Source organism: Psammomys obesus, unplaced genomic scaffold (genome assembly GCF_907164565.1).
Source record: "Psammomys obesus unplaced genomic scaffold, mPsaObe1.curated_primary_1811, whole genome shotgun sequence".
NCBI classification, from domain to species: domain Eukaryota; kingdom Metazoa; phylum Chordata; class Mammalia; order Rodentia; family Muridae; genus Psammomys; species Psammomys obesus.
In genome coordinates, this window is record NW_026585689.1 from 19,245,960 (window position 1) to 19,318,048 (window position 72,089).

The window sequence follows — 72,089 nt, forward strand, 5'->3', positions numbered from 1 at the left end:
TTCAGAAAAAAACCCCTGTGCCCAGATATATTTGGTCCTTGTGGGGCTCCTATCTTTTCCCCGTCATACTAAAGAAGTACTGAATTCTTCTAAGTTAATGACATCAGAGAAAGACAATGCTCTCTGATTTCATCTATGTGGAGAGTATGAAAATTCCAGACAGTAGAGACAAAAATTAAGGTGGTAATTATTCAGGATTCAGGGTGGGAGTCTAGGAATGTTAGGAAAATGACCTGAAATTTCATTTAGAATGGAAGAATAAGTTTAGGAGATCTATTGTACAGCATGGTGACTGTCACAAATAATAGTGGACTGCATTTCCTAAAATTGTTCAGGGGGTAAACTTAAGCATTTGCACCACAATTTCTATAAATACATGAGGTGACCGATAGTGAATTAACTTGATTCTGCCAATCCACAATGTGTCAGGATTCTAAATATTTTATATACCATAAATGTACATACTTGTCAATTAAAAATACTTGTTTAAATGAAGTGGCAGTATTTTTATCCAGACGTTACATTGGAAAAGCTAAGTGTACACCTCAGTGGTGGAGTATTTGCCTATTTGCCTTATATAAACAAGCCCTTAGATTTTATGAAAAACAGAATAAAAAGAAATATAATAAAAACAAGGAAAAACAACTCCATCAAATTTGCTTAACAGATATTTATGTGTTTATTGAGCAGCTACATTCATTCATTTGTTTGATAAACACTGATTATTTTAAATTGTCAGATACTTCAGAAATTTGGGGACCCATTAAAAACAATGATGGTGGAAATGTAAACTTGTACAACCACTTTGGAAATCAATCTGGCTCTTTCTCAGAAAATTAGAAAGAGTGCTACCTCAAGATCCATTGATACCACTCCTAGTCATATATCTGAAGGATGCGCAAACATACAGCAAGGACATTTGCTCAGCTATGTTCATAGCTTTATTCATAACAACCTAGACGTCCCTTGACTGAAGAATGGATACAGAAATTGTGATACATTTATCCAATGGAATACTACTCAGCAATTAAAAACAAGGAAATCATTAAGTTTGTAGACAAATGGATGGAACTAGAAAAGATCATCCTGAGTGAGGTAACCCAGAAGCAGAAAGACACACATGGTATATACTCACTCATAAGTGGATATTAGCCATATAATATAGGATAAACATAGTAAAATCTATAGTCCTAAAGAAGCTAAACCACAAGAAGGACCCCAGGGAAGAGGCTTAATCCTTATTCAGCAGGACAAACATGATAGACGTTGGAAGTGGGAGAAGACAGCGACAGGACAGATGCCTACCACAGAGGGCCTCTAAAAGACTAAACTCATTAGGGGATCAAAGCAGATGCAGAGACTCTTAGATAAACTTTGGGAAGAGTTCAAGGAACCTTATGGAAGAAGGGGGGAGATAGAAAGACCTGAAGGGAACAGGAGCTCCACAAGGAGACCAAGAAAGCCAAAAATCTGGACCCAGGGGTCCCTGTGGACACTGATGAATCAACCAAGGACTATGCATGGAGAGGACCTAGACCCCCTGCTCAGAAGCAGCCCATTGGCTGCTCAGTCTCCATGATTCACCTAGAAAGGGGAGCAGGAGCAGTTTCTGGCATAAACCCTGCATAAACCTCTATCAGTGGAATAGCGGAAAGACATAGGGAGAAAGAGGGATCGAGGATGGGGCCGAGAGGAGATGAGGGAGGGGGCTACAGCTGGGATACAAAGTGAATAGTTTTTAAATAATAATAATACTAAGAAGAAATTTAAAACAAAAACAATGTGAAATATTTCTATACCCTCTATATCCTACATTAAAATTACTTATGTACATTAAGCAAGTTAACAATGTATGTTGGGAAAAATGATGCCATCAAAATGATTGGTGTTCTGTGAACAAACCTATTTTTGGAAAGACACAGTGTACAAGGGAACAAAATGGTTGATTATACATAAGAACACATGCTGGCACTTATCCTAATATTTTTAATGATTCCTGAATGGCAATCGTTAATGAAGAGTAGATGTTTCCTAATAATAATTGAGACCCCTATCTTTCCACTGGTTTGCCTGGCCCAGCCTTAGTGCAACTTGTTAAGTCATGTTGGCTTGAGGGCCCTGGGAGGCCTGAGCTTGTTTTGAAGGGAAAGGATGGAATACTGGCTCTGAGGGAGAGGGGAGGTGGGGGAAACTTGGAGAAATGGAGGTAGAGGAAACTGTGATCAAGATGTAATGTATCATACTTCTATGATACATTTTAAAAAATGATGCATTTGGGTTTGAAAGCAAAAAGAACACTTTAAACAAAGTTATAACTGTATGTATGTGTGTCTGTATATGTAATAAAAAAATACCCTGCTTGAACTACGTTGGAATAAAATTTTATGTATGTATTTGATGTTCAAAGATAAATAAGGTTAAAGTAAGTGATAGGTAACATTGGCTTTGTTATTTGAAAACTGTTTAGTTAGTTCTTTGTGGTTTTAATAGAATATTTACATATAAATTTGATTGGGTGTAAATATTATGGAACTAATGATCTTATACAATACATGAATTAAAGCTGTCTGCATATCAAAAATTAAAAAAGAAAATTATTAGATTCTTTTAGAAAATTAGAAAATTATTCTAATTTTGCTGGAGCTGGAAAGATGACTCATGCCTTAAAAGTGCGTGCTGCTCTTACAATCAGTCAGAGTTTGGTTCCCAGCATGAACTTTGGACAGCTCACAATTTCCTGTCATCCCAGCTCCAGGAGATCCTGTGCTCTTTTCTGGTGTCTGTTGACACGAGTTTACATGTGCTTGTACATGCACATGTGCACGCATGCGCACGCACACACACCATATACAAAACTAAAAATAAATGCAAATGTAAGAACAAACAAATAAATAGAAGAGCCACTCATTTTGCTATCTAGCACACACTGTAGTATTTCTGATGTAGAAATTTCTGGAACTTTGTTTTTATCACGGCATGTTTTTATAGCCACAATGAATAGTATATTCTCTTCTTAACCAGCGTTACAGTAGGAGTGATGCAGGGACAGGAGCAGAATGGTTAATGCAGAGCGTTGAATGATCCAGAATCTGTTTTGCTTCACACATTTGCACAGCTCCAGCTCTGTGGAATTCTCAACACTGCCTGTTCATTAGAATCATCTGAGGAACTATTAAAACTCCCAGGGTGTAGGCTCTAGGCCAGACCTATAAATCAAACCTCTTAGACTCTGACCCCTGCTTCAGTAGTTTTCAAAGCTCCCCAGGTGATTCCTTTATGAAGCCAAATTTTAGAATGGCTGGGCTTTAGAACACTGGGCTCTAAGCAAGCATGGCTGGTTAGTGGCCAGGCATTTTTTGGTATTGTCAACAGTACTTAAGAAACCATGCCAAGAGTCTTTTGGAGATGGGAAAGTCAGAGAGCTTTGCCCATCCAAGTTCTTTGGGGAGAATAGAAATTATTCCTAAGAGAATGATTATCATCACTGGAGTCTGTGAATTAAATAAAACTTAAGAAGGCCCTCAAAAATCAGGTAGTAGATATTTGGGAATAGACAGAAAACGATGATATTTTGCCCTAATTTTTTTTTCTGAACTATGTAAAAAAAAAAAATTTGAATAAATATCGTGTCATTTTTAATTTAGTTTTTTGGGGAGAGCCACAATCATATGACTTGAGAAACCAATTCTGTAAAAGACCATCTTTACTAAATTGCTATTTGATTTGCTTTGTAATGATAGAAAACAAGAATTTATCACAGGAATAGGAGTCTATTGTAGCTGAATTCAACATTTTCCTTTATCCAATGAACAATATAAGCAACATTTCCCAAATTTACATGTTAGAGATAGACAAAAATGGAATTAAAATGATTATTCCTTCTTTAGAATAATGTCTAAATTATGTACTGTGACTTTCAACTAACTTTTTCTCCAAACATGGTATTCCTTTCTAAAATTTGGGCACTCTGATTAAATATGTAGTGAGTTCACACTGATGTTCTCAATGATAGTTTCTCAATCCCTGCTTAGTAATTTCCCATTATGACTGTTAAATAGAAAAAGACAAAAGTAAATAAAATAGGAAGATTATTTTATCACAGTCTTAGGCTTCCTACCTGTATGAAATACTGTGAATTAAAACATTGGGAAGCAGAGTTACTCTTACATTTTTTATGGAATGAAAAAAAAATTGTTAAAATGGGAAGAATGCATTAAGTGAAATATTTTATGTCATCTTTTCAGCCAATGTTTGTTTGAGGAGTAGGTGTTTGAATATTCACAAATAACAGAATTGTTGAGATTTTATAAGGATAAACAGTACACAGTGGCAAAGACTTATGTGTATGGTCGACAGAGAAGAGAGCAAACAAACAATATTCAATTGGCCTGCCTGGTCAAAGAAGAGGAGGAAGGGGTAGAGAGACATGATAGATAGAAGATGGGAAAGATGGGGGAAATAGAGAATTGTGGTTGATATTCCACAGCACAACATTGGCTTCAGCATATTTGGATTGAATTGAGACCTGTCAGCTTGTTGAACACACTGATTACCCTTTTTGTGCCTCATTTTCTCATCCATAAGTTAAGCTTATATACAAAGCTTTACCTACATATATATATTTAGCTAATGGACTTTCTTACTGAACACTATAAATAATGATGCAGCTACTTCTGTTAAATGTTATTTATTAATGGGGAGAAGTGATCTTTGACATACTCATTTAAAAGGTTATAAATAGAATGTGGAATAGGATATAATGTGATATTTATTGTATATATCAGATTTGAGATTAATATGTGACAGTTAATGTTATCATTTTCTGACACCAACAAGTTTTTGTTTGACATCTATAATGGTTCTTTGTCTCTTTTTATATTTCCCCTCTCTCTTTCTTCCTTTTACTCTCTCTATCTCTCTCTCTGTCTCTGTCTCCTTGCATAAGGAGTAAATCTAGTTGTGAAAAGAAAGCTTAGTCCCTATGTGTACCATATATCCTAACATGGAATCAGAGCCTAGGACCATGAAAGATTTGTAGGGAATAGCACTAAGGAAGAATGGCTGAAATTTGCTCCAAGTTTTTTAATCATTCCCAGTTATAAGTCTCCAGAAAATCACTCTAGGAACCTTTAAGAGGCAGCCCCTTTAGCTGCCTGCATCCATGGAATAGAAAGAAGGAATGCACATAGGATACATAATCCCAAGTGATTAGCCCTGGACAGGTACATAAGCAAAGCTAAATGGACTCAGCAGAATATACATACATGGGGCATACATATGTACATATGCTTATGAATATACATATAACAATAGTAGTTAAAGGAGAGATCGTGGATTGGGGGAGGGAAGGGAGAGATGAAGTAGATGAACCGTTCAAGTATAAACTTCTAAAATAAAATAAGACTGCTCTACATAAAAGAATAAGTGCAAATTATTTTCTCCATCTAGAATGTAAATGAGGAGTCAAATACCTCTGTCAAAAAATACAAATATAATTCCATCAACACCATGTTTCAACATTTATTTTTCTCCAGCATAAGAATGTGGCCCAACTTAGATCCAATTCCTACACCTGGGAGTTTTAAAAGTCTGTAAAGCTTGGAATAAAGAAAAAAAAATACAAGTACTGGATCTATTGTGAGAAAAGCTGAAGAGAGATAGAAGAAATAAATTTGAACTAGTAAAATATTTTCTTATATGAAATATTATCACAATTTATACTGTGATATCACAACATTTTCATAAATTCAAACCAAGAAAAATATTTCTCTGTATATATGTAAAAAGTATTGTACATAAAAAGACATGTGTTCTCATGGCTTCATCTAAAGTGTTCTTTCAACAGACTATTGGTTGAGATTAGCTCACATATAATCTTACATGGAACCTTCCCTGGTACCCACATTTAAAAGCGTTTTGCTCTCTCCATCCTGATTATGATCTCCTTGATTCATATCCTTTAGTACTACTTGTAGAATAATATGTTTGCTATCCTTAACACTATTAGTTTAGCTTTTCTGTTTTAAGAATTATTAGAACCATATACATTCTTAAAACAAAGCCCAGGAATTTTAGCTAATTTGGTTTAAAACTGAAACAATTAACAGTTACTTATGAGCTTAATAAGGATAAGTAAATCAAGATTATTTGTGCATATACTACTTTGAAGGGATTTTATAGTTTCACTTAATGGATGCCACGGGCCCTGTGGTAGAACCTGCTATTGTTATTTTGCTAAATGCTTATATTGACAAATTGTCTCTGTAATGTTCTACTTTTGTATCCGTACACTTCAGCTGTTCCCAGGCTTGGTCAGAGAAGCTCCTTTTTGCTGAGGGAGGCAGGCAATGCTGAAATTAGTCAAAACAAACAAACAAATAAACCTGAGAAACAGAACAAAATGATTGTGTAATTATATTTAAACCAGGCATCTTTCTCAACCATTTCCCTTTTTCATCACCAAGCCTTTGGGGACATCCCAAAACAGGAGACAGAATCCCGAAGAGGAATGATCTATAAAGCAAATTTCTTACTTGGCATGGTTAGTGCACACATGAATTTATAGAAGTTGTGGTCCTCTGCAGAAGACCAGATCAAGATAAATCAGTGAAATTCCAGAAGATAGGGAAGGTGCTCTTCAGACTTCAGCTCATACTGAGGTGTTGCTATAATTGATAGCTGCTAGGCAATCTACAGACATTCTCTCTTTGAATGTGTAATGGATTTCCCATATTCCAGTGAGTGCCAAACACGTATGGCCATCACTAATTGAACACAGTCATTTTTTTTTTTAAAGAGGAAAGGCAATTAGGAAGGGATTGTGTTGCATTGATAAAATTTGGGGGAAGTAGGGGCATTGATATGATCATGTATGAAATTCTTTAAAAGACTGAAAAAAATAACTAACACAATAAAAAAAGTTATAGGATACTCACCATGCTTTGAATACTTTATATTATTGCTTTTATTTTTCTCATTTTCTAAGATACATTTACTCACTTTGAAACACGTATTGACTCTGCTCAGGTGTAGCCCGTGGTAGCTCAGTAACCAATTGGTTTCCCATAGTAAGAGGAACAAGGACTATTTCTGACAGGAACTCAATGGCTGGCTCTTTGACCTCCCCACCCCCCAAAGGAGCAGTCCTGTTGGGCCACAGAGGAGGACTTTGCAGCCAGTCCTGAAGATACCTGATAAAACAGGATCAGATGAAAAGGGAGGAGGTCCTCCCCAATCAGTGGACTTGGGAAGGGGCAGGGAGGAGATGAGGGAAGGGGATGCAGAGTTAATGAAATGTAACTACTAATAAAAATTAATTAATTGAATTTGGGGGAGGGGCCAAGATGGCTGCACCGGGGGAACACCGTGTCTGAGAAGCAAGACAACACACTCCGTGCAGCGACCAGGAGACTGAACTCTGGGCCCTAAAACAACAGCGATCAATCGTGTTTCCCAGGTGAGGGGAGGCTCCCACGGCGTGGGAATTGGTCGGGTCCACTCTCGGCTGCTCAGCCAGAACCGGGAAGAGAACCCGGCAACGCGGGCTTTGGGTTGGTGCCGCAAGCCTGCTCATCACAATCAATTTCCCAGGCTGATTGGTGGGCACAAGGGGGCCTAAGGCTGGGAGTCCCAGTCGAAAAAAAAACCCACGGGGAAGGAAAGTTGTCAGACTGGTCACGGGTCACCCAGTCTTTCCCTGAAAGGTCTCTCCGACCATGGGTACCTGCCGCCATCACAACTGAGCTCCCGCACCACGCACTGATTGCAGCTGCACGCCCAGCTCAAAATCCCTACTCCCTCTTTGGAGGAGGCAGGAGGCGTCCAGCAGAATCTGCCACAGACCACATTGTCTGTACCCCAACCCGAGATCGGGGCTGAGAAAACCCAATCCTTTCGGGCACTCCACCAAACGCCACCATCACCCTGCCGCAGTGGAGTGGAAGGATAAAGAGGCGCACAGCGGCTTCACAGTGCCGGAACTCCAGTGCTGCCGGCCGCTCCTAGCAAACAAACTACAACTCGGGATCTGGGACTGGGGTCATTCTACATGTCTTGAGATTCTCCTGGGTCCAGCGCAATAAGGTGTAGCAGCAAGTTCTATCACTGGTGCCCCCCCCTCCCCCCGGCAGAGAAACGCCGCTGGCTCAGGGCTCAGGATCCCACTGAGAAGCCCCAACCCCTGCTGGCTCTCCCCTGAGAACACCTCCATAAGCTTGCCCTAGAAGAGGAGAAGGTCAGAGGGGAAGGACAGAGAGGCAGCCTGCCAAGGACACAGCACCCTCTCTCCAGCGGCCCCTAGCAGAGAAACCCAAGCTCTGGATCTGAGGACACTCAACCCTACCCGGTACTCTCTTGGGATCAGCAAACATAGATCCTACCGCTAAGCTGCTTCTGGCAGAGAGATCTGGGCCCGGGATCTGGGATTGAGTACACTCGCCCTAACTCTTTCCCGCACCACCCAGGGACCAGTCAACATAACCCCTCCTGGCAGAGGGAAAGAACAAAGAGGCAGCACACAGGAAAGGTGGACACCGAGTCCTGGGGCCACAGTGTCACAGAGCTGACTGTTAGCCTACCCGTGCACTTCCGCAGCAGGACCAAAACAGAGAGTAGTGAGCAAGGGGAACCCCTGTGCATTCCAACTGGTCCTGCAAGAGAGTGAGTGAGCCTTCTATGGAGAGATTGCCCCAGACCCAGGGCCTCTCCACAGAAGCAACCAGATGAGATCCCTGCCACCCACACTCCTAGTGTGGGCATCAGAGGGATTCTTGGGATAGCGACCCCAACATTGAAGCCTCTGCAGGTCCACCAGAGTAATCCAGGCAAACAATCCCTGGATCTCAGTCAGAACTGCGTAATAGTGGCTTGCAGGCCACTGCAATAGTCAGAGAATCCTCGCATGCACACTGCACCCGCTAAAAGAGCACTCGAATAGCGCCAGCGTCACATTCTTTACTTAGGCAAAACTGAAAACACAGTGCACACTCCCAAAGCAGTGAACCTCTCTGATCTTCCTGAAAAAAAAAAAAAAAAAAACAGTCCAGAAAACAGAAAGAGAGGATCATAGCCCAAACTACAATCTTGAGGAACAACCAGTGAGGATTATAAATAACCAGATGGCTAGAGGCAGACGTAAGAACACTCCCAACAAAAATCAGGACATAATGACCTCACCAGCAACCCCACAAAACAATGGACACTTCAATTCACTAGATATACAAGAAAACGACTTCAAAACTATGTTTCTCTAGCTATTAGAGGCCCATAGAGATGAAATGAACAAAGCCCTCAGAGAAATAACCAAAGAAATCGAGACTAACCAAGAGGAAACAAATCGTGCTCTCAGAGAAATGACCACGAAAATTGAGGCAAACAGAGAAGAAATGCACAAAGCTCTCAAAGAAATGTCCACACAAATGAAGGCAAATAAAGAAGAAATAAACAAAGCTCTCATAGAAATACAGGCAATTATACCCAAAGAAGTAGAGGCACAATTAGTGATACATGGAGAGGAAACGGACAAAAAAATAGAAGCTATCATTGAAAAGCAGGAGTCCACATTCAAACAGATGAAGGAAATGGTGCAAGACATGAAAACAGAATTAGAATCAATAAAGAAAACACAAATAGAGAAAAACCAGGAGCTGGAGAACATAGAGAAAAGATCAGGAACTACAAAGGTAAGCATCACCAACAGAATACAAGAGATGGAAGAAAGAATCTCAGGAGCCGAAGATACACTTGCGGAAATTGACACGTCTCTCAAAGAAAAAATAAAATCAGAAAAGTTCCAAACACAAAACATCCAAGAAATCAAGGATACCATGAAAAGACAAAACCTAAGAATAATAGGAGTAGAAGAAAAAGAAGACATCAGGCTCAAAGGTCCGGAAAATATTTTCAAGAAAATTATAGAAGAAAACTTTCCCAACTTAAAGAAGGAGATGGCCATAAACATACAAGAGGCCTACAGAACACCAAGTAGACTAGACCAGAAAAGAAATTCTTCACGTCACATCATAGTCAAAACACTGAACCTACAAAACAAAGAAAAAATTCTAAAAGCAGCAAGGGAAAAAGCCAAGTAACATATGAAGGTAGACTTATCAGAATCACACCAGATTTTTCAACAGAAACTATGAAAGCCAGAAGGGCCTGGACAGAAATCATACAGTCCTTAAGGGACCACAGATTCCAACCCAGACTACTATACCCAGCAAAACTTTCAATCAACATAGACGGAGAATTCAAGATATTCCAAGACAAAACCAAATTTAAACAATATCTACATAGTAACCCAGCTCTACAGAAGTTACTAGAAGGGAAACTCCAAACAAAAGAAAACAACTACATCGAAGGAAACAGAGGAAATAGATAACTACACAACAAAAAAACCAAAGAAGACAAGCAATGAAACTCAGTGACACCACCAACACCACGTCTAAAGTAAGTAACAATTGTTGGTCACTAGTTTCTATCAACATCAACGGACTCAACTCCCCAATTAAAAGACACAGACTAACAGAATGGTTGCGGAAACAAGATCCATCATTCTGTTGCATCCAAGAAACACACCTATTCAACAAAGATAAACACTACCTCAGAGTAAAGGGCTGGAAAAATGTCTTTCAAGCAAATGGTTCCAGAAAACAAGCGGGAGTAGCCATCCTAATATCTAATAAAATAGACTTTCAACCCAAGTTAATCAAAAAAGATAAGGACGGCCACTATATTCTCATCAAAGGAAAAATCCACCAAGAGGACATCACAATTTTGAATATCTATGCCCCAAATACAAGAGCACCTACATTCGTAAATGAAACAATATTAAAGCTTAAATCACACATTGATCCTACAACCCTAATAGTGGGAGACTTCAACACTCCATTCTCACCAAGGGACAGATCAACTAGACAGAAAACAAATAGGGAAATAAAAACACTTACAGAGACCCTAAATCAAATGGACCTAATAGACATCTACAGATCTTTTCATCCAATCTCAAAAGAGTATACCTTCTTTTCAGCACCACATGGAACCTTCTCCAAAATAGACCATATAGTTGGTCATAAAGAAAGCCTCAACAGATACAAAAAGATTGAAATAATCCCTTGTATTCTATCTGACCACCATGGACTTAAGCTGGACCTCAACAACAACAGAAATAACAAACAGCCTACACGCACATGGAAACTGAACAACCTGTTACTCAATGACAGCTGGGTTAAGGAAGAAATAAAGAAAGAAATTAAAGACTTCCTAGAATTCAATGAAAATGAAGGCACAACATACCCAAATTTATGGGACACATTGAAAGAAGTGCTCAGGGGAAAATTTATAGCACTAAGTGCCTGCAAGAAGAAATTCGTAACATCACATACAAACAACTTAATGGCCCAACTGAAAACCCTAGAAAAAAAAGAAGCAAATACACCCAAGAGGAACAGAAGGCTGGAAATAATCAAACTCAGGGCTGAAATCAATCAATTAGAAACAAATAAAACTATTCAAAGAATCAATGAAACAAAAAGCTGGTTCTTTGAGAAAATCAACAAGATAGACAAACCCTTAACCAAACTAACTAAAAAGCAGAGAGAATCTATCCAAATCAACAAAATCAGAGATGAAAAGGGTGACATAACTACAGACACAGAGGAAATTCAAACAATCATTAGGTCATACTACAAAAGCCTATATGCCACAAAATTTGAAAATCTAAATGAAATGGACAATTTCCTTGATAGATTCCATCTTCCAACATTAAGTCAAGATCAGGTAGAAAGACTGAACAGCCCTATATCCCCCAAGGAAATTGAAGCAGTCATTCACAGTCTCCCCTCCAAAAAAAAGCCCTGGGCCAGATGGTTTCAGCACGGAATTCTACCAGACCTTCAAAGAAGTGCATGGTTCGTACTCATTACTCTGGCACATTATAAAATTTAAAGAGCCTATTGTCTCTTTTACTAAGTGTTACTATGCCATCCCTGCATTAGTGGCAAGGATATAAAAGACAAATACTAGCAGGATGGAGTAGTGGGGACTATGGATGTAAAAGGATACTAATGGCTGGAAATTGTCCAGGATGAAGATTTACATTGAGGATAGAATAAAGGGGAATCCAAGATGGAGGAGACCAGTGTGCACTGTATCAGAGGAACAGAGGATCAGAGACTCGTAGACTGGTGGGTAGACAGGTGGCGAGGTCCAGAACACCCACTTTGGTGCTTCCTGGACTGAAGGGGATATCCCAGCAGTTGTGGTTGATCAGATCCAGGCACCCTGTGGCGTTCTTTTAGTCAGGAGTAGCAATATGTGGGAACCCTGCCCTTCTGCATACTCTGTTAAATGTGGACCCCCAGATCCCAGGACTCTCCATTCTAGGAGCCAGACATCAGATCCCTTTGTTTCCCTGAGGGCAGAGTCAGGATTCCTGGAACAGTGTCCCAGCATCCAAGCCATGGTACTGCTGGCCACCCTGTGGAGACCAGGTGAACAATACAATCACATAGATCTGATCCCGGATCCAAGATGGTGGAGTCTAGTTGAATCTGAGTCCCAGGAGCTCTGTAAGCTTTAGCCCAGCTCCCTCCGGAGGCACCCTACTGTTACCTGTCCTTTGGGGTTCCTGTGCACATGAGGCCCCCTTGACCTTCAACGTACTTCCTGCACTCATATCTATGCCCTCACTTGTGCCTGTGCCCTTCCTTCAAGATACTTGCTCTCATGCTCTGCCTTCTGTAGCTGCATCCGAATCTCCAGCTCCCATTTTTAAGCCCCTGGACCTCTCTCATCTTCCTGAAGACTACTCCAGACTCCAAAGGCAGGTAGGTCCAGTCTTCATTGCAGGTTCCAGGAGCAAACAGCCAAAGCTATGGACAACCAGATGGGTAAAGGCCAGTGGAAGAATACAAACAACACAACCCAGGACATCGTGGCTCCACCAGAAGCTCTAAAAAACAATGTATATTCTAATGCAGGCATAACACAGTAAAATGACCTTAAATCTATGCTCATGCAGTTATTAGAGGCACAAAAGAGGAAACAAACAAATCTCTCAAAGAAATATAGGCAAATACAACAAACAGAGGCCATCATAGACAGACAGGAAGCCGTAATCAAAGAGATGAAGGAAATTAATAAAATGGTTTAAGATATAAAAACAGGATTAGCATAAATTAAGAAAACACAGAGAAAACCCTGGATATGAAAAACTTAGAAAAGAGACCAGGAACCACAGAGATAAGCATCACCAACACAATACAAGAGACGGAGGAGAGAATCTCAGGCGCTGAAGATATAACTGAAGAAATTGATACATCTCTCAAAGAAAACATTAAAATGGAAAAGTTTCTGACACAAAATATGCAAGAAATCAAGGACACCATTGATAGACCAAACCTAAGAATAATAGGAATAAACGAAAAAGAAGATTCCAGGCTCCAAGGTCCAGAAAATATTTTCAAGAAAATCATAGAAGCACATTTCCTCAATTTAAAGAAAGAGATACCCTTAAACATGCAAGAGGCTTACAGAATACCAAACAGATTCTAAGATTAGAAAGAAACTTCCTCTCCCCAATTAAGAATCAAAACACTAAATCTATAGAACAAAGAAAAAACATTAAAAGCAGCAAGGGAAAAAGGCAAAGTAACTTAAAGGTAGACATATCTGATTTCTCAACATAGACTATGAATCCCAGAAGAGAGTAGGCAGATGTCATGCAGACTCTAAGAGGCCACAGATGACAACCTAGACTACTTATACACAGCAACCCAGCCCTACAGAAGATATTAGAAAGAAAACTCTAATCCAACAAGGTCAACTACAAGAAAACACAGGATATAGATAACTTCACAACAACAACAAAAAAGAAAATAGAAAAGAAAAAAAAAAAAGAAAGAAAACAAGCACATAAACATACTATCACCACCAACTCTACCATACTTACATTCATTGGTCACTTATATCTATAAATATCAATGTACTAAACTCTCCAGTAAAAAGACACAGACGAACAGAATTGCAGAAACTGGATCCAACATTCTGCAGCATTCAATAAACACATATTAGCAACAAGGATAGACCCTACCTCAGTGTAAAGGGCTGGAAAAAAAGTTTTACAAACAAATGAATCCAAGAAACAAGCTGGAGTAGCCATCTTAATATCTAATAAAATAGACTTACAACAAAAATTAATCAAACAACATGGGAAGGACACTTCTTCATCAAAGGAAAAATTCACCATGAGAACATCACTTTCCTGAGCATCAATTCCTGAAATACAAGGGCACCTGCATTCTTAAAAGAAACATTATTAAAGTGGCCAGGTCAACGAGAGAGAGAGAAGATTTAGTGTTAGTGAAGCCAAGAGAAAAGAATGACAAGGAAGGAGAAATGAACTATTTGCATAGTTGATGGGGGGCTGTTTTCAATGTCAACCACTAAGAAGGAACATTAGGCTTGCAGAGACTGATGGTTTTGTAGTACAAGCTCAGCAGAGAAAAAGAATTATTGGCAAACTTACAGTGTTCGTTCTACCTTTGGTACTGAAAAGAAATAGTGCTTGTGACCTCAGGTGAGGTAAACATACAAACAAGTGTAGTTGGTCATCAAATCAGGTACGTTTTAAAGTTTATAATAAGCTGCATTTTCCTTTACTTGACAAAACAAGCTTCTTTGTTTACATGTTTGTTCTTTTTTAAAAAATTTTTTATTAATTACACTTTATTTATTTTGTATCCCCCCATAAGCCCCTCCCTCCTCCCCTCCCGATCCCACCCTCCCTCCCCTTTCTGCATGCATGCTACTCCCCAAGTCCACTGATAGGGGAGGTTCTTTTATGCAGCCAAGCACAATGCTGGTTTAAGAATTACAGTGTAAAATAATTTTTCTTAAGAAAAAATGTAGCTTTTTTTCTTTTTTTTAATTTTACATTTTTTCTTATCAGTTACATTTTATTAACTCTGTAACCCAGCTGTATCCCGCTCCCTCATTCCTTCCCAATCCCACCCTCCCTCCCTCATCTCCACTGTGCCCCTTTCCAAGTCCACTGATAGGAGGGGACCTCCTCCCCATTCATCTGATCTTGTTTTATCAGGTATCTTCAGGACTGGCTAGGACACAGAGGAAAAAATATAGCTTTAATTATACTCAGTATCAAACTATTTTCTCAAGTCCCTACTGTAGGTGAAACCCTTACTTTCCATGATCAAGTTTTATGAGTACAATAAGTAATATATATATATATATATATATATATATATATATATACAGTTAGATAGACATAGATATCTTTTTAATGAATGAAAGTGGAGAGATATTGCAGTAGAATTATTTCTCCATTTTTAGAAGCCACCGATCGCATTTCATTAATAGACCAACAATGACAGAATGGATTTCTGCCAGGGTCTGGAAGTATTCAGGTCACGTTTCTTTCAGGATCACTTGAGACCCTTCTGTTTGCATAGCCTTGGCCTGTTTTAGTCTTTAGTTTTCCTCTATGTACATTAGAGGAATGCTTAGCAACCTTGTGGCTGTAATATTTCTGAAAGTCTTGGTTCGCTTTCAGTGAATATCAATTCAAATGGCATTCGAATTAAAGTTGATTTACAGCTTTTCATTTAAAACAAGACCAACATGGGCCTTTCTGGGTACAGGGGAATCATTCTAATTATTTCTTTCTCATTTGTCCACCAAATTTCTGCCCACAAATTTTAGAATCATGTGACAAAGGCAATCACCCCCTATCTAATAGCCTTATGTGTTTATCCTTCTCTCATGTTCAAGGGCCCTCGTATCTTGATCTGTTTTGAGCATCCTCATTTTAGCTGATTTAGAAGGGAAAAGAAGGATCTTTTCTTGACCATTGCAAATTCAGCCTTTACCATTTCATCATAAAATAAACCAACAATCCTTTAAAAAAATGTCACATTGTTGTCAAATCTGTCCAAAAAAACTGAAGAGGATTTAGGTGTTTTTTGTTTGTTTGTTTGTTTGTTCTTAACTAACAGAGTAGTGGGAAGAAGAAACAACTATAGTGAAGCCATCTACTTGTTGCCCAGATGTGGCTAGGTTTGGATTGACCCTGAGCTAGGAAAGAGACGAGAGAAGAGAACAGTGTTAACAGAACAGACAAAAGACTGTGTAGTGAGACATCGTGACACATGTCTGTGATTGCAACACTAAGGCTGTGAGTCGTGAGAACTGCACGTTTGCATTTAGCCTGGGATATACAGTGAAATCTGGACCAGCTTGGACTATGTAGTAAACCTCATAACAAAACTCTATGTTCCCTTCTTTTTATTTTTATGTTTTATAGAAAGAAGGGAGCATTAAGTCAGCCAGATCTATGACTTTGGTGTGATCTTAGACAGGTCACGTCTGAGAAATAAATTTTCATCATCCATGAAATGGAGGGCTGTGACTAAGCAGTTCTTGAGGACACATTCACATTGTACACTGAGACTTGGTTACCCTTGTGAACTTCATAAATATTACTCTGCAAGAAATGAAAAAAAATATACTCTTTTAAAACATAGTAAAAATTTAGGACTAAATAGTAACTGATTTAATAAAAATGCTTTTGTTGAAGCAAATAAATCTGTGAGATTTAGGGAGACTCTTACGAGACTCAGAACTGATGTATTTTGCTTTGTAGTACAGGTAGAGCCTGCCAGATCCATCCAGAAAGCGCTGTAGCGAGTGCGTCCACTGTGATTTATTTTCATAACGTGTCTAATTATAAAAATTCATTGTTGTTAGGAAATTTATTCAGATCAGTGGGTGCTCAGCCTGCACAATGTCCCTCCTAAAATATGTTACAGTCTTTCCTCAAGTTTCTCTGCCATGACGCTGTTGTATTGAGAGCTCTCCTGCTGTGCTGTTAATAACAGCACGATCTTACAGGGAGCTATTGCCTCCACTCCATAAATCACAATTGTTTTTAATCAAAGAACATTAAAATGAGCTAGCTGGCACTGAGGGATAATTCAGCATAAAAGGGGATTATTTGGTTTAAAATGTCCAAACTCCTTTAGATTTAGAGTAGATACACTTAGGTTCGTTAAAGACCTGTTTGCATTGTAGAGGTTAAAATTTGGATCACAAATTGGACTGGGAATAAATAACTCTCAGAGTAAAAGTAAGTTTTGAGAAAGGAGAGAAGGTATAATTGAGGTACAGGGAGAGACACAGGTCCAGTCCCTGTCCTTCTGCTTTGAATGAATAATTTCAAATGTCCAGTTTTGTACCTTTATATCCAGAAACACACGTGGGGGGGGGGGAAAGGAGTTTTATCATAAGATTCCATCTACCTTTGCAAAGTTACCATGGTTGCTATACTTTTCTTTTTTTAATAAATTTATGCATTTATTCATTTTACATCTCGATCACAGCCCGCTCCTTTACCTCCTTCCTTTCCTCCTGGTCCCATCCTCCCACAGTCTTCTCCTTTTCTCTCCCCTTCTCAGAAAAGGGGAGCCCTTCCCCACTTACAAACCCACCTCAGTGCATCAAAGCCCCATTAGGACTTGCTACATCCTCTCCTATTGAGGCCAAGCAAGGCAGTCCAGCTAAGGGAGAGTGATCCAAAACCAGGCAACCGAGTCCATGTCAGATATGACCCACACTCTCCTCGTTGCTAAGAGACCCACATGAGGACCAAGCTGCCCATCAATTACATGTGTGTTGTAGGTGTAGGTCCAGTCCATACATGCTCTTTGGTTGGTGCTTTAAACTCTGTAAGCTTTTATGGGCTTATGTTGGTTGACACTGTTGATCTTCTTGAGGGCTTCTTGTCCCCCTGGGACCTTCTTTCCTTCCCCACACTCCTCCACAAGACTTCCCCTAGGTCCCTCTAATGTTTAGCTGTGGGTCTAAGCATCTGTTTTTTTCTGCTACTTGATGGAGCCTCCCAGAGGATAATCATGCTAGGCTCCTGTCTGCAAGAATAGCAGAGTATCATAAATAGTGTCAGGGGTTGGCTCTCTCCCATGGGGTGGGTCTCAGGTTGGGTCAGTCATTGGTTGGTTATCCACTTTGCCTCGTTATCCATTTTGCCTCTGTCCCATCTTTATCCATGCACATCCTGTAGGCAGGGTAGATTTGGGGTCTAAGGTTTTGTGGGTGGGTTGGTGTCCCTCTCCCTCGACTGGAAGTCCTACCTGGCTTAGAAGTGATCCTTTCAGTCTCTATGGCCCCTGCAGCTAGGAGTCTCAACTAGAGTAACCCTCATATCCTCCCAGGAGCCTACCTATCATTGGTCTCCAGCTTGTCTCAGAGTTGTCCTCCTTCTTTGCTTTCCCTTCTCTCTCCCTGCCCTCTTGGCTCCCACCCCTGCTTTCCACACATCTGATCCTCATCATGGTTTACCTCACCACATCCCATCCTTTCCCACTCAATTGTCTCTCTTCATCCACGTTCAATAGCAATAGAATTCATTTTCACTGAATTCTAGAAAGGCTTTAATTTCATTCTGATTTACTCCCTGATCCAGTGGTCATTGAGTAGAGAGCTGTTCAGTTCCCATGAGTTTGTAGGCCTTCTGTTGTTTTTGTTGTTGTTGAAGTCCCGTTTTAATCCATGGTGGTCTGATAAAATACAGTTGTTATTTCAGTTTTCTTGGGTCTATGAGGTTTGGTTTGCAATGAACTATGTGGTCAGTTTTGGATAAGGTTCCGTGAGCTGCTGAGAAGAAGGTGTTTTCTTTTGTGCTTGGATGGAATGTTCTGTAGATGTTTGTTAAGTTCATTTGATTCATAATGTTGGTTAGTTTCATTATTTCTCTCTTTAGTTTCTGTCTTGATGATCTTTCTGTTGGTGAGAGATGTGTGTTGAACTCTCCTACTATTAATGTGTAGGGTTTGAAGTGTGATTTAAGCTTTAGAAATGTTTCTTTTACAATTGTGTGTGCCCTTGCATTTGGGGTATAGGTGTTCAGAATTGAGATGTCATCTTGGTCGATTTTTCCCTTGGTGAGGATGAAGTGTCCTTACCCTTACCCATCTCCTTTGATTAATTTTGTTTTAAAGCCTATTTTATTAGATATTAGAATAGCCACTCCAGCTTCTTGTGCCCATTTGCTTGGAAACCTTTTTCCAGCCCTTTATTCTGAAATAACATCTGTCTTTGTTGCTGAGGTGTGATTCTTTTATGTAGCAGAATAATGGATCCGGATTTTGCAATCATTCTGTTAGTCTGTATCTTTTTATTGGGGAATTGAGACCATTGATGTCGAGAAATATTAATGACCAATGAGTCTTAGTTACTGTTATTTCGATGTTGGTGGTGTTAGTGTGTGTGTGCTTCCCTTCCCCCTCCTTTTTTTTCCTGGTGTGGAATCTTATATTTCCCATGTTGTCTTGGATATTGTTAACCTCCCTATGTTGGAGTTTTCTTTCTAGTATTTTCTGTAGATATTGTTTAAATTTGTTTTTTTTTTTTTCCCCTTGGAATATTTTGTTTTCTCCATCTATGGTGATTGAAAGTTTTTCTGGACAGAGTAGTCTGGACTGACATTTGTGGTCTCTTAAAGTGTGTGTGACATCTGTCCAGGCCCTTCTGGCTTGTATAGTCTCTATTGAGAAATCAAGTGTTATTCTGATAGGTCTGCCTTTATATGTTACTTGGCCTTTTAACCTTTTAATAGTTTTAATAGTTTGAAGCTTTTAATAGTTTTCTTTGTTCTGTACATTTAGTGTTTTGATATTATGTAGTGGGATGATTTTCTTTTATGGTCTAATTTATTTGGTGTTTTGTAGGCCTCTTGTATGTTTATATAGGCATTTCTTTCTTTAGGTTGGAGAAATTTTCTTCTGTGATTTTGTTGAAGATTATTTTCTGGGCCTTGGAACTAGGAATTTTCTCTTTCTTCTATATTTATTTTTCTTAGGTTTTGTCTTTTTATAGAGTCCTTTATTTCTTGGATGTTTTGTGTCAAGAACTTTTTTTTTTCAGTTTAACATTTCTTTGACAGATGTGTTGATTTCTTTGACCGTACCTTCTATGCTTGAGATTCTTTTCTTCATCTCTTGTATTCTATTGGTGATATTGACTTCTGCAGTTCCTGTTTTCTTTCCTAAGGTTTCTATCTTCAGGATTTTCTCAGTTTATTTTTTCTTTATTGCTTCTACTTCCATTTTCAGGTCTTGGTTCAAGTCTCCACATGCTGCAATAGCTACATGCTTCAATGTGTGTGCTTAATGACAGGGGAATGGCAACCTGAGCTGCCTCAGAGTATGTATGCCAGATACCCTCATCTATATTCTCCTAAATTCTAAAATTTTCATCAATTTCCGAAGAAGATGATGCTTCTCTAAGAGGTGCCATAAACTGAATCTCCAGCTCATATTTTCAACAGTTTTCATTTGCAGAAAACGTATTTATACTTATTATTTTTCTTCTTCAGAGTGCTGGGGGTGGACCTTTGGACCTTATATATTCTAGTCAAGAATTCATACAGTGAGCTATTTCCACAGCCTTTCATATTTATATTTGTATTGATGTATATTTCAGCAGGGTATCACAGCTGAAGGAAAGCATCCAAATATGTGAGTAGACGACAGTGTTTTCTCCAGGTGATCTATAATGAGAGCCCATAGAAAAAAAGGAGTAAGGATGACACCATAAAACAGATGGTATGTTATGGGTAATGACCTCTCCTCACCCCTGCCAATTCTGTGTTTACCTATTTAGCATGTATCAGACCTCACTAAAGGGTTATGGTACCCTGCCTAAGATATAACACTACACAGGGCCCAATAGCGTAAGACAGAGATGAAATCCTTTTGATTCTGTTTCAGGTAAATAGTAATAAGAAAAGAACACCCTTCTGAAATCTGAGATCAAATGCTTCTTTGTGAGCTAAACCCATAGAGATGTCTTTCTAATTTCTCCCTTTTCTCTTGAAATGGCCGTGCACCAGATTAGCACTCTACTAGAAAATGAAATTAACAAACAGAATGGCAGGAATGGTTAGAATTTACTCAATGCTCAAGAGGCATACAGATATTTGGTAAATCATGTCCTTAACTAGAGAATTTAAATAAAATCACTGCAGATACTACCCAAAAGTCAGGTGCAAAGAGGAATGCAAAGAAGAAAACTTTCTCATAGATAAACAAAAACAAAACAATATAAAACAAACAAAAAATGGTCAGTGTTTTGAGATGAATGGCAGGAAATGCTTTTGTAGAACAAACAGAATCTCTTTTATCTTTCAAATTCTTACATGTACAAAACAAAACCGAAAGTCTCCAAAACTTCAAAATGGAAGTCAGATTAGTCTACCTGCTTCTTCCTGGCCATCTTGAGATAAAGGCCATGGAGATTCAATAGTGTAGCTAGAAATGTTTTCCCAGTTTTGAGATAGAATCTACTTGGCATAGTAGCTAGAATATCACTTGTCCATATGCCTGGTGCCAAATTCCATCATTTGATATTTTCCTATGACTTGTAAGCTTGCTTGAATTTAACATTTTCAATTGGATGGAGAAGAAGACATCAAGGACACAAGTCCCACCAGCCACAACAGGACTGACATACAAATGAGCTCCCAGAGCCTGTGGGAGTAAGCAGAGGCCCTGCACAGGTCCAGGGCAGATGGGGTGCTAGTGCCGAGAGGGTAAACGGAACTCACTGGCTATGCAAATGACAGGAGAGCAGGCGCCCCGCCAAGCAGTAGATGGCCACCACTATGTTTTTCCATAATGCTTTCTCTGAACATTTTTTTCTTATACTTACAGATCTTTTGCTTATATGCTATGATTGCTGACTTTGTTTTTATCTAGAGGAAGTTGGCTGGTAACTTATTAAACATGCAAATCTACTTCTTTTCCTATATAAGAAGAATCGTTTCCAAAACAACCCACTGTTGGCACAATAAAAAAGAAAAGAAGGTAGAGGTAGAAAGAGACAAGAGATGGAGGGGAATGTGAAGGAGAAAGGGGAGAGAAAGAAGAAGAATGGAGAAAAGTAGGAATGGAGATGAAAATAAGAGGAAGGGAGAAGAAAAACAAACAAACAAGGGTTATGGGTTATGTGCCATAAACATAAGAAGCAGATAATGTGATTATTATGCAAGTGACTGTTTTCAATTAATAAAACAGCAAGTAAAACATTAGTGACTATTTCATAAATTGCAACATCCTTAGGTTGAGTAAAAGATGTATCTATGGAGCACATCTGTTCATTATTATTACATACCAAGGAATAACAGCCATTATTAAAAACTTGTACCTGTATGATATATACTTGTATTCCTTTTCATCTACAGGAGGAATAAAATATTGATAAAGTAACTAAAGCACAAGAAAAGTCAGGATAAGCTAGGAAATCTAAGAAGAGTGTAGAGTAGTTTATATACTCTTGTGATTTGGTTCACCCATTTATTTTAAAAGCATAAAATCTATGTGACTTTTCTAAAAAAAAAAAATAATGCTGATGCATGACCTAAGTAACCAAACAATAATTCATAATGAAATAAAATTGAAACTAAAGATATTAGATAAAGAAAAATTATACCCATCTTACCTTTTTTTTCAACGCATTACTTCTGTTTTGGTGACTGAAGCCCACAGTTATGATCTCTGTGCTTGAGTAAGATTATTACAGACAAGGTTTCTCCAAATTTCAAATGTCTGTAAACACTTCCAGCATTTCATTTAGTCTTATTTATAACTTTCCACTAACCAGTGTGTTATGCTGCTGGCTATATTTTTCCAATTTGGAATTCACTTCAACTGATTTGAATTGATTGTAAAAACACCTTGATTTCAAAATATTTCATTTACAAAAATATTACAAAACCAGTAGACTCTGTATATTTCTGTCCCTGCCTTTATTACTAATAACTCCCTAATGAATGTGATTCAGTTGTCAACATTGGCAAAGTAGTATCCTCCTTAACTATTATTAAACTATCCACATTATACAGTTCTATTAAGTTTACTTATTTCATTGTGTGTGTGTGTGATGCAAATGTGATTCCCTGAGTGCCATGAGGTACCTATGGAGAGTAGAGACAATTCAGAAGACATTTCTGTTTTTTCAGGTATTGAACTCCTGCTGTCAGGCTTAACAACAAACACTTTTACCAGCTGAGCCATGTTGCCGGTCCATATTATGTAGATTTTTACCAGTTGTTCCATTCACATGTTGCTTTTGTTTCACAATTGAATTCTAGCTTCAACATTGCATCTTTGTCATAGTTAGGGTTTTATTGCTGTGAAGAGACATGATTGTGGAAGCTCTTAAAAAGGAAAACATTTAATTGGGGCTGGCTTACAGTTCATAGATTTAGTCCAGTATAGACATGGCAGGAAACATGGCAGCACACAGGCAGACATGATGCTGGAGAAAGAGCTGAGAGTTCTGCATCTGGATCCACCGGCAGCAGGAAGAAGCCATGACAAACTGGCTAGGCATAAGCATCTGAGACCTCAAAGACCACCCCCAGTGACACACTTCCTCCAACAAGGCAACACCTCCTAATAGTATCACTAGTACCACTTCCTATGAGCCTATGGGGGGGGGTCTTTTAAACTACCAGAATCTTGTTATTTTTTACTTCTTAATCTCCTCAAACTAGTAAGAGTTATAACATTATTCAGTCTTCTTTTCTTGCTTTTCTACTCTTTCCTGTTTCTCATTTCTATTCCTTTATTTTATTATTTATATGAGAATATTGCTTATGTATACTTCTGAAATCCAATGGGTAACTATATGATGTCAACATAATACATTTAAAAATAGATTTTTTTGTTTAAAAAATATGAATGTCAGATCCATCTAGTGGACAATATATTGGTAGATATATTGTTGTACATGTATGCAGAGATATATAGCTAAACATGTTTGCTTGGATGTCGCCCAAGGTAGCTCAGTCTGCAAGTGGGTAGCCTAGTAAGGGGAACAGGGACTATTTCTGACATGAACTCAATGGCTGGCTGGCTCTTTGACCCCCTCCCCCCCCAAGGGAGGAGCAGCCCTGCTAGGCCATAGAGGAGGACTTTGCAGCTAGTCCTGAAGAGATAAGCTAGGGTCAGATGAAAGGGGAGGAGGACCTCATCTATCAGTGGACTTGGAAAGGAGCAGGGAGGAGATGAGGGAGGGAGGGTGGGATTGGGGAGGGAATGAGGGATACAGCTGAGATACAGAATTAACAAAATGTAACTAATGAGAAAAATAAAATTAAAAAATTTTTTTTTTAATTTAACTTTTATTAATTACACTTTATCCATTTTGTATCCTCCCATAAGCCCCTCCCTCCTCCTCTCCCGGTCCCACCCTCCCCCCTCCTTTCTGCATGCATGCCCCTCCCCATGTCCACTGATTGGGGAGGTCCTCCTCTCCTTCTTTCTGATCTTAGTCTATCAGTTCTCATCAGAAGTGGCTGCATTGTCAGGGTTCTAGGTTATCTACATGAATAGTCCTTGGTTGGAGTATGAGTCTCTGGGAAAAATAAAATTAAAAAAAAAAATTCTTAACTAAAAAAAATGTAACTAATATTTAAAAAAATAAAAATTTAATATAAGAAAAAAATATTGAGATAATTCAGTTGTATTTTCTCCTGGAATAAAATTTATAATTAACCATAATCTAGTTTTAGCTAATTAATTCAAATTCATAGCAATAGAAAAACACTACAGGTGGTTTTAAAACTATTATTCTTATTTTCTATGAAAAATTTAATCTATAGTCTTAATGTCTTCAGGGGATGTATAGTCAGAGTTTTTGAAATTAAGCTGTGAGTATTCCTTGATATTTACATATATTTTCTAACTTTTTATCACTGTGTGATTAGGGAACACTCTTAGACTGCTAGCCAGCATCAAATCATGAAATAGCCCAACCAGAATGAGAGAATCTGTTTTCCTATTAGGTAACTAGCATTCTGAATGAAGTGGAGCTTACTCATACAACTGTTGGCTAAGGGAATTGAAACCCACTGTTAGGGAGGGCAAATAGGACAAGCCGACACCTTGCCTGACTGTGCAAGCTATGTAAGAGTCACAAACTCTTTCCCCTTACTTCCAGTGGAATATCTTTTGATGAGAGAGTAGTGAGCAACAGAAGGGCCATTTCAATGGTACTTTCAAGAATATTGCAGTAACTTAACATTCACAACATTCAAAAGACCGTATCTGAAGTATGGATCAAGAGAATTACATCACTAAGCATAGATGAAAAGGAAAAATGAAACTGGAATTCAGCCAAGTCAAAATCAGATGAGCTGAAGAAACTAGTTTTATAGGTAGATACAAAGGCCCCTTCATCTAAACTATGAACTATATTTTCTGTTTTCAGTTATATTCACTAAAATGTAATTTTCTGTCATAATTTTTTCCATTTCAATGAAATCTTTAACGTGTAAACTGTTTGGTCTCTGTATGCCTTTGTATAACACACAGCTGGAAAAACAAGGGTATTTAAGACTTCAGATGGTTGGGTCCATTTCAAGGTTTTGTTCTTGGCTTTGTTATGCACAACCAAAACTTTGCCCTTGACTTCTAAATTTAGGAATGATGATTTATAACTTTTAAATACTTAAATCTTTCACTGGTGCGTGTTAAATATGCATTCGTACATTTAAAATATTTAATACTTCGCAACTTCCATAGTGGACTAGAAATATGTTACTGAGTATTAAAAACTTTTAATAGTTTTCAATTCTTTTCTTTGGAAACTGAAACTTTTCTGTTTATTACCTTCCTACAATCACTTCTTTAGGTATATTATATTATCTAATATTTGATAATTTTTACTTTAATAATTCTTCATGTAGTTAAAAAGGAAACATGTTTCCTTCTACAATGCTATGTAAAAATGTTTATGCACCAATCATATGGTAATAATTTAAAAAAGAGAGATTGTCCTCTCCAACTATGTATATTTAACCGGGCATCTGATGATTGTGTATTAGAGAAGACCCACAAACGTAGTCTTACAATTGTGGTGATTAACTAAACCCAAAGGTGCCCCTGGCCCAGCTGGACAAAAAATGGAAAGAAGGAATTACTAGTGGTAATGCCCTCTGATTGCCTATAAGACAACACCAAATTTTCCTGAAGGCTTAGTATTTCTTTTTTTCCCATTTCAGCAGCTTGATTTTTCTGTTCATCACATCTGAAAAAGTACCAGAATAGTAACACAGTCACTGCAACAGACGAAGCATTAATATAAATACTTATAAAGAGAAGAGATATAACCTCAGTTTTGTTATGGCTTTAGTTTTCAGATACTTAAGTCCTTCAGGAAATAAAGACTTGAGATAAAAATACGTGAGAAGAAAATAATTGTATTTCCCAGAAACCCTTTAATTGGAAAGAAAGAGACAAAGAAGAAAGTCATGTGGAGTTTAAGGATGTTGGTTGATTGTGGAGCCCATGTATGTTGTGAGAGTCTAGAAAATCAATGTTTAGAGCAAGAAATGATAGGTATCTTTGCAATAAGACTTGTGACTCGAACAAACATCATGTTGCCAGAACATGTCCAATCTACTTAGAGGTGTCACTACAGCCAGCACATCAGAGCCAGATTAGATGTTCTGACAGCTAAGGACCACACAGAAGTGAATGTGGATGGAAGAGGTGTTGTTTTGACCCCATACCCGTAAGCACTTGGTATTATTTACGTTTCCTGTACCTTGACCCTAACCTCAGAAAAAAAAATGCAAGAAGTCTATTGATACAAATCAGTTTTCTGACATGGTGATAAAATGAAAGCTCAAAACAAACTTATTTTGCAATACAAAAATGTGCAGTGTTTCTTGCACACCTAGTTCTTAGGCACTCCCTGGGCTCTGTTGTTGGACGTAGCAGCAGCCAGTGTCTTAGTGTTCTATTGCTGTGAAGAGACACCGTGACTGTGGCAATACTTACAAAATAAACTCATTTAATTGGGACTTGCTTACAGTTTGAGAGGTTTAGAGCAGTATCATCGTGGTAGGAAACATTGTGTCAAGCAGTCAGACACGGTACTGGAGTGGTATCTGAGAGTTCTCATACTTATCTACTCATCTAACTTCACGTTTTCCCTCTCCTCTTCCCCCCCCAAGAAAAAGAACATGTAGTCCAGTTTGTGTTGGCTGACTACCCCTGGGTATCGGGCCTTCTCTGGAACGTACTCAATATAACAGGTGCTACTTCACTGAAGAAAACTGACTTTCCCTTGTTCAGTAGCTGCCAAATGCCAATAGCTTCTCGCTTGGAGTGGGCCTTTTGTGTACAGGTTCAGTCTGTCATGCTGGGATTTTTCTTATGTAGTTACTGTGCATGCTGTCACAGTCTCTTGCTTATATAGCTCTGTATCTATGCTGTTGTGTCTGGAAGCCACTAGTTTCTTGAAGTTATCAACCACCACTGGCTCCTAAACTCTTTCTGCTACCTCTCCCACATAGATCTCCAAGTCTAGAGAGGAGGACTATAATAGAGACATCCCATGTATGATTACACCCAAGTCTCTTCCTATGAACCTTGATCACCTGTGGGTCTATGTGTTAACTATTACCTGCAGCAAGGAGAAAATTCTATGATGAGGGCTGAACTGAGTGATACAATAATTTGCACATTTTATTATTGTAACTCAATTATGAGTCTTTTGAGCATGAACTTTGCGACATCATTGTGTTGCAATGTCATAGAAAATAAATGTATGTATGTATGTTTTCAAAACACACAAGCTGACTGTCGGGGGCTTCTTTGGAAATCTGTACGTCAGTGTTTTGCTTATTGCAATCTGCACCCCCAGACAAGTCTTTGGCTAGTGTGACCTGGAGAAACAAAAACATCAAAGACCCTTGCCACAGGTGACCTGTATTCACTAGCTTATAGCTTCCTCCTCTAGCTTTGCAATATCAGCAGAGCATTTTCAGAGCTCTTTCTCTTTGGTGCTCACTCCATCAGCAGATCTTCTTTTTAGACTCTGATCCTCCTGGACTCTTCTCATTCACACTTGCCATTAAATCAGGCTCACTCAGAAAAAGTAATGTAAATCTATGTCAAGATCCTTAGTTACATCTGCAAGATTCCTTTTTGTTACATAAGGTAACATAAGCATTGGATTTAGAGATTAAGGTATAGACACTTGGAAAGAAATATTATTCTCTTTTTCTATGTTATCCTTTTTTTTTTTTTCTCTGAGACAGGGTTTCTCTGTGTAGCCTTAGTTGTCCTGGACTTGCCTTGTAGACCAGATGGCCTTGAGCTCACAGTGATCCGCCTGCTTCTGCCTTCCAGAGTGCTGGGATTACAGGTGTGTGCCACTGTGACCATGTTATTCTTGATATTTTCATATACAATGAGGTTAGCTTCTCTTTGGGAAATCTCAGTATTATCCTTTTAATTTTCTGCAATCATTTCCTCTTAAAGTAACGTCTCCTTTCCATATTTACACACCTTCTTGCACACATACAGATACTTGTCCATCCATACATCATGAACCAGTGAGGACAAATAAGTGTGTAACAAGAAACAATGTTTGTAATAAGAAGAGATGATACTCAATGGTCTTCAAGACCTTTGCAGTAACTGGGATGATCAAGAAGAATCAGAAAATTTTTCTAGCAACCATTACAGAGGTTCTTTAGTTATCTGTTTTTATGCATTTCCATAGTTAGATACATAGAAGATACTTTGATTTATTTGTTAAATGCCTGTTTTTTTTTCAAAAAAATTAAAATGATGAATTTCTTTCCTGTGTGTGTGTGTGTGTGTGTGTGTGTGTGTGTGTGTGTGTGTGATGTATGATGTCACAGTGCCTATGTGGAGGTCAAAGGACAACCTCAGCTGTAGGTCCTTACCTTCTAACTTGGTTTTGAAAGGGCATTTTATTGTTCATCACTGTGTGTTCCTGGCTACCTGGCTGGAGAGCTTTGGGGATCCTCTTGTCTCTGCCCTCAACTCTGTAGAAGCACTGGGACTCTGATCTATGCAACCATGACTGGCCTTTCTGTGAGTTCTTGAGATCTGAACACGACTCCATGCTTGTTGACAAGTGCCATACTCACTGAGCCTTCCTTCTCCCGAACCATAAATTTTGTTCTGTTGATAGTAGAGTCTTATGATCTATGCAAAGGAATACCAAGTAAATAAAGACTTAAAGTTGTACATGGTTCCTTTCTAATTCTCTTTACTTTAATAAAGGCTTAAGATATTTCAGTAATTACATCATGGTCTTTTCAAGAACATGAAAGTTTAAGGGTGTAGTTAAGATTTTTTTTCTTTTTTTCCAGCCAGCTATGGTTGTACATACCATTCATCCCAGTGGAAGGCAGAAGCATGTAGATCTCAATTTTAGGCCAAGTCTAGTCTTACTACAACTTGATACGCCAAGGCTGCTTGATATCTCTGGGAGGTCTCCCCTCTTCTGAGGAGAAAAACAAAAGCTGTAGATGAGGGGAGGGGAGGTGTGAGGGAGAAACTGGGAAGAGAGGAGGAGGGAAAGCTTCAATTGAGATAAGTAAATAATTAAAAAAAAAAAAAGTGGACTCCACTGGAGAAAACCCATGTTTCCCTTTCCCAACAGGTATCATTTGGAAATATCTCCTTGGTTAGGGGTGTGATTTGTGTCTATTTCCCCTTTTCACTGCTGGGATTTTTGTCTGGCTAGACTCTGTGCAGTGTGTCATATCTCTGATTTTTTAAAATGTGTATCAGTCCTGCTATATCTGAAAGCTGCGTCCTTGCTCTGATATTTGTCCTGCTAACATGCTCTAGAAACAGTGCAAACAATGTCTTTTTCTTGTATTATTCTTAGCACAGTTAGAATAAAAAATAAGTAGCTTTGGTAAACAAATCTGTTTTACATCCATTACACTGGCAAATTGGTATAATCACTTGCTGATTAAACCATTCCCAGAATCTACTCACCTACTTTGAAACATGATGAAAAGTATTCTTTCGTTGTTGTTCAGAAATTACATAAGTTTTAGTTGCATAATTTCATATTTCTCAATTATAGTGCCAGACTAGCGGTGACTGTGATCAGCTGTGGAGCTTGTATGATCTGAGAAATACAATAATTCCCTACTCGCAGTATGCAGGGAGACTTTTCTTCTCCATAGATACTATATAATATAATAGAGCTAGAATCTAGAAATTAAGATTAAAAGTTTCTTTTGTTTCAATTTTTTAATATCATTTGTTCATATAAACTTATTAAAATAGTTTTATTGAAAATAGATTCTTCTTTCATACAATATATTTCAAACACATCTTCCTCTACTCTCCCAGGACAACATCCACACAGTTCATTGAACATAGAGAGGCTGGGCTGGTGCCTACATGGAGGCTTAACTCTGCATTTTAGTCTCTGTCAGGAGAAGTTACTCTGCTAGCTACAGAAAAAGAAACCTGGACACCAACTCAAGGCACAAAACCCCCAACTACAATCTGTCCTGACTGCAAAAAGTTCTGGGAAAATGGTGGCACAGAATTTGGAATAGACAACCAATGTCTGGATTAACTTGTGTCCCACACCATGAGAGGGCGCTCTTGCCCTACTTCACTGCCTGTACTGCCAGGAACCAGAGAGACATAGCATAGAGACCTAGGGTAGAGCAAAACAAACAAACAAACAAACAAAAGAAATCAATGAAATTATATCTTGCTCTGCTCATAGATCAGTGCCTTGTTTAGTCATTATCAGAGAGGCTTCCTCTGGCATCAGGTGGGAGAAGGTACAAAGACCCACCGCTAAGGGAGAGTCAAAACTGGAGATCTTCATTGGGTCTATGGTGGTTTGAATAAAAATGCCCCCCCCCATTGACTCATGGAGCATTATTGGAGGTACAATCTTATTGGAATGGATGAGGCCTTGTCAGAAGAAGTGTGTCACTGTGGCTGGGCTTTGAAGTTTCAAAAGCTCAAACCAGGCCCACTGTCACTCTCTCTTCCTGCTGCCTGCCAGTCTAGATGTAGAACTCTTGCCTCTTTCTCCAGTCGCATGTCTGCCTGTGTGCCACCATGCTTCCAACCATGACGACAGTGAATTAAATCTCTGAACTGTCAGCCATTCCTCATTAAATGTTTATAAGAGTTTCCTTGGTCATGATGTTTCTTTACAACAATAAAACTCTAAGACAGGGTCCTTCCTTTTGAAGATTGGGGGCCCATGGAAAAGGGAAAAGTAAGATTGTAGGAGTCAAAGGGAATGAAGGATACTAGAACATGACCCACTGAACCAATTAAGTACGGCTCACATGATCTCACAGCAAGTGAAGCAGCAAGCATGGGCTTGTGTGGGGCTGCACCAGGTACTCTGTATATATTTGTTGCTGGTAACTTGGTGTTTTTGTGGGACTCCTAACAGTGGGGACAGGTGTATCCCTGACTCTTTTGCTTGCTCTTGGGACTCTTTTTCTCCTATTGAGTTGCCTTGTCTAGCTTCGATATGAGAGCTTTTTGCTTGGTCTTATTATGTCTTGTTTTGTCCTGCTTGGCTGTCATCTCTGGGAACCTTGTCCTTTTCTGAAGAGGAAACAAAGGGGGAAAGTATTATTTTTAAAGATTGATGAACTTTGTACATATGTATTTGATAAATATGTGGAGAATGTCAGACCAAATATTTTTAATAATTTTATTTATAACAATTTATTCGCTTTGTGTCCCAGCTATAGCCCCCTCCCTTATCCCCTCCCACTGCCACTCTCTCTCCATCACCTCCTCTCATGTCTTTCCCCAAGTCCACTGATAGGGGAGGAACTGTTCCCTTTCCATCTGACCCAAGCCTACATTTATACAATGGAATACTACTCAGCAATTAAAAGCAAGGAAATCATGAAATTTTCAGGCAAATGGTGGGATCTAGAAAAGATCATCCTGAGTTGATCATCTAGACCAAATTTTTGTGCTTTGTTATACCCAGTTATTATGGGGAAGACAAGTGAGTATTGCTCATTAAGGAAGTCTAGCTTCCTGCACTCCCATCTGATATAAAACCAGGTAAGAACATTTTCTTGTGTCCCCAAACTGTTCACATCAGAGGACTCAACTGCAATATAGCTAAGGCACATCTTTTAATTCACATTGTTCTGAGAAGAATACCCCAGGGCTAGTATTGGCCATCTGCGATCTGGTTTCAGACAAGAAAACAAGTTGCTAACTATTAAGATCAGCCAGATATGACTCTCAGTATTTGTTCTACCTCTAAGAGGTAACAAAACCTAATTCTAAAAATGTAAATTATTTATTTTAGCTGAAAAGGTGGCCTGAGGGGTTCCTGGCCTTGGTATAATTTCCTCACCCAACTTGCCCAGTTCCAGATGTGTTCGCAGGAAAGATTCTGAGCATGGAAAGCCAGTGCATGTGTGACCAAATTCTTGCTAAATGCCATTGAGTGAGCTGCTGGCTGAAGGAAGAAGTGTATTGGAATGTGGGAGAGGGTGTTAGAGAGGAAATACAGAGAACTGATGGAAAGAATGCTGCTTAGGGCACAAGGAGATCTCAGACTGACTCCAAACTTAAAGCCCCATGGGAGGGAGAGCAGGAGACGGTTGTGATGGTTCAGTTTTTATTTTATAAGCCAAATTTACATATATATATATACACACACACACAGCACAACATTCTTGACATATATGTACATAAATATATATGTTATATATATGTGTGTGTGTGCACTGCAAGCTACAACTGGTACTTAAGACAAAGAATATCAGAATTGAGTTTTAACAAATCTGAAACTATTTGACTTATAACCTGGAAGAAAATTTTTCACCACCATTTTCGTCTATGATTACACATACAAGTTGACTCCTTTGGAAGAACTCAAGCTTCTAAGAATATCTGCATTACAGTGTAAGTTTCTGGCTCTGCCAGTCTCTGGCCATCACACCTCACCTCTGCCTTCTCTACTGGCTAGTCTTACGTCAACTTGACACAAGCTGGAGTTGTCAGTTAGGGGGGAACATCAGTTGAGAAAATACCTCCATATCTGGCTGTGGGGCATTTCCTATTAGTGATTGATGAGGAAGGACTCAGCCTATTATTGGTGGTCCTATCCCTGGGTTATATAAGAAAGCAGGCTGAGCAGGCACAAGCCAGTAAGCAGGAAATCTCTATGGGCTCTGTATCAGTTCCTGCCTCTAGGTTCCTGTCCTGTTCAAATTTCTGTCCTGACTTCCTTCAATATGGAAATGTAAGCCAAGTAAACACTTTCCTCCCAAACTTACTTTTTGGTCATGTTATTTCATCACAGCAATAGTCCATAACTCAGACAACCCCTTTCATCAAAATGAAATAGTGAAAACCAATGTGTAAAGCTTTAAGAAAAAACTGATAAGAAAATGAATATATAAAAATGAGTCCTGAAATAATCTTCACTCAGTTACCTAAAGGATATGTGTAATTTTAGTCACTCACTAATTCATTCTTCAAGTATTCGTTAAATGTCTATATGTACCAGGTATTTGATGGCTGTAGAAAATAGTAATGAATTATAAGGGAATAAAGTATTATCTCTTCTTATAAAAGATGAAACTTTCTTCTATTCATATATTTTGTTATGACATATATAGGAGGATTTGGGCAAAGCTGATACCAAGATAACATCCCTATAATTATGCAGATAGCCAGACTGCAGATACCATCTTCATCTGGCGCTACTTGCATACTTCGGGCAAGGTAACTAAGTACACGAGAACTAATTTAGTATTGTGGATGTAACTGAACTATTTATATTCTATTGTCTGAAGACATGCTGGACAAGGATCCTTCATTATATCTACCAGTAATTGATTCTCTGGAGTGGTGCTGTGGGATTTTCTTCATATATTTAAAGAAAAAAAAAGCATGTTTCTTCACATCATTTGTACTGTGCACCCAACCTGGAGCTTAGCTATTTTCCTTTTTGATTTTTTTAAATAAAACTGAAGTTTGTTTCATGGACAATGAAACAATAGTAGCATCCTGGCAGTACTGACATCATGGCAGACATTCCTGGAATAACATGAACAGATAAAATTATAGTATGTAAGTATTATTTGAGGGTATAGTTGTCATAGGAACAAATACATGTGTTTATATACTGGTTTTGAAATCATTATTTTGCTAATCATTCTGAGTTTGGGGGAGAATTAAGTGCAGCAACAGGCTTCTAGATTGTCTTATGTTCCAAAGCGTTGCCTTTGCTCTGCTATTCTCATTTAGTATTACCTAGGAGGGATTTCAAACTTCTGCTCATTACTTTTTTGGCTCCTAACTGAACTTTATAGGGGATAGCAAAATTCTGAGCCAAGACATTTGGCTACAGATGAGGTCAACTACAGGAGGGTGTGGTAGTCAATGTTTAAGTCATTACACTCCACACGTGAAATGGCTAACACTGTAAGGTGAAGAAAAAGGGTGCTTACATGCTGATGGTTTTCCCAGAGCAGGATCTTGTCATTTTGTCATGATCCTAAGAAAAATGTAGAAGGAGAAAAGGGAGAGAAGCAGGGAAAAAAAAAAAGCAGAGAAAATTGTTCACATGAAGAAAAAAATGAAATCTAGACAATGCGTCTAACGCATACATTTTTTAAAATACCATTGAAATGAGCATGCCTTAAATGTCTTAAGTAGCATGAATGCAATCTTTGAAACCTGACGTAGAATGCTAGAAAAGGACTGCTTTTCACTACAGCCATATAAAGATTCTCTTCACATTATTGTAAGATCTTAGTCCAAAGCAGTTTGATCTCATTAAAATTATGAAATTTGACAGAAATATTTTCCTAAAATAGTCAATAATAAAATGTTGGCAGAGCCTAAAGGTGAAAGTAGGCTAACCATCATGAATATTTTAACTATCATTTGGAGACTATACCCAATTATTCCATGCATCACGCCAAATGCTTTAGTCTGTTACACTTCTATCACTGGCCTATTGTATTTGTTAAGTGTTTATTTAATCACGGACTCAACAAGCATTACATAGTCTTTCCTCTGCATAAATTACAGTTAAGCTCTGGGATACAGAAGAGACAAAGCAAAGTACCTTTGTGAAATTCGTAGTTCTGGAAAATGTTACATCCTTCTTATTACACATAAAAAAAATACAGGAGGCAAATAGCTATTAGCGTTCACATTGAAAACATGAAACCTGAGATTTATAGGTCGATAGGCTCAAGAAAACCAACTGGTTGTTTGACCTTGAGATTTTTGGACTAATCTTAGCAGGTCATTGAAAGGAAGTGTAGATTTGTAGTAAGTTAGGCAAATTCTGGCAATCAAAAAGTTAATACTGGTTTCATTCCTCATTATTCAAAGCCTCAGTAAGAGAAAAAAGAAAAGGGAGAGGGAGAGGGAGAGAAGAAGAAAAAGAAAAAAAATACAGTTAATTGAAAGGAGACCATGATTGATAATACCTACCTATAATCTCAAATTTAGAAGGGTAAGAAAGGAAAATTATTATGAATTTGAGACCAGTCTGAACTAGAGTTATACCCTGTCTTAAAACAAAACAAAATAAGTACAAATTAATCGCAAATATGGATCTGATGTACAGGCAAGCTAAAATTTTTAACTAAAATATATTTATTTTCAAATGAAATTTATATAATTTGAAAATAAATTTGTATATAAATTTCTAATAAAAAATTAAAAACATAATCAGTCTTTAAAATTTTTCAGTCCATTTAGTCATTGATCCCTAATATGAGAAACATGAATGTATGGATATATTTTAATTTGTTTGGACTTTATGACGTTGGTCTTTTGCATGATAAGTTACAATGTTGAAAAACATATTTTGGAAAAGTTTTCAATATTAAAAACATTACCATATAACTCATTAAATTGTGAAAATGTATTGCAGTCAAATGGAAAAAAAAATTAGCCATATTTCATGGAAAGAAGAATTACTTGGAAAAGAATATACACAAACAGTGCATTTTTAGTAAAATTGAGTCCATGTGCAATACTGTTTTCCAAAATATAGAAATTGAACCATCTTTTCTGGACATAAAATTAAATACAGAAGAGGAAAATAGTTAGTATTCTACCCTATTTCTCTTTATGGTTTATATAAAAGTAATTTTGAAGTCTTTTTATTTTATTGTAATTGCTTATTGACATTAAATAGAAGCATATTTCTGCCCCAAGTGTTGTTGATAGTTTTAAAATAATTCTTACATAAAACATATTAATGTAATCGATTTTTGGAAACCATTTTTCATGGTCTGGCATTAGACTTGTAATTGAAGTTATGTATTTACTCTTAACTAAAATAAAAATGATGAAGTGTAAGCACTGAACTTAGGAAGGGCTTTGTAATACTATGGTAACTGCCCCAAAACTGATCAACAAGTTGTGCAGGCCTACTTTGCCCATCATAGGCCTTCATGGGGCACTGCACCAACTCTACACTTCTTTTCCATCACCATGAAGAAAAGAGGCAAGAAAAAATGGAAGTATGACTTCACGTGGTCCTGCATCTTTCTGTTAAAGCTACATGGCTGTAGGACTTTTCACCCTTACATAGCCTGAGTAGAACACAGAAGAACATTTATGAACAGCCCTCATGACTTCCAGAAGAAAGAAATCTGACTTCACCAAGTTCATACTCATTTTAAAGGTGTAGAAAATTATTTCCAGCAAAAGAAAGAATGAGGAAGTAAAAGGACACTAATTAATATAAAATTCTAATCATAGTCAAATGTTTGTTTGGGTCATTCTTAATATTTTTATTAAAAACTCCTAAGTGCTATTTTGGGGCCAGAATCCTGGAAACAGAAGACATAAAGAGCAGGATAAAAACTTACTTAACGAAGTAAATATTTGCTTAACTAAGTACTTAGTTAAGGTTATGAGATAGCAAGATAGAAGCAGCAATCAACAGTTCCTTATAGGTCAAGTTGGCACAGAAAAGATGACTTCAGAGTTTCAACTTGAAGGAAAATTGAAAACTCAGAGGAAAAAGAAGATAGAAGAGATTTTGGGTAGCCAAAGACAATCTGAAAAGAGACATGAAATGACACTTTTTTTTCTTGAGACATATAGAGGCTGGCATGGGCAGGTTCTAAGGCTATACAGGAAGTTCTGTTTCCAGTACTGAGGAAACACTAAGGTCTTAGACGATAAGGAAAGGGTCTTCTGATTTCCAGTGAAACATTATTTCAAAATGTTAAATGTGAATTGATGGCTTAATTCTCCCAGGACTATGCTAGAGATTATGTCCTAAAAATATTTGCCTGTATTGGTTACAGGCAAAGTTTGGTTCAATCTGTCATCTGTGGTTGGATTTTGCAGTATTCCAATGCCTAGAAAAAAATGAATAGGTGACTCGGAGCCTCAATACAGTTAAATCCAAACTGACAGTCCCCAAACAGGATCCATCAGAGCGGGAAGGAAGAGCCTGGGGCTCATGCAACTGGTTTCACAGGCTCTGCCACATTTCAAAGTCAGAGGAAATCCATGCAGGCACTGAGGCACTGAGAATGTATGAGGCAAGCTTCCCTCTCCCAAATGAGGTCTTCTTTGATGGCAGAGGAAAGCCAATCTTGATTTTCTTTAGCAAGACCTGAACTCTTCTAGCTTAAGGAAACTACCAACACAGGGAAAGATGGCTATCTTCTTTTCACTTTATAGACCTCCAAATTTCCATGCTGGGAAGTAATTACTGACCTTCTTGGCTAACAGAGAAATAAGACCACAGAACTGTTAATGTCGCAGAAGAAAACTGTCTTAAAGTATCTTCTGGTGGAACTGATTTTTAATGGAGAGTAACAGTCAGAAAGATGATAGTTATATCTTCATCTTCTTTCAGACATCAAATATTTCACATGGTAGACAATTGTCTTAGGGCTCTTCTGCTGTGATACAACATATGACCAAAAGGAGCTTGGAGATGGAAAGTTTTTCCTTTTACAACTCTCAGGTCACACTCCATCGCTGAATCAAGTCAGAGCAGGACCTTAAGAAAGAAATCTGAAGGTAAGAATTTTTGCAGATGTCACGGAGGAGTGCTGCTTACTGGCTTGTTCTCCAAGGCTTGCTCACTATGCTCTCTTTTCATTTATTTACTTCTTTCTTTCTTTCTTTCTTTCTTTCTTTCTTTCTTTCTTTCTTTCTTTCTTTCTTTCTTTCTTTCTTTCTTATTTTTTTTCACAATTTATTCATTAAATATCCCAATTGAAACACCCTCCCTCAACTCCTCCTGGTGCCATCCTCCCTCCCTTTTCACCCCTATCCCCTCCCCCTAGTCCACTGAAAGGGGGAGATCTCCTCTGCCATCTGCCCATAGCTTATGAAGTCTCATCAGGACTGCCTGGATCCCCTTCCTCTGTTGCCTGGCAAAACCACATCTCCAGCGGCAAGTGATCAAAGAGCAGTCAATGGAGTTCACGACAGAGGCAGCATGTGCTCCATTTACTCGGCAACTCACATGGAGACTTAGCTGCCAATTGGCTACACTGAGCAGGGGGTCTAGGTCCTCTCTGTGCATGGTCTTTGGTTAGTGCATCAGTCTCTGCAGGGACCCCTGGGCTCAGATGTTTTAGCTCAGATGTTTCCTGGTCTCCTTGTGGAGTTCCTGTTCTTTCCATGTCCTTCTACCGCTTTGCCCAAAGTTTGGCCCTGAGTCTCAGCATCTGCCTCAATCCCCTGCTGGTGGAGTCTTTCAGAGAACCCTCTATAGTAGGCTCCCATCCTGTTTCCTCTCTTCCACCACTTCTGCTGTCTATCCTGTTCACCATTCTGAATGAGATTTAAGCATCCTCCCTAGGGTCCTCCTTAGTGTTTAGCTTCTTTGGGTCTACAGATTTTAGTATGGATATCCTATATTATACAGCTAATATCCACTTATAAGCAAGTGTATACCATGCCTTTCTTTCTGTTTCTGAGTTACCTCCCTCTGGATGATCTTTTCTAGTTCCATCCTTTTGTCTGCAAATTTCATGATTTCCTTGTTTTTAATAGCTGAGTAGTGTTCCATTGTGTAAATGTGCCACAATTTGTGTATCCATTCCTCCGTTGAGGGACATCTAAGTTGTTTCCAGTAACCTTGGTGGTCTACTAGCTAGGATTCAGAATGCTCTCTTATGCAATCCAGGACCATCTACTCAGACTAATACCGACAACACTGGCCTGATCCTCTCTCATCAATTTAGAAAATGGATCACAGGGTTGTCCACAGGCAAATTCATTGGTAAAATTTTCTCAACTGATATTTCCTCTTCACAAATGACGTTATCTTGTATCAAATTGGCAAAAAACTAGCCAGGGCAATGATTTTATTAGATGATAAACTGTTAGCAAATATGATTTAAAATTAAGAAATCAAAAAGAGGAACATTCTGCACCATCTCAAACACGCTGAACTACAGGAAACTTTAACTTTGACCATAGGCAAACATGTTGCTTGGAAACCAACAGCAAAGAGGTTGCTGAGCAACCTTGTGAAGAAACTGATATTGGTGACCACAGCATGACCAAAACAGAGGAAGAAGTCACTTGTAGAGAATTAAAAAAGTAACATATACAGGCCTAAACAACTAGGCTTTGAGACAATTGTATGTGATCTGAAGCCCTGACTTTGGGTTTTTTCTGAGACTGACATGCAACCAAGGACCATGTATGAATGTAACCTAGAACCTCTGCTCAGATGTAGCCTGTGGTAGCTCAGTAACCAATTGGTTTCCCATAGTGAGGGGAACAAGGACTGTTTCTAACAGGAACTCAATGACTGGCTCTTTGGCCTCCCCACCCCCCAAGGGAGTAGCAGTCCTGGAGGGCTTTGCAGCCAGTCCTGAAGATACCTGATAAGACAGGATCAGATGAATGGGGAGGAGGTCCCCCTTATTAGTGGACTTGGCAAAGGGCACGGTGGAGATGAGGGAGGGAGGGAGGGACTGGGAGGGAATGAGGGATCGGGACATGGCTGGGATACAGAGTTAAAATGTAACTGATAAGAAAAAATAAAATTAAAAAAAAAAAGAACAAGATCCATGTTCTTGTTGTAGGATTGCACCCATATACTGACTGTATCTTCCCGCCTCTGTGGGCAGAAACTTCTACTGAATATATGAACATTTAGTAATCATGTTGGTGTTTTTTCCTAAATATGTTTTATCCATCTCATCTTATAATAAAGTCACAAACCTATAGGGTAGTCAGTTTATACAGTCTTAAACTCCCTTACAACATCACATTAGGAATGAATAATCCCAGATGTAGTGTGTCGGATTACTGATCACTTTTTATCACTTAGCTATGGAGCATATCTTAGTTATGGCAAGTTACCGGGTCCTCAGGTCACAGCTCGCATTAACAGGAGTAAGTGCGGATCTTATTCAGTCTCTGCTATGTGCAAAGTGCAACTGAATCCCTAATAACTATGGGAAAGCCTAAATTCTTTAGTGTGGTAACAGAACACAACACTTGTATCCCCACAATTCATGCTATTTTCATTATCCTTTTAACACAGACTTTTCCATGCATCTGCTCAAGCTGTTCTGAAGTATTAGAATTTCATTCCCATTTTCTTGATCTGATGAGTACCCAGGCATACTTAAAATTCTGAGTAAGCTATTCTTTTATGAAGGGTTGCATGAGTTGCTTCGGAGAAACATAATTTATATTGCTAGGAATACAAAGGTCTAGACCTTATTCAAAGGAAATATTCAGCAAATTTCCAAAGACTATTTTGTAGTAATATCTGATGCTCAAACCACGGACACAGTATTTTATTCTGCAGACACATGGTACTTCATGTGATTTTATGGAAAATGCTAAAGATCAGATAAAGAGGGAAATAATTTTAAAATGTTTCATTACCACATATTAATCACAAACTAATGGGCTTCATTGTGACATTTTTATCCATGTGAATTAATTTACTTCATCATACCCCCATTATTCTCTCTTTTACCTTTCCTGTTTCTTTTTAAATTCTTTATTAATTACATTTTATTCACTTTGTATCCCCCCCCCCTAGTTCCCTCCCTCCTCCTCTCCCAATCCCTTGTTTTCTCCTCCTTCTGCACTCATGCCCTTCCCCAACTCCACTGACAAGGGAGGTCTTTTTTACCTTTCTTCTGATCCTAGTCTATTAGGTCTCATCAGGAGTGGCTGCATTGTCTTCCTCTGTGGCCTGGTAAGGTTGCTCCCCCCTCAAGGGTTGGTGATCAAAGAGCAGGCCAATCAGTTCATGTCAGAGACAGTTCCTGTTCCTATTACAATGGAACCCACTTGGATAATGAGCTGCCATGGGCTACATCTGTGCAGGGGTCCTAGGTTATCTCCATGCATGGTACTTGATTGGAGTATCAGTCTCAGGAAAGAGCCCTGTGCTCAGATTTTTTGGTTCTGTTGCTCTCCTTGTGAAGTTCCTGTCCTCTCCAGATTTTACTATTTCTCACTTCTTTCGTAAGATTCCCTGCATTCTGCCCAAAGGTTGGCCATAAGTCTCAGCATCTGCTTTGATAGTCTGCAGGGCAGAGCTTTTCAGAGGCCCTCTGTGGCAGGCTCCTGACTTGTTCCCTGTTTTCTCCTTCTTCTGATCTCCATCCTCTTTGCCTTTCTGGATAGGGATTGAGCAGTTTAGCAAAAGTCCTCCCTCTTGATTAGTTTCTTTAGGTGTACAGATTTTAGTAGGTTTATCCAATATTATATGTCTATGTGAGTGAGTATATACTGTGTGTGTCTTTCTGCTTCTGGGATAGCTCACTCAGAATGATCTTTTCCAATTCCCACCATTTACCTGTAAATTTCATGATTTCCTTGTTTTTTATTGCTGAGTAATATTCCATTGTGTAGATATACCACAATTTCTGTATCCATTTCTCAGTTGAGGGGTATCTGGGCTGTTTCCAGCTTCTGGCTATTACAAATAAAGCTGCTACAAACATGGTTGAGAAAAATGTCCTTATTGTGTACTTGAGCCTCTTTTGGATATATGCCTAGGAGTGGTATAGCTGGATCTTGAGGAAGCGCTATTCCTAGTTTTAATAACCTTCTTCCTAACTATCTCTCTTTTGCTTTCATATTGTGTGTGTGTGTGTGTGTGTGTGTGTGTGTGTGTCTTCCAATTGGTTTCATTAGGGTAGTTACAGGAGTACAAGTGAGGATTTGTTTATAGGAGAATGGACAATTTAATAGTTGCTATACCACAAAAGAAAATTCCTCTTTTGCACAGGTCAACATTAAATACTCAAGAAGGAACTGGGCCTCACAGTCCTCTCCCTCTTCCAAGAAAGGGAGTGCAACAGCCATGTCATGCCCAGAAGTCAGTGTTTCACTGCACCCTCCCCCTATTCCTCCCTTGTACATACACTCTTTCTACACATTCTTCCTGAATATCCTTGACGCTTGGTCGGGAGGGATAGTAGGATGTTCCATGTAAGGTTATGCCCCTAAGTCAATTATTCTAAAGACTTTAACTCTGCAAGTTCTGCAGACCACTATAAAACAAAGCTTCTAGGATCAAAACTGACAGTGGTGGTAAATATACGGATGTGAGTGAATGTAATTATTTAGAAGATGGTTTTATGGATACATTACTTCCATTTAGCAAAGTAACACCAGTACCTTCCCCTCTAGTGCTTATGACATTTGCAGCCATGGGCTTTGGGGGCATTGTTTCTTTTTTTCTTTCTTTCTTTCTTTCTTTCTTTCTTTCTTTCTTTCTTTCTTTCTTTCTTTCTTTCTTTTCTTTTTCTTTTTCTTTTTCTTTTTTTTAACCAGGCATTATTTCTTCCTGGGGATAAAACATGGAATCAAATCAGCAGTCAATTATCATCACACAGCACAGCAGATTTGCCACTATGGTACTTATGGGTTCATCTTGTCTTAATGGTTGGTAGTGTGACACACAGGATCTCTCTGTATAGCACCTTCCAATATTATAGAGAGCTAGTCAGAAGACAGGAAGCCTCTGCCGAGATTGATTTCTCTACGTCCCACACGCAAATGCACGCCGTCTTTAGTAATAGGGTCTTATCATCTATTTATGGTGAGTAACCAAATAGGGGCAATTGCCATATTTCTTGGGAGGATCTTTGGAGTCTCCTTGGCTAACAACCTGCTCCTGGCACTGAGATTTGAATTTATTAACCTATGGCTTATGAGAGCAGCTTTTCCACTGACATAGGTAGTCTCTGTTCAATCATCTTCAGTGTCCCCTATTAGCCTGAGGTGTCCTTTCACTTTTTAAAATATCATTAACTTTGGTTGACCTTCCGAGTTCCTCTTCTCCGATGTGTCTTTGTCCACTGCAGTTATTCCCCTAAACATGGGTTACCTCACTTGGAGTAATATTTCCCAGGGTGATGCATTTTCTACAAATATTATACTTTCATTTTTCTTCACAGCACAATAAAATTTTAGGTGCACATGGAGTACATTTTCATTATACACATCTAGGCTGAGTCTATGTCCTTAGTATTCTGAACAGAGCAGCAATAAGTATGAGTGTGCAGGGATATTTGGGGTCAAATGTAGAGTTCTTGGGTGTTATAGCTGAGTCATGGAGATACACCAATTTATGATCCAACAAAGACTGAGTAAGCATTCTCCTTTTCATACTTCCTCTTTAGAATTTATTGTCATTTACATTCTTTTACTCACTTCTTACAATAGGACATATTATTTTCTTTCAAATAAATTTAATTGAAATAGAATTATATCCTACTTTCCCTTACCTTTTTCTTTCTAGGCTCTTCCAGGTACTCTACCTCCAAATCCTTCTCTGCTCCCTTAAGTTGGTATATTCATTTTCTTTGATTATTTTTGAATTATAGTGTATTGTACCTTATTACTATTATTATTGTTATGTTATTACATACATATATAAGTACAACCTACTGAGACTGACTTTGTTGTTTTGGTATATATGGTTTCTGGACTGACCAATCTGCACTGGACAACCAATAAGGGACCAATTCCTGGTAGAGGCTAACTCTCTTCCTCATAATCTAGTTGCTTGTAGTTCTTTACCTAAGGGTTGAATTTCTCAAATTTTTCCACCACCGATGTTAATATGTCCATTGATATTGCCATTGTTCCAGTCATGTGTAGGGGAGATTGTTTCACTGCAGATTTTCTGGTATTCTGCTCTTACAGTCTTTCTGTCTCCCTTTCCATGGTGTTTTCTGAGCCATAGATACAGGAGCTATGGTATGTGTGTATTCAGTGAGGCTCGGCTCCTCATAATCTGTTGACCTCTGCATTATGTTCATTTGTGGGTTTTTGTCATGGTATGCTTTCAAGAGAAGCTTCTTGATGATATCCATTCTAAATAGAATAAGATGGAATCTCAAAGTAGTTTTAATTTTCATTTCTGTTGATGTCTTTGGAGTTCACTTGATCTGGGATTTCATTTAACTCTAGTGTTTCAATGCTTAATTTCTGTAAGCATTGTTGCTGAAAGAGAGACGTTGAAGTTACCTACTTTTACTATGTTGAGGTTAATATGTGATTTTATATGTATACAAGTATTTTCTTTATGAAACTGGATTTGCCTGTATTCGGTGCATATACGTTTAATATTGAAATGTCCTATTAACTAATCAATATAGCTGGTTGGAGATTTAGCTCTGGATTTGGTCCTCACCTCTAAAAATAAACAAAATAAAATAAACCCTAGATAATAGGCTGATCTTATCTTTTCTGGCTAGTTTTTGCCTTGAAGTTTACTTGTTCAATTATTAGAATAGCAACATCTGCTTGATCCGTAGCTTCATGTACTTGAAATACATTTTTTTCATCCTTTTATTCTAATGCGATGATTTTCTTTGATGATAAAGCATGTTCCTCTAAGGTAGCAAAGAGATGTATTTTATCTTTCAATGTAATCTTCTGTCTTCTGTCTTTTGCTTGGGAATCAAGGCTATCAATATTTAGCATTTTTAAGCTCTTATGAATAAAGAAAGGCTTTTACTGCTATGCCTGCCAACTTGAATGTAATTATAGAAACTCACGTAGTGAAAGGAAATACTGACTCCTACAAATTGTGTCACACATACTCTGTTGTGCCATACACACAATAAAGAAGTGTTCAAAAATATTGAGTTATTGGTGAAAGGTGTGTATTGCCTTTGTCAACTTGTAGATTTTGTACTGCTTGTGTTTTTCTAACCCCTATTTATTTATCTACTGTTCTAGCATCTTTTACCCATATCCACCCCTATCATGAACACTTTGATGTGTTCAGCCTTCTTTTCAGTGCAAAGGACTCTTCCGGCATCCTTTATAGGACTTAGTGATCAGAAATTATTTTAGCCTACTCTTATCATGAAATGCTTTTATTTCTTCATTAATTATGATAGAAAATGTTGCTGGGTATAATAGTTTGGGCTGGTACCTTTTCTTTCATAACTTGAAGTACAACATTGCATTTTTTTTTTTTTTTTTGGCTTTTAGAGTTCCTTTTGGGAAATCATCTGTTGTTTCTATAGGCCTGCCTTCACATTTGCCTTGATAAACTTCTTTCCCAGGGTGAGGATATAAACAAATTCTACTCCTCCTCCTAAGGTCCCAGTGAAAAATCAAGGCATGATTCCAATAAAGTTCACTCTCAGGAACCAAGGAGTGTATTAGGAATCCTTACAGAGCATAGGTGAGGTGTTGGGGCTACTTGAAGGGTTAGGAGTACTCTTCCTTACAAAAGGCTATACCTGGAAAGCCTTTGCCAAGCGGGGATAATGGATTCACTGTAACTAAACAGTTAAATCCTCTCTCTCCTAGTCTTCCCTGGCCCATATAGTCTATCCTCTTCCCCAGGCCACATGCAATTAAGGCAGAGTTCTATACAACAAGTGATGAGGTAGTCAAGATAAGACTTTCATAACTTTTTCTACCTGTCCATGAGAGGCTGGAAAGAGGCATCCAGCCATCTGGGACAGTCTTTTTGCAAGGTGGCATAGCTGGACTCCCCAAGATGGGGATTGTTTGGCTCAGAGTACAGTCCCTCACAATACTTGCTGTTTCTATCGTTCAGATCTCAATGCATTTTGTTTGTTGTGTATATTTGGTTTTGACTGTAACATGTCATAGAGATTTCTTTTCCTGTCCCTTTTTTCTGTTTTTTATTTATTTTAATTTATTAATTTTTCTATTAATTACAGTTTATTCACTTTGTATCCCAGCTGAAGGCCCTCCCTCATCCCCTCCCAATCCCACCCTTTTTCCCTTTTTTTCTTCCATGCCCCTCCCCAAGTCCACTGATAGGGAAGATCCTCCTCCCCTTCCCTCTGACTCTAGTCTATCAGGTCTCATCAGGACTGGCTGCATTATCTTTCTCTGTGGCCTGGTAAGGCTGCTCTCCCCTCAGGGGGAGGTGATCAAAGAGCCAGCCACTGTGTTCATGTCAGAGACAGTCCCTGTTCTCATTACTAGGGAACCCAATTGGACACTGAGTTGCCATGGGCTACATCTGTGCAAAGGTTCTAGGTTATCTCCATGCATGGTCCTTGGTTGGAGTATCAGTCTCAGAAAAGGCCCAGATTTTTTGGTTCAGTTACTCAACTTGTGGAGCTCCTGTCCCCTCCATGTCTTTTTATCATCCCCTTCTTTCATTAGATTCCTTGCACTCTACCTAAAATTTGACTATGAATCTCAACATCTGCCTCGATACCCTGTTGGTTAGTCTCGATACTCTGTTGGTTAGTCTTTAAAGAGGCCCTTTGTGGCAAAGGGCCTCTTTGTTCCCTGTTTTCTCCCTCTTCTGATGTCCATCCTGTTTGCCTTTCTGAGTAGGGATTGAGCATCTTACCCAGGGTCCTCATTCTTTCTTAGCTTCTTTAGGTCCCTTTCTATTAGGTGTTCTAAAGACCTTTTATAAGTAGAGGAGACTCACTGTATTTGGAAATTTTTCTGCTATGTTTGCATTGATAATATGTTCCCATCTTTTTCATAGAGTTCTATGTTTATAATCCTAATGTTAGTCTTATTCTGTTTCAAAAACCTTGTGTGTCCCATTCACACATTATAGTTTACTATTGTCTTTCACTGAATGTTCCCATCCCTCTGCTTTGTCTTTGAACCCTGACCGTGTGCCCTCCTTGTGATCTACTCTATTTGAGCTTTCCACTGAGCTTTATATTTCACTTGCTGAATTTTTTCTTTCTAGCATCATTTCATTTTGGTTTTCTTCCTCATTTGTTTATCTTTATGAAATTCCATTTCATACAGGTCATTAATTTCCTTAGTTGATTTAGCTTATTTTGTCCTCTTGCAATTCATCCAGCAGCTTATTCATAACCTCTTTCATTTCTTCTCTCTCTCTCTCTCTGTTATTATTTTTTGAGACATGACTTTTCTACGTAGCCCTGGCTTTCCTGAATTCAATCTCTGGACCAGATTGGTGTCAATCTCAGAGATCCATATGCCTCTGCTTCCTGAGTGCTGGGATTAAAAACATCCACCATCACTGCTCCACATCTCTTTCATTTCTTTGAACACATTCATAATTATTCTTTTGGATCTTTTGTCTGGAATTTCTTTCTCATGGGAACCATTGCTCTAGGAATGTTATTTTGGTTTTTATGTAACACATGGTTTTGTTGTTGCTGTTAGGACTTGAGCATCAGGAGTTAGATCATAGATTGGGTGTTGTTGTTTTTGTTATTGATTTATGTCACCTTTATTCTTTCAGTATAAGTGTTTACAATGCTTGAAGGAGGGAAAATGAGGTTACCTTAAGATAGAGGTCTTACTTCTGTCTATTAGACTAGTACCCATAGCACCAGGTTCTATCCCAAATATCCCCTGTGACTACAGTACTGCTTGTAACCATGGTCTCTATCAAGGGGTAGGTAGAACCACTGTACAAATAGAGAGATAGTCAACTAGAAAGACTTTCCCTTGGGGTTGGAGAGATGACTCAGCAGTTAAAAGCACTGGATATTTTTATAGAGGAGTGAGGTTCAATTCCAAGCACTTATATGATAATTCAAAACTCCAGTTCCAGGGAATATGATCCTCCTACAGTCTGTGTGGCACCAGACACACACATGGTACACAAACATACATGCAGGCAAAACCACCTTACGCATAAAATTTAATTAATTAATTTAAAAATGAAAGTTAAAATCTTTTTAAGTGGTAATTATGTTAGTGTGTAAAGGGACATTAACAGTACTTTATCTATTTACATTAGTTATTGTAAACATGAATTAAAAGGAAAAGAAGATACATAAAACAAGACCATGAATTAACACAGGGATATTTGGAAAGAAAGGAGAAAAGGTTACAAGTAGAAGTGAGAAGGTTAAGGGGGGAAAGGATGAATAGATTTTAGCATTAGCCAAAATGGGAGTAGTGGTGTATGCCTTTAATCTCAGTACTTGGGAGGTAGAGGCAGGCTGATGTACAGATGCAATTCCAGGATAGCCAGTACTACAGAAAGAAACTCTGTCTCAAACAAGCAAATAGAAACAAAGGTAGATGAAGTGAGAGAGGTAAATACATGCTAACAGATAATGTAGAATAGTCAAGTCACATCTGTTAGGAGTCAGAGGCACAGTGACTCTGAGGCCATATTTTGCTTTTACAAAAAGACAAAATTTCAAGGAAAACGCAAACAAAGAATAAAATGTAAAAGCAGATCAATATAAGACAAGAAAAAATTGGGGCTAAGCTGCAGTGGGAAGGTTGGGTATTTAAGAAAACTGAGAGGAGAGCAATCTAGAGGGAGAAGAGCTGGGGGCGGGGGAGGGGGGGCTGGATGTAAAAACTGACCGCCGTGACTGTGGCTTTCATCTGGCCGCTCCTGCATTCCTTCTTGTATCTTGGAATGCTCTCTTGTGGCTGGGCTGTCTTCTGCCCTGGGGAGTTACATTCTTCCCCCAGTCTTCCTTGGATGCTGGTATTAGGCAATGCTTCACAGGTGGAGTCTCAGATCTGGTCACACTTACACGGGAATTCCTATGCTAATGTTGGCTCCACTCTGTAGCTCCTGCCAGTGACCTGAAAGACATTTGGAGTCTATGTAAATGCCTCAATGGGTACTATGTACTTCTAGTTTAAAATTTCTTTTCTGCAATCGTCCTGTATTCTGTTTGTAATATTTCTGCAGGTAGTCCAATAACAAACATAGAAAGAAAGAAAGAAAGAAAGAAAGAAAGAAAGAAAGAAAGAAAGAAAGAAAGAAAGAAAGAAAGAAAGAAAGAAAGAAAGAAGGCAAACTGGTAGAGATTATGGGGCAGTATTCAACATGGAAAAAAAGACTATTAGTCTATATGTTTTTTAAGTTGGTGAACACTGAGGTGCTACCTGGTAAATCGTATTGAAGAGGCAATGTGAGCTAATGCAAGACAAGTTAAAGAGTATAAATGCAGGTTGACTGGGAGCAGCTCTCGGCTGTCATGCCGTGGGAGGGACAGAAAAACAGAGATACAGAGAGAGGAGAGAAAAGAGGACAGAGGAAATGCAGAAAGAAGGAAAAGAGAGAGAAGGAGAAGACAGAGAAAGGAACCAAAATGTCTGAATTATATAGGGAGGGGGGAGAAGAAGTCCTGGGCTGGGGAATTCAGGTAGACGGTGGGGTATGCCAGCCAGGCCCTACAACATGTAGGGACCAAAAGATGCTGGGAGAACTGGGAGTAAGGTCTTCTCCTGTCCAAAAGGCATCTTAGCTGCTTGTCCAAGTCCGAAGTCTGACATTCCAGCCTTCTGTTGATAATAAATGAATGAGGGACAGTGTACTTACTTGTCCATGATGGGTTCCTGCATACACTGGTTTGCGGATATAGAAGGGTGGGGAGTGCAAAGACAAGTCTGGGAAGAGCAGGTTGTTCTACTTGCTGTCCAAAATCTGTGAGAGGTGCTGTGACTAGGGAAGGGCAGGCCCAGCTGAAGCACTCTGTGAGATTAGGCCTGAGCACCTGTGTTCTGAATGTAGCTCTTGAGGAAATACCCAGACCTGGTAGGACGCTGGCACAGATATATGTTAGGGGCAGACGATAAAGTTAAAGAGTTTAGGGAGAGAAAATATTTTCACTGGGTATGCATTTGAAACTCCTAGCCCACGGTGCTCAGTGTTCGAAGTTGGGTGAATCCCAAAACCAAGGGAGAGATCCCAGCCTAAGGAATAGGCAGGCAAGGAAAACAGGCTGTTAACTACCAACACTGTAAAACTAAATGGTAGCCTTTATAACCTAGCCATATGCTAATTGCTTCCTCTTCTAAATCAGGTGGCATTTTAGTTTAGAAGAGCATACTTTTAATAGTCCAGGCTACTGATTAATAATTGTTAAATTGTAAGAAATGGGTAAATGGGAACAGAGCAGAATGTGTTCATCTGTTTTTCACTGATACTATGAAATTTAATAGCTTTATTGTGTTACATTTTGAAACTTTGAACAAAAAGATACTTTAAAGATAGCTTATTGTTAGGAAAGGTTGAAAAGAAGAATAAAATGTAAAATAAAGTAAAAGCGGAAGTTTTCGTTTTGCTCTATATGCTTATGTTTTCTCTATATGTTTATTTTCAGTTTTTAACATGAAATTACAATACAATGATTATGTGACATTTTGATTGTTTGATGTCTATATTTATGCATTGCATATTCAGAACAATCCTAAAAGTTGGTACCGTATAAGTTAATTCATCAAAGTGGGGAGAGCCCTCAGCCACTCAGCTAATGAAGAGCATTTGGCCTTCAGCACACTGCTCAAGCACTGCGGGGGAGAACAGGGTACCAGCTTGTACCTGTGTGTTTAGTGACAAGATCACGGGCATGTGATACAAAGTACATGAGAAAAACTGTTGGAGCTAAGGGGACTTTGGGGGCGAGAACAAAAACCCTAAGGGTGGATTTGAGGGTTTTTCTTTTTTTTTCTTTTTTTTTTTTTAGATGCTAAAAAGCATTTAATAAAATCCAAGCTCTATTAATGTTTTTTTTCTTCATTCAGTGTATTTATTTATTTTTTAATTTTTTTTTTACTATTACTTACACTTTATTCATTTTGTATTCCCCCATAAGCCGCTCCCTCCTCCCCTCCTGATCCCACCCTCCCTCCCCCTTCCTTATGCATGCCCCTCCCCAAGTCCACTGACAGGAGGTCCTCTTCTCCTTCCTTCTGATCTTAGTCTATCAGATCACCTCAGGAGTGGCTGCATTGTTATCTTCTGTGGCCCGGTAAGGCTGCTCCTCCCTCAGGGGGAGGTGATCAAAGAGCAGGCCAATCAGATTATGTCAGAGGCAGTCGATTTGAGGTTTTTTTAATCCTATTTAAAACTCACTGCTGGGTATAAACTATACAAAAATACAGGAGCAAACATTTATTCTTCATGAAATTGGGAGTCACAATTTCCTTGAACAAAGGCTGTAAAGGGATGATTGAGTTTATAACACCTCAAGGAAACACATTTTTGACATGCTATCTACTTAAAAATTGCTTCCTTAGTGTCTTTGAAGTTGATACTTGAATGCTCTACAGGATTCATTGAGTCTGTTTCTGTGCCCAAACCACCTTTTCCATGAAACTCAAGAATTATTTTAAATCACTTCACAATTTCATTAAAAGAAAGGGAATTCAGACTCACTTGAAAAAGAAAGCTAGTAATAGGATTCCATAAATCCTAGAGATAGCTGGATAGTTTGTTACTTGAAAGTTATCACTGAAACAAATCAGCAACTACAGTTAAGACACCAAAGCAAATTTGACCTTGGGATGCTTCAGTGTGTGTGTGTGTGTGTGTGTGTGTGTGTGTGTGTGTGTGTGTGTAAGAGGGTATCCATTTCAATGACCCAGGTAATAAAAAAAGTAAAGTTAAAAATTCTTCCCACATTATAGAAGGCTCAAAACAGGTAATTAATGGGCAATTGTATACAACACTGTGATTTAACCAGTCAGTGACACTAAGTCAAATTCATGTCATTTCAGAGCTCACATACTGCCTAAATAAACCCAACCCTTGGTAAGTTTAGAAATCCATTTGTGGTTTTTCACAATCAAGGCTGACTGACCTTTCTCTAGGTAGAAACTCTGGAATGATAGATAGATATACAAACTACATTAAGTCATGGGCTTTGGTCTGGTTCACAACCTACTTTAAGTAGCTTGGTAGGACTTCCCAGGCTTTGGTATTTATCCTAAGCACCTAGCAAATAAATGGAAGATGTGGTAGAGAAAAAGGATGGAGAATATATCTTTTTCTTTTATTGGAAATACATTTTTTTTGAAGATACAATACACACAAATCATTGCTTCCCTTCCCCCTACTCCTCCATGTTTCTCCCTATATCCTCTCCCATTTGGACACACACCTTTTCTGTCTCTCCTTAAAAAAATTATTCAAGAAGTAATTATAAATTAAAATATGATAGATAAATCAAAAACAAATTGGATTGTGACATAATAACCAAACAAGAAAAAGAGCTAAATAAAATGCACAGAATATGCAAACAGATACAGAGGCATATACACATTTGCACACTCAGGAATTGCTGCTTGGGTGGCCTAGAGCCTGAGACTAAATAGTCCAGAGACCTAAGGGAAAACCAAAGACACATTTAGACATTTTGCTATATTCAAAGATACCTCCTTGCTTAGCATTCATTAGAGAAACTTCTTTCTGCAGTAGATGGGAATAAATGCAGAGACCCACAATGTGCAAAGAGTGAGAGACCTTGGGACATTCAGCCATAAAAGAGATGCTTCCATTAAATCCTTTTCCTCAGGGCTCATGGAACCCTGCAAAAGAGGGGACACTAAGAGTGCAAGAGCCTGAGGTGATGTACGCCACCAACTAACCAAGGCCTTCTAGACACAACAGGAGTGGTGAACATAGGAATTCACTGAAACTGAAGCATCGTGCACCACCAAAAAAAAAAAAAAAAAAAAAAAAAGAAAAAAGAAAAACGCTCAATAGCATATTTGGAGCTTCTTTGTTTTGGTTTGGTTTTCTTCCTTACATGTCCTTGACATATATATGAAGTCTTCTGTTTTGAGGTTTTTATGAATATGTGTTTTTAAGAAATCATTCTGGCAGAGGCTTGGAAGAGTCAAGGAAACTGAGTGGAATCAATGTTAATAATTTCCTGGAAAGAAAAAATTTAACACCTTTCTTTGAAGACTTAGGATGATAGAAACAGAGCATAAAACATAGATTTATCTGATGCAAATGCTAAAATGAGAAATATCCATATGTTTGAAAGAAAGCAATCATTCAATGGGAATAATGGGAGGGGTAATAAGTAAGAAGAGGGAAGAGGTAAGGGACTATAGCATTCAGGAGCCACCTGAAAACACCTTGCTAAAAAGGATTTAAATGCAAATATGATATAAGTAGAATAGTGATTTTTAAAGGTTTCCGTTTCTATCGCAAGCATTTAGCATAGACTGAAGAGCTGCTCATCAAAAACTGTGAGATTAAGCATCTAGCACTGCACCGTCAGCATGTGGAGGTCCAGTGGTGTGACTTACAGACTTTATTTTGGAGCAATGGCCTCCCAGGAAGACCTAGTGAAGATAACAATAATAAAAAACAAACAAACAGGCAAGATGTTGGAAAAAAGAAACGAAACCAAGAAACAGACAAGCAAATAAAAAAAAGGTCAAGAGAGTAAAGGAATTCAAGAATGTCTGTTTCAAATGCTGCATATTCCAACGTTTGTCATCTTTTTCTATGTTTCAAGCTTGAGCCCATGTTTTATACAGGACTATGAATTTATTTCTAGCTCCAGTTATACACAGGCCGAGTTGACTGTGGTTTTGTTTAACCTGCCATTTCTGTAAGACATATAAGACTGGATCTTTCATTTTTTTTCTCTCTTTTTCTTTCTTCCTTTTTTTTTCTTTTTTTTTTTATTGTTGTAGTTGGTGGTGGTGGTTGTTTTGTGGTTGATTGGCTGTTGTATTTTTTCCCCAACATAATATCTTTATTAGTTATTTGGGAATTTCATACAATGCTCCAATTATACTCCCTTTCCATTCCTCCCAGGATCTAACCTCTCACCCTTGTTCCCTTCCCAAATAAAAATAGAACAATAACAACAATAAAACACAAAGCGCAAATTGTGTTGTCCATATACTCAGCGGAGCATGAACAAATTCCCCCTGGCCAGCCTCTAAAAAAAATAAAAACAAACAAACAAAAACACACACACACAAAAAACTGAGTCCCTTCCAAGAAGTATCCCCACCAGAAGCCATCAGCCATGAAGAGCTACACTTGAGAATCTTTATCACAATTTTTAAGGACTCTCTTCAATAGCTTCCTGTCTAGACTCTTTCCTCTCCTTTTCTTTTCTTGAAGGGCCAGGGTGAGGTTATCACAGAAGCCTTCAGTGTCTCTCTTTCTCAGTTATGAATCTGCAGTCATCAATATCATTGTAAAGGCTCTCTTGCCCGTAGCTGCCTGTAGCAGCATGGATCATGGTCTTCCACATGGTTTGCAGATGCAGCATAGTCTCTAGCCACGGACATCGACATGGCTTCCGGTAGCATCACAGACTACTGAATTCCTTCGAGGAGGCTTAGAGTCAGGGCAATTGCTTAGAGTCAGGGTTATTGGGCAGGATGTCCTGGTTAGGACCTGCATGAAATCCAGTCTGCTGTATATTACCCTACACTTGGCTTTGGGTGCCCTGCAGGTACTTTGGGCATGACTATCGTGTTTGAAGCTCAGTGGTCTCCTATCGCAGGGTTAGTCAGCATCGCAGGCTGTGGTGGCTCCGGTGGAAGCAGCAGCAGCAGCAACAACAGCAGCAACAGCAGCAGCTCTCAATGCTTTGGCCCGGCCTGTGGGCCAAGCAGAAGCAATGGCCTAAGGCAGCAACAGCATAAGACAGGCAGGCTAGTGGTGACCAGCAGCTTGAGGACCCGCCCTACTTGACAATGACATCTTCATTTATCCGTTGGAACCTTGCTACCACACCAGTCACCACTATGTCTCTAGTTCCACTTCTCTCCACCACGTGCACCTCTCCATCCGCCATCTTTCTCCACCCCCCACTTCCATTAAACCACTTTTTAAAAAGCATCTTCCCACAAGTCCTGCTTTTTTGTACTTGTTCTGGAGATACTGCATGCTCTGCTGGCTCATCCTCCACTATCATGTGGCCATTTGAAGCCTCTAGGTCTGTCAGGCTTCTAGGAGAGACCCTTTGACCAGTTCTGGAGTCAGTCACCATCTTGAATCGCTCTGTTCCTGAATGTTTCATTTCTAACCCTTTGGGGCACATGCTATTTCACAGCCAAAGGAAAAATACAAAGAAGAATTAGTTTCTTCTTACTGATTTAAAAATAGATGGATGTATTAACTGTACAAGCTAATGCTTTAATTATGACATTTTACACTTGTATATTACGTATATGTACTTTTTAAATCATAGTCAACCCTCCTATTGCTCTCTTTTTTATTTCTCCTATTGCTTTCCTCCTCCTCTTCTCATTGGTTCTCTCCTTTTCCCCAAATATTCTGCTTTCTATTCATGTCTTTTTTTTTAATATAATAGAAAAAAAGTGTGTGTGTTTGTGTGTGTGTATACACTGTATATAGTAAAAGCTCATAATAGTCATCTGAGTCTGGATTATTTTGTTATACCCAGTTCGCGAGCCCCCAAAAGATCTACAGGAATCGACTCCATTGCAAAACACATGGGGGTCTTTTTATTGTAAATTACAAGCTGCAGCTGGGGCCTACACACTCCCACCGCCGAAGCGGTGGGAGCTGAGCACGCATGCCCAGATTAGTTGGGTGTTTATAGATTCTGGTTCATCCCAGCATGCCCAAGGCAGGGGCGATTCCTGCCTGGCAAGCATCTATTGGTCAAAATGCTACATTTTGAATCGATTGGCTATAGGAAGGTTTCCAGGCCATTAATGACCAGATGTCCCTCCCTAGAGGGATGGTCCAGTTTCCTAGCAACCATATCTCTAGTGGGTGGGGAAAGAATGCAGTGAGGTAGCTCTCCCCTCAGGGCATTACTAACTTTTTACCGCACCTACTCTAGGTTTTAATGATAGCTGCTACTTTATCCTTTGGTCTCTCAATTTCACTTAACAGGATGATCTGTAATCTCATCTATGTTCCTAAAACTGACCTAATTTTTGTTCTTCATAGATAAATAATTTCATTGTATATATTGCTACATCTCAAAAATATAAACATCCATTGTGTAAATGCATAGCATTTTTATTACCCAACCATCAGCTGATGAACTTCTTGGTTGTTTCTATTACGTAGCTACTGTGAACAGAGCAATGACGAAGATGGATGATCAAGTACTCTGCAGTACTCTGTACAGTCCTTCAGGTATATTCTCAGGAGCATATCAGCTCACATTTTATAATCTATTTTGTAGCCTTTTGATGAAGGTCTACATTGATTTCTACTCTGGTTGTACTAGTTTGCATTCTCACCAGCAAGGAATGTCCCTGTTTTCCCACATCTACATAAGCATTTGTCCTCATGTGCTTTTTGAGTCTTAACCATTACAGTCAGGGTATGATAAAAAAAATCTCAGGGTAATTTTAATTTGTATTTTACTGAATACCTAAGGATGTTTAACATTTTAAAAATATTTCTGAGCCATTATTACTCAGATGTTAAGAAAAGAAAAAATTTGAAATTTGCAGGTAAAAGGATGGAGCTTAAGACAGTCATTTTGAATGAGGTAACCGAGGCTTAGATAGACAAACATTGTATGTTTTCTTCCATTGTTGACGTTAGCCCTTAATCTTCAGATATTTACATTCCATTTGAAACACGCATCAAGGTCAGAATACTCATAAGGTGCCATAAAGGTGGTTCAAAGAAATATAGATAGCACACAGGCATATAGGGTCAAAGGGGAATAATAGTACAGAAAGAGCTTAATGTGGAGGGAGAAAACGGTATGGGAAGGCATGGTAGATGATGGAATACAAGAAGGAATACCTAAGTTTAATGACTTTTTGGGGGTGGGTGAATGAAAATCTGTTACTGTAGAAAATTCCTAAAGTGTATACATACACCTATATAACAGCTTTAAATGGAGTTACCCTACAATGGAGCAACAATATTACTACTAGACACTAACAATCATAAAACAAACAAAACAACAACAACAACAAAACACTAGACACCACAGGTCATTATCAATGATCCTGTTTATGCTCCAGAACTTGAAAATAAAATCTTATTGCTGAAGACAATGTACAGTAGAATATGCAGAAGTCAAGCCGGGACTCACCTGGAAGATTCTTCCTTACTGGGTAGTTTTCATAGGGCTGTAGTGCATGCTACTGGAAGTGAAAAGTAATCATCAGTCTTACCAAGCTGTGAATCTTGGGAGCTCAAAGAGTTACTGACCAGATATGCCCATGGTGTAGTAGTGGTATAAATGTTGTGGGAGTACCCAAACACCTGATTGGTTTTAAGGTCTCCTCTACAAGTTGATACACTAACCTGACATTGTTCCTGGGGTAAAGAATCTGTGGCTAGCCAAGACATAGACTTCAGTGCAAAACATATGCATTTTATTCTACTAAATGGGCATAGTAGTAAACTCAGTCATACTGAGTTATTTTTATACCCATAGTACCCACTAGTCAGCTCTCATTAGAGGAGAGCTTATTTTTGTAGAAGATAGCTATTAATCTACAACTGATCAAGATGCTGAGAATAAGAGATTAAAAAATGCTCCATTCTAAGTGGGCCAATTGTTTTTGTTACATTTCATCTACTTAAGGCTAAAGGATTATTGGCAGGAAATTTGTTGGAGCTGTAGGTGGTAGATGACTACAAGGAAACAGTATTTCTTTGGACAGAGTTGGGCAGTTGTGCATAAAAATTCATAGCAACTGAGACATTATGCATAAGATATTTACTGGCTCAGGCCGGACAAAATTACAGCATGGGAAGGTAAAAAGGGTAAAACGTCCTATCCCATCAAGGGGCTATTGGTAATTGATAACTGCTAGGAGAGAGAGAGTCAGTTTTCTTTAAGGGTGCTTCCTTTGGTGACGAGAATACTCACTGGTGAAGGTTACCATGGTGCTTTGATGAAGAATGGCCACCATAAGCCTATGTATTTGAGTGCTTGGTCATTATGGAGCAGTGCTATTTGAGAGGGATTGGGTCACAGTGGTTCTCAACTTTTCTAAAGTTACTATCCTTAAATACAGATCCTCATGTGCTGACTGCCAATCATAAATTATTTTGTTGCTACATCATAACCATAACTTTTCTATAATTCATAATGTAGACATCTGATATGTAGTATGTCTGATATGTGACTCCTATAGGGGTTGCAACCCACGTGTTGAGAATGCCTGGATTAGGAGGTCTGGCTTTGTTGGAGTAGGTGTGGTCTTACTGCAGGAAGAGTGTCATAGGGAGTGGGCTTTCAGGTTTCAAGTGCTCAAGCCAGGCCCAGTATCTCTCTTTCTGTGCCTACCAATTGGGATGTAAAACTCTCAGCTACCTCTCTAGCATCCTGTCAGACTGTGTGCTGCCTCATTTCCTGTCATGACGATAACAGACTAAACCTCTGAAACTGTAAGCTACCACTAATTAAATGTTTTTTTTTTTTTTTTTTTTTTTTTTTTTTTTTTTTTTTTTTTTTTTTACTATTATTATTGTTAAAAAAGGACACTGTAATCAGAACAAAACTACAGCCTATAGATTGGGAAAGGATCTTCACCAATACTATATGGAACAGAGGGCTAGTGTCCAGAATATATAAAGAACTAAAGAAGTTAAACACCAACAAACCAAGTAATCCAATTAAAAAATGGGGTTCAGAGTTACATAGAGAATCATCAATAGAGAAATAGTGAATGGCAGAGAAACACTTAAGTCCTTAGTCATCAGGGAAATGCAAATCAAACAAACCTGAGATTTCACCTGACACCCATCAGAATGGCTAAGATCAAAAACTCAAGTGACAACACATGCTGAAGAGGATGTGGAGAAATGGGAACCCTCCTCCACTGCTGGTGGGAATGTAACCTTGTACACCCACTTTGAAAATCAATCTGGTACTTTCTCAGACAATTAGGAATAGTGCTTCCTCAAGATCCAGCTATACCACTCCTAGGCATATATCCAAAAGATGCTCAAGTACACAAGAAGGACATTTGCTCAAACATGTTTGTAGCAGCTTTATTCATAATAGCCAGAATCTGGAAACAACCCAGATGTCCCTCAGTGGAGGAATGGATACAGAAATTGTGGCACATTTACACAATGGAATACTACTCAGCTATTAAAAACAAGGAAATCATGAAATTTGCTAGCAAATGAAAACTAGAATAGATCGTCTTGAGTGAGGTAACCCAAGAGCGGAAAGACAGCCATGGAATATACTCACTCAAAAGTGGTTATTAGACATATAATATAGGATAAACATATTAAAAATCTATACTCCTAAAGATGCAAAAGGAAGACTGTAGGGAAGATGCTCAATCCTCGTTCAGAAGGACAAATGCGGTAGGCATTGAAAACAGGAGAAGACAGGGAGCAGCACAGGAGCCTACTACAGACTGCCTCTGAAGGACTCCACTGATGAGACCTGATAGGCTAGGGTCAGATAGAAGGGGAGGAGGTCCTCCCTTATTAGTGGACGAGGGAATAGGGAAATAGGGGGAGAAGAGGGAGGAAGGGCGGGATTGGGAGGAGACAGCCGTATATAAAGTGAATACATTGTAATAAATAATAATAATTAATAAAAAAGAGAAAAAGGAATTGTTATGGCCATGGTGTCTCTTCACAACTATAAAAAATTGACTATGTCAGCTATACATTAAAGAATATATAGACAGCACAAACTGTTACTGATGCTTTTGTTTTTTGTGGTGAAAATAGTTGAAACCATTGTTTTTATTTAAAACACTTTTACATAACTTAGCAATTCAACTGAAGATAAACATCTAGATTTACTCTTAACTAGATATTTTTAAAAAAGCAAAAATCCAAAAACCAAAACATAAAACCCAACAATTATTTGGTTATCTTCTAAGGTGAAGTGGAGGTAAAAGTTAATAAGAGCTATTTACAAATATTTGTAAATATTTACAAGAGCTGTTGCTACAAAGACATGTGAAACTCCATATAGATACTCTCCTGTGGGTGTCTATCTCTGTGTCATTATGAAGAGCCTACCGCTCACAGTTCTTATTTCCTATATGTGAACCCCAGGATGGGAGAGAGACACTGAGGATCTGCCTGCTCTGCTTTCTTCAGAGCATCTGTGTTCTATGCTCTGACATTTCTGTGTTGATTCTATAATGTTTCTTAAGGTTTCAGAGTATTTTGGTGGGAATAGTTTTGTTGTTCAAAATATGAGTTGAAATAGCTATGTGATGTCCATTCCCTTCACAGGACACTGCCATCAAACTTCAGCAGCCTTCATGAGCAGACTCAAAAACAGCTACATGTCTGGGGGTGTCTCTATTATGTGTGTATCAGAAGCTTTCTAATAATCTCCTAAATTGAAAGAGCTTTGAGAACTAGAGAAATTAGTAATAAAGGGTCTACAAATCTTCTTACATTTATTGATCACCACAAAAATATTTATAGCAGAAAAACATATATTAATTGGCTGGAATGGAGCTGAATATCTGACCTCTTCCTGAAGACTAGTTTTGAAGATGCTATGTAAGCTATCCATAGAAGAAAGCAATCAATAACCCGACTGAGGTGTGATGCCTGTGATATTTATATATGATACATATATTTTAGATGTATTATATAATATACATATCAACATATAATATATAATAAAATAAATGATATACTATACTGTATAATGTATAACATAAACAATATATGAACAATATTTTATAAATACATATTAACACTAAACTGATTTAGCAAATTATGTGTAATATATATATATATGTAACAATAATACTTTAAGAAAAAGACCATGAATTTGAGAACCAAATAATGACATAGAGACATATTTATTTATGAATGTCTAGGCCTTATAACTAGGCTTATTTCCAACTAGCTCGTAACTCAATTATCGCATTTATACTAATCTAAATTCTGCCACGTGGCTCTTATATCCTCTCGTTCAGTTGTGGCCTGCTTCTTGCTCCATGTCTGGCTGCTCCTGTGCCTCTCTCTCTTTCAGAGTTTCTCTTGCTCCCAGAATTCCTCTCTCTATTCCGGAAGTCCCACCTCCTTTTCTGCCTTTGTTATAAGCCATCTGCTTTTTATTAAAACCAATCAGAAAGTGATAGAGAACCAGGTTTACAAAACATTGAGACAGGAGATGCTTCCTAAAAATGCCAATGCCAAAGTCTGGTCTGCATTAGCTCTGCAGCAGCAAAGAGATCAGCATTTGGATATAAAAAGAAAATCTTTACACAGTACACAAGACATTATCCCAACAGAAATGGGGCAAAATGGGATGGGTTTTAAAGAGGAGAGAGAGGGAGGAAGTGGCATAATTTTAATCAAGATTCCATATGAAAGAGGGGAAAACACTAAAGTTCATCTACATATTTCCTCTCCCTTCCAAAAATGTGAGAGAAGTTAGAATTTGTCAAAAGGTGCTACAAAATATCTAAGTAGTCTATAGATGGCAGATTACTAAAGGATCCTATTTTATAAGTTAGCCAAGTCTGTTTCTTTAGTCTTCAACTATTTCATTAGAAAATCAAGTCAGTTCATTAGAGCATACAGTGCTAACAGTTTATGAACTAATCCTTGCCTGAGCATTTTGCTACCCTTTATCATTATAACATTCTGACAGTATGTAAAAATCACTTTTATCTCTTCCAGACAGCTACAGTTTTGCAACAATGAGAATCACACAGCCTCCTTTACTCGGCCAAGAGAGCATGCTTACACTTGGAGAGAATTTTCCTTTTCTTTTTTATTGTTATTATCATTTATTGCAATTTATTCAATTTGTATCCTGGCTGTGGCCCCTCCCTCATCTCCTCCACTCCCACCCTTCCTCCCTCTTCTTCCTTTATGCACCTCCCCTAGTCTGAAATTTTATGAAAGAAGGGGGAGATAGAAAGACCTGGATGGAACAGGAGCTCCAAAAAGAGACCAACAGAGCCCTGGGGTCCCTGAAGAGAATGATACCCCAAATAAGTACAATGAATGGAGAGGACCTGCTGCTTAGATGTAGTCCATAGACTCAGTCTCCAAGTGGGGTCCCTAGTAAGAGGAGAAGGGGTTGCCTCTGGCATGAACTCAGTGGCAGGTTTTCTGATCACCTCCTCCTGATGGGGAAGCAGCCTTACCAGGCCACAGAGGAAGACAGTGCAACCGGTCCTGATGAGACCTGATAGGCTACGGACAGATAGAAGTGGAGAGAATGTTTTAATATCAGAAAATGTTATTCTAGATATTACATAAAAAGGTGAATCAATAAATTTAACTCACATATGCACATGTCTCATATTTATCGTGATCTCAACATCTATTATTTACCTATTTTCTGTCTAAATAAGCTATGTATTGTGTATTTATCATATATCTATCATCGTCACCTATCATATCATATCTATCATCTATCTATATCTATCATTGATCTGTCAGTCTGTCTATCTGTGAAATGGATTTGCCACACCTTTATGTATCAGACATGTGAGTACCTATAGTCTACTATTTCTCTCTTATACCCTAGGAATATCTGAAGTCCTTTTGAGTCTTCTAGTGGTATAGGTGATATAACAACGCAAGAGTCTAGTACAAAAACGGCATGTAAATGTAAAAAGAGAACCAAGATTGAATTTTAACTTTCCAACTTTGAATCCAATGTGAAGATGCAGATTCTGGGAAAATTGCTCTAAGGCACTTCTGAAAGTTTTCAAGGAAAATTACATTGGCAGAAAAATCCCGCATTAACATTCAGTCTCTGTAATGTGACTCTTCCCAGAGTTAGAGCCGAAGTGTGTCCCAAGGCTATCTACAAAAGTGCAGAGGAAATACAAGATGAATCACACTTTCATCAAATGTGAAGAAAACATTTAATCTCTCAAGATGTTCAATATATGTGGTTTTGGAAAGAGAAAGAAGGAAAGAAGGAAGGGAGGCGGGTGGGAAGGAAAGAGAGAGGAAGGAAAAAAAGATGGGAAGAAGGGGATAAAAGAGAGAAAGAAAAGATAATTTGTAACAAATATAGTAACCATTGAAGAGCTGCTTAAACCCCTAGCAACTCCTTCAAAGTTATGATTAAGAAGCCATGAGTAACCTAGAAAGTGGCTACAAGTATAAAGACTGAGAATGTGATGTGCACTGTCTAAAAATGTGTTTCTAAGACATTGTACGCGCACATTTATCTGTGTGCACTGCCGTATACCGATCTCTTTGCAGAATTGCCTAACAAGCAACTGAATACACATGTATGATATATTGATTATACTGATTAATCGCACAAAATAAACATCAAACTAAAATATGAAAGCTGATGAGTGTGCTTCCATGCCTCAGTATCAATTTTAGAATTATGTGGTAAAATTAAGAGTATGTGCGTTCACTCTTAGCTTTTTATTTTTTCCTTTCTGTCTCACCTCCTCTTATATATTTTTTATATTAATGTGACATTCATTTTTCAAGTCTCATTCTAGCTAAGGGCCTGCCAGCTTATTTTGGGAAACCTGGCAAAATAGATCATTTGATGAATATGGAGATTATACATACAAGAAACCAGACTGCACTTACTGAAAACAAATTTTAAGACACAAGGCAGCAAGCATTTTGTGCAGCTATAGTCCTATCACTATCCAGAGACAGCAACATAGCCCAGGAATGACTTGTTTCTGTTTTAGTCATGAGCTAGTTTTTCCATTGTACATTTATTCCACAACTAATAAAACAGAGCAGCTCCACTTTTTTTTAATGTTCTGCCAATGAACATAACTGCTAAAAACAATAAGTATGAAATATTTTTTTTTTCAGAGAGAATTAGTTTTTACCATGAAGTTTAGCCAAGTCAGGCCAATTAAGCTTACACTGCAAGGCTTCAACTTGGTACGATGTAACATAGATGTCCTTGTAGGGTCCCTGAGCAGACTTCTTGCTGTTTCAGAAATCAATATATAGTCTGGGGTGATGGCTTGGTGGATGATGTGCTTGCTGCACAAATATGAAGACCTGAGTTTGGATCCCCAGGAGCTCTGTGAATTCTGGGTACAGTGGCCTGATAGTAACCCTAGAATGAAGGAGGCAGAGATAGGCCATCCCTAGCCATCTCGTGAGTCAGACAGGTAAATTGGTGAGCTCTGGGTTTGACTCGAAGACCCTGCCTTAATATGTAATATTGAGAAAGCAATTAAAAAAAATACCTGACATCAACCTCAGGCCTCAACAAACAAGTGCATACACATAAAGCAACACATACGAAAACAGTATGCACACACACACACACACACACACATACACACAGGAAATCATTAGATACTGTGATGTATAAATTGACATCAGATCTCAGTCTGCCTTTAGACATAGGTGAGGCCCTTAGATGGAATGCACAGCAGCCAAACTTTAAATTTTTTATTTTTAGAATTATTATTTTTTAGGTTGTTTTTAAAATCTCATTTATGGTATATGATTGTTCTGTCTGCTTGTACACCTGTATGCCAGAAGAGGGCAACAGATTCTAGTATAGATGGCTGTGAGCCACCATGTGGTCGCTGGGAATTGAACTCAGGACCTCTGGAAGAATAGACAATGCTCTTAGCTGCTGAGTCATCTCTCCAGCCCCAGTTTTAGAATTATTTGTTGTATTTTCATGTGTATGACTGCTTTACCTATATGTATGAATGTGTACAATGTGTGTTCCCGGTACTCATAGGGATCAAAAGAGAGCATCACATCCCCTTAAGTTGGAATTACAGTCATGAGCTGTCATATGGGTCCTGGGCCATCCGCAAGAGTAAACGAACACTGCTAACCACTGAATCAAGTCTCCAGCCCCTAGTCAAACTCTTTTTAAAATATTTTTAATTTATTATAATTTATTCACTTTGTATCCCAGCTGTAGCTCCCTCCCTCCTCCCTTCCCAATCTCACTCTCCCTCCCTCATCTCCTCCCATGCCCCTCCCCAAGCCAGTGATGGGGAGGTCCTCCTCCCCTTCCATCTGACCCTAGCCTATCAGGTCTCATCAGGACTGGCTGCATTGTCTTCCTCCCTATTCAAACTCTTAATTTCAGCCTTATGTACTTACAGCCACAGATGTGTCTTTCTGTTTATAATTATCCACGAACCAATTCACTCAGTTATGTGCTCAAGAAATACATATTTGCGTTCCGTCACTTATTAATTCTAGGATCTTGGATGATTTTCTAAATTCTTTTTTATTTCAATGTCTTTATATAAACAGTGATATGAAAGGCAAGCAATGTCTCTGATCGTCTTATAATAGCTGCCTGAATTAAGTAAATTAGCATATTCAGGGTTTAAAGTCCTGGCCTAAGATACAGCCTCAATAAGTGTTAATCTTCTTTGACTGACTGTGCTGTGGACCAGGAATTGAATGCGTAGTGACAAAACAGGTAGGACTGAGTTCAGGGGTGGCTTGAAATATGGTGGGTAGCATTACTTCAAGCCGGTTCTCTGTGGGTCACTCGCATTTCTGCATGCCTGGGGAGCAGCTGCACTGAGCGTCGTCGTAGCACAACTTTTTTCAGACAACAGTGAAGTAGGGCATAATCTCGGCAGGTAGTCTCCCTTTACCACAGAGTATGGCTTTGCTTGGTGTCACATATACATATGCACATACTTTTGCACACACATATTTAAGAGAATATAGGACAGTAGTGTGTGGCTCAGGAAGAGTACATGTGTAAGCTTGCTTGAAGCCCATTTAATGGACTGTGGTTTCCTCCATTTGGGATTCTTCTCTTGCAATGCATGCTGTTTCCCGAGCACATATTACCTGTCATCACATTCCTTTGCAGAGAGTGAAACTCAGTCAGCTAGAGCACATGCTGATATTTTGGATACTGATAGAGCTATAAATACATAATGCTTTGTTTTTGTCTTGAATATAGCTCAGGTTTTGCTTGTTTATGCCTATGATACTTGGGCAAGCTGACTTCTTGGTGTGATAATAGGATGAAAGCCTCAGGTCACTTACAGTTCTTGACAACCATTAAGTGAATAATGAGAAATGTATAGCATGTCTGCATGAACCCAGAAAACATATATATATATATATATATATATATATATATATAACATATTTAAGGAAATAAAGTTTTATTTCTTAATATCAATCCTTTCATTCCCATAACACTTATGTTTCTACATAGTTTGATAATGTATATAAGTATTATTTAAATAGAAAATAGTCCTTTGAGAATTATATACAGTGTATACATATACTGATGAATATCAGAAAAATAAGATGCATTAGGTGACTCATTATACAGAAAGATGTAGGGATAGGAATATTATATTAAATTATTGCATTGGTCCTAACTTTTTAAGATCAAAATTGAATGTTGTTACATGTTGTTACATGTTACATGTTGTGAAGCTATGTTGGGAGGACATGGGAACTTTTCCTACCACTTTTTCTCCTGCACATAGTAGAGTAACTAGCATACAGCAAATACTACATGAATATATACCTATGTGTACATAGATTTTAACAAATATATAAGGAATCTTTTGAGTACATGTAACAAATGTGTTCTGTTGCTTGACATTTCATAAAGGAAGTTAAGTGCTTCTACATGAAAATCCCAATCATTGGCTGAGCACTTATTTTAGGAAAGTCCTATTTAATATGAAATTCAAAGTAAGAATAAGCTTTAAGAAAATAAAAACAATAAAATGTTAGTGAGTGACTTCTTGATGTCTTAGGAAGCTCATCTCTCATGTATTTCTTCCCTCCCAGATATGGCTCAGAAATCTGGGTTCTTTTGTTATGTTGCACTCTAGAGAAGTAAAATGAAAAAAGGCAACATCATCTCTACTCTTCTTAATAAAATAAAGTTTGATTCCATTACATTTACCTTTTATTCCCATAAGACTCACATTTGTACATAATTTGAAAAATGTTATAAATGTTATTTTAATAGGAAAATATTAATTAGTTATTTGAGAATTATACACTATAGTGTATATAGTGTATAATTATACACTATAGTGTATAATTCTCAAATATATATATATAATCTTATCAATAACCACTCCTCTTCCCCACATCTACATCAACCCCTCCTTGCTCACCCACCCAAGTTTGTATTTTCTTTTTGTTTTGTAAACCTATTAAGTTTAGTTTGTGCTCTCCATAAGTTCTTAGATGAATGGACTTCCATTGGAGCAGGGTTAACCTACCAGGAGCCATGCTCTTAAAGAAAATCGGCACTCCTTCTCCAAATGCTTATATATTTATTTCCCTTACGTTCTAAGCTGAATAACCATGAATCAAGTATGAAGACCTCATTTAACCATTACATGTCATTTTGATCCATGTGTCCATGTCATTTTGATCCTTTTTTTTTCTGAACGTCTTGTCAAGTTTTTGGTCTTCTCTTTTCTTTTTTTCTCTTCTTTCCTTTCCTTTCCTTTCCTTTCCTTTCCTTTCCTTTCCTTTCCTTTCCTTTCCTTTCCTTTCCTTTCCTTTCCTTTCCTTTCCTTTTCTTTTCTTTCTTTTTGGAGTTGTTGTTGATTGTTTATTGTTTGTTTTGTTGGTTTTTCGAGATGGGGTTTCTCTGTGTTGCCTTGGCTGTCCTGGACTCTGTTTGCAGACCAGCCTGCCTCTGCCTCCCCAAGTGCTCTGATTACAGGCTTGTGCCATCATGTCCAGCTTCCAGTCAGTTTTTTGGGGATATAAAGAACAACAATATGAATGAGAGTTGGTATATCACATTATGTCAGCTGAAGAAGCTAATGTTACTTTCTCATAATTTAAACTCTAAAGAGTCCATATTATCTAATGAGAATTAAAAGTAACCAGCAAAGGGTCTAGGAAGCCCATGGACTTCTAAGTCCAAGTGGATTCCCTTGAAGGGGGTAGAAGGACTGTCTCTGCCATGAACTCAGTGGCTGGATCTTTGATCACCTCCCCCTGGGGTGCAGCCTTACCAGGCCACAGAGGAAGATGATTCAGCCAGTATTGATGAGACCTGATAAGCTAGAGTCAGACAGAAGGAACTCCCCTATCAGGAGAGGAGAGAAAGGGCTTAGGAGGAGTAGAGGGAGTGTTGATGTGTCTGGTCTGGGAGGAGATGAGGAAGGGGGCTGCAGCAGGGATACTAAGTGAATAAATTGTAATAAATAAATAAATATGACATTAAAAAAAAATCACCAGCAAGAAATTTTCTTCATTCCATCTCACCTTGCTTCCTCTTTTCCACTTAAGCTTTCCAGGCTTCAGGCAAGCCTTCCCCCAAGGTAAAGTGGCAGCTGGAAGCTGGATAATGAAAACACCAAATTCATCTGGTCTTGGTGACTCACACCTGTGATCCCAGCTTTTGGGGAGGCAGAGGCAGGTGGCTCTCTATGAGTTTGAGGCCAGCCTGGCCTACAAAGTGAGTCCAGGACAGCCAAGGCTACACAGAGAAACCCTGTATCAAAAAAAACAAACAAGCTAGCAAGCAAGCAAACAAACAACTTCCCCACCCCCAACAACAACAACAACAACAACAACAAAAAAAAAACAAAAAACACCCACCAAATTCCTGGCTTTTAAGCTTTAAAAAATGTAGAAGGCAACTTGAAGATCATGTTTTCTTTGCCTTAAAGAGATAAGAATTCTCTGGGGCCTGAAGGTATGGGAGAGAGTTGGAAGGGAAGTAGAATGCTAAAGAGGATTTAGGAAGTGTCTCTCCTCCTGGGCTTCCCTTTGGAGCTGTCAGCTCCTTGAAGGTGAATAGGAACATTAGAAGCTCTTTGTAGAAGAGATTTGTAGGATACAATGTTTGCCTTTCTGTACCCTGGCTGCTGAGTGGGAGTAGCCTGGAGAGATCCAGGGAGCAAGGAAAACCTATAATGTCTAGGTTAACCCTAAATCTTTAAGTTTACCCAAGTAAACTGAACAAATGTGGAGCTGACTGAGTTAATTACTTTGCTAAAAATTCTCCTTTATAACTTCAGGAAGTATAGATTTTATAACAGAGGATCCTTAAAGACTATGTCAATTTCTTCTTGTTTTGAGTACACAGATTAACAATATTCTGACAACTGGTGATTATTTATCCATGAATATAAAAGATATTAATTTAAATAGACTTAAAAGACCATTTTATTTGACCTTATTTTCAAGTGGCATGATCCAAAACTTTAGAAGAAAAAAGAATGCAAAAGATTTGATATTGCATTGTGATGTTAGATGTAAATAAGAGACAATGATTCTTAAATTTTAATGTGCATAAGAATCACCTAGAAATTTTCTCAAATGAAGATGTATATTTGCTAAGCTTGGTTTGAGATTGTCTAGTTGTTTTTTTAAATAATTTTTTAAAATTTTTATTTATATTAGTTGGTGTTTTTTCCTAATGTAAAAATGTCTGTATGAGAGTATTGGTTCTCCTCTACCTGGAGTTATAGACAGTTGTGAGCTGCCAGGTGAGTGCTGGAAATTGAAGCTGGGTCCTCTGGAGAAATAGACAGTGCTCCTAACTGCTGAGCTATCTCTCCAGCCCTGAGATTATCTACTTAAAACCTACAGGACAACAATCCTCTAAGACCATAGGTCACACTTTGAGCAGAAATGTTGTATTTAATGATTAGTTTTTTAATAGTTACTGAGCTTGGAATAACAATTAATATTTAATATCACAACTCATATTGCCCCCCCCCAAAAAAAAACTTCCACATTTCTTGTCTCCCATCTGTTAACATCAAGTTTCTCAGACTCTTAGCTTATGTACAGTTGATGACTTTATGACCTGATTATCAAATATCTGAAATTGCTCTTAGGTTTTGAAAATTACATTGGGTGTTATCCATACAGAAAATGGTGTGCTTCTCGGAGAAAAACACAAACAGTTCAGTCTTTAGAATGCATAAAAAAGGGGGATGCAAAGTGAATAAAGTATAATTAACAAAAACATTATAATAATAAAAAAGAATGTATAAACAATAAATTCCATTGGTTTGGCAGCCAACATGCCAATCTTTCATTTATTTTTAAGAAAGAATAAGATGAGCCCTGCATGGTGGCACAAGCCTTTAGTCCCACCACTCAGGGAGGCAGAGACAGGCAGATCGCTGTGAGTTTGAGGACAGTCTGACCAGACTGTACAAAGTGAGTCCAGGATAGCCAAGGCTCCTCAGAGAAACCCTGTCTCAAAGAAAACAAAACAAAACAAACAAACAAACAAAAAAACAAATAAACACGAACAAAAATAATATGTATATTTAGATACTATAAGGAAATGAACTAGGCAGACATTGAAGCCATAGACATTTGGTTGTTTTTTTTTTTTTATCCTTAAGTAAGATGCACAATCAGTGTCTGTTAGGGATTTCGAGATGTGATATTGCAGGATACTTACTGCCTTGTCCCTCTGGTAAAGCCCATTCTCATACAGAGTTTGAAACATCATTGCAGTCTTTCGATATGGCTTTGTAAGAGAAGGAAAAACAAAGCTGTAGACAAGAACTTGCAGGTTCTTTTGTACAACAGGCACAATGTGTTGGATCATCCTAACTCATACATCAGTTTTCTTTACTTCCTTCCTCAGAAGAAATATGCACACTCTATGAGATCTGTGCTGTGGAAACAGATTCCCCAAGTGAAAAATGGTGAGCAAATCATTTCCCGAGTGGATAATGGTGAAAAATTATATATAGTGCCTCTGTTTTCTAATATGTATAATGATAATAATTATTGCTTTCATCTAATGATATGCTGTGAAGAGGAAATGTGTTCAACTGTGCAAAGAATGTGAGGATGGCCTAGAACATTGTAGGCACTTTAAAGGTTAATTATGATTCCTTTTAAGCATCATTAATTCTCTCATATTATTTCTTTGTCTTGCTCAAGATAATATGATGGTCTGATAATCTCAGGGAATTTGCCCTTTATTGTGCCACCAGCTTGAACTTGAGTTTGCAATCAACAAGATGATTACCTCTGAATGATAAACTGCTATTATCCACGTGTATGTTCTATAAGTGTAGCAACTGTTATGCCTTTAAGTTGTGTTGTGAGTGGCAAGGTATTAAAGAGGTTACTGCCATAATTGCCTTGGGGGATAAAAATATTCAGAATCATTCCCCCAAACATCCTAATGTTAACATTCTAGAGAAAAAAAAATCTTTCTAATGTCCCATAAAATTTCCCCACCAAAGACTGAGGTAGCCTGCATATAATATCATGTAAAGTTGACATAAAAAGGTACTTGGCATCCATGTTCTTATTTGGCTGAAAGAGACTGAAGCAAAAGCATTAAACAACCATTTACAGACTAGCAATTCCACCGCCTTCCAGATTAGACATCATAGTTAAATTCAAATTACACTTGGCAGGTTTACACTCTTTACCTAAGTTTGGTGCTAGGTGAGTCACTAACCAAGTATCTAACTCTGCCTTTTCCCTCCTGGAATTTATCTCTTCATAAGGGAGGCAATTATCATAATTGAATTATCAGAACATAAAGAGCAATAATGCTAATTGCATACAATTAAGCGTCTAAATATAAGGTGTAGGTAATACAGCCTGTGATTATATAGAGGATGTCTGTTTCCAGTGTTAAGATTCACTGCCACAGAAGGTACAACTTTAAATGGGCCATTGGAAATAGACAAAATGTTAAATATCCACCAGGTACCTAAAGGCAGGGAGGGAAGCAGTAGTATTAAAACCTTCTCTCCTATGTCCTATTTTTACAGTGAGAATGAAGTGGGTAGCTGAGTAGATTCACTCAAGTTCTAGGATTTGAAGATGCATGCACACTTCATTTTATATAACAAACACAAAACAAAAGGAAAAAGTCTGAAAATAGCTAGAAAATTCATTTTTTTTCTACCTAAGTTATCAAGTTAAAGTAGTTTTGAGAAGTTTTGACTGAATATAAAGTCTCTTTTGTGCTTCTCAAACGTAATTTGTTTTTTCTTTAAAACATTTAGAAAATACGCCTAATATTTTGCTTGTTTGTTTCTAATACAACCCAACTGCAGTTCCCCTCCCTCCATTCCTTCAACTCCACTACTCTATCTCCCCTCCCCCATAGCTCCACTCCTCCATTCCCCTAGTAGGTATGAAGGTTGTGAATTACTGTTGCTTAATGTATTATTTTTACGAATAATGATTTTTCTCTCTGT